At 38.2% G+C, this 57,304-nt stretch overlaps 3 protein-coding genes across 3 annotated transcripts in view; all 3 read right to left on the reverse strand.

Moving 5' to 3' along the window:
- Positions 1 to 8,606: 8,606 nt before the first annotated feature.
- LOC110442543 lies at positions 8,607 to 23,208 on the reverse strand. The gene is made up of 9 exons (XM_021486196.1): positions 22,980 to 23,208; positions 21,718 to 21,942; positions 18,682 to 19,193; positions 17,955 to 18,104; positions 17,272 to 17,393; positions 11,454 to 11,698; positions 9,686 to 10,197; positions 9,282 to 9,431; positions 8,607 to 8,953 (listed from the first exon to the last, which is right to left on the reverse strand). The coding sequence occupies exons 1-9, from the start codon at positions 22,999 to 23,001 to the stop codon at positions 8,819 to 8,821; spliced, it is 2,073 nt and encodes a 690-aa protein (XP_021341871.1). The 5' UTR covers positions 23,002 to 23,208; the 3' UTR covers positions 8,607 to 8,818.
- A 5,817-nt stretch (positions 23,209 to 29,025) lies between these two features.
- LOC110442544 (glycoprotein-N-acetylgalactosamine 3-beta-galactosyltransferase 1-B-like) lies at positions 29,026 to 33,093 on the reverse strand. The gene is made up of 4 exons (XM_021486197.1): positions 32,903 to 33,093; positions 31,627 to 31,938; positions 30,223 to 30,878; positions 29,026 to 29,181 (listed from the first exon to the last, which is right to left on the reverse strand). Exons 1-4 carry the CDS (start codon positions 32,931 to 32,933, stop codon positions 29,026 to 29,028), a joined length of 1,155 nt encoding a protein of 384 aa, XP_021341872.1. The 5' UTR covers positions 32,934 to 33,093.
- Positions 33,094 to 40,426: 7,333 nt separating this feature from the next.
- LOC110442552 (WD repeat-containing protein 75-like) overlaps positions 40,427 to 57,304 on the reverse strand; it is a 23,520-nt gene continuing 6,642 nt past the window's right edge. The window contains exons 7-19 of the mRNA XM_021486206.1: positions 56,841 to 56,930; positions 55,325 to 55,416; positions 53,504 to 53,659; positions 52,322 to 52,518; positions 51,202 to 51,389; positions 50,511 to 50,677; positions 48,994 to 49,174; positions 46,097 to 46,188; positions 45,693 to 45,779; positions 44,456 to 44,676; positions 43,435 to 43,572; positions 41,639 to 41,730; positions 40,427 to 40,891 (exon numbers count right to left, since the gene is read on the reverse strand). Of these exons, the coding sequence (XP_021341881.1) occupies positions 40,654 to 40,891; positions 41,639 to 41,730; positions 43,435 to 43,572; positions 44,456 to 44,676; positions 45,693 to 45,779; positions 46,097 to 46,188; positions 48,994 to 49,174; positions 50,511 to 50,677; positions 51,202 to 51,389; positions 52,322 to 52,518; positions 53,504 to 53,659; positions 55,325 to 55,416; positions 56,841 to 56,930 (1,939 nt within the window). The 3' untranslated portion in view covers positions 40,427 to 40,653. The remainder of the gene's footprint in view (positions 40,892 to 41,638; positions 41,731 to 43,434; positions 43,573 to 44,455; positions 44,677 to 45,692; positions 45,780 to 46,096; positions 46,189 to 48,993; positions 49,175 to 50,510; positions 50,678 to 51,201; positions 51,390 to 52,321; positions 52,519 to 53,503; positions 53,660 to 55,324; positions 55,417 to 56,840; positions 56,931 to 57,304) is intronic.

Below are 57,304 nucleotides of genomic sequence, written 5' to 3' on the forward strand. Positions count from 1 at the left end.
GTTGTCACCACGGTTCTGATAAGGACGTTCTGTCTATGTCTGCTAAAATTGCTGGACTCAGGCATAACGTCCAATTCTTCTAACTAATTGTTTGAAATTTACTATTTGGGAACTGTATCGTCCATCAGGATTTAGCATCATTGGGGATTTGTGTTTGTGCCTACACCACATCAATTTGTCTGGCATTCTGACCGATAAATGATCGGTATGTGATTGCCAACGGTGACAAAAATATATTGCCTGATTTTAAAAGCATGTATCTAGCAAGTGGGAGGAATATAGGCCGTAAATTAAGATTTATCTCAAAAAATCCGTAGCCTCACTAAAATTACATTTACCATGATACATGTAGCACTGTAAAAGCAATAGACACAATTATGTGAAAGCGTTTCCATATATGGATATAGAGCTTGTATCTATATCTGGATTAAATGTGTGGACACATAATTAACTGATGCATTCAATGCACTGAAAGTTTTCATAGCACAACCGTCAAGCTTACTTTAAAGAGGAAAAGTGTGTTGCCGTTATTACCCGAGAAATACCTTGCTCATTCATAACAAAGAGATCACGAATAAGAAAATGTCTTCCAATGCACACAGCCGCACCCTGTTTATCCTTATCGATATATTTGGAAATTTAAAAAATATCTATCCATAAACCTTAAGTCTGGTAGAAGCAATTACATAATATCTTGTTAACTGCCCGAAGATAATTATTGACTTACCATAAAATGTCTGTCATAATTTCAATAGTTTAGTATATTGAACATATAGCTACAAGATAGAAAACTATATCCAAAAGTCCGTAATTAATTCATACTCATACACATACATTACACACACATCACGGACCTTTACTGTAAATATAACATAAAACCCTATAAACTTAATTCAATCTTATTAAATATTCATTAGAAATACGAGGTAGGGTAGAATTTAAAATATAGAAAGTGAATGGAGAACACGAAACAAAGTCAACATTTCACTATAACATAATTATGGATAGTATGTGGCCAAATTGAGTTTTTGGAAGTAAAACCAATTTTCATGATGTAATACTTACCATACCTTTAGTATGCATATACAATACCTACACCCATTTTTGTAGCCCAAAAACAAAAGATTCAAATATCCCTTCCGTGGCTCTACCGTGACGCAACCCATATCTCCACGGCAGAGCCACGGAGTGATCTCCCTTCCTCAAACCCCTTGTATGGAGCCTAAAGGCAGCCGGGATGAGGAGGCAAGGGGAGGAACACAGGGTGGGACTCCAGAAAGTTATGGTAAGTATTACATCATGAAAATTGGTTTTACTTCAAAAACCTCAATTCCACGCTTGAAGTTGGAGGATTTCCGGACGAGAGTGCATCGTCCTGGACCGAGGCTGGCCAAGGAGGTCCGCTCTGAGAGGAAGAGCCACTGGCACTAGGAGCGACAAAAGCTCCGGAAACCAAGGCTACCTCGGCCACAGGGGCGCTATCAGGAAACACTGATGCTCCCGAAACTTCAGCAGCACCCTGCCCACCAGGTTGAAGGGCGGGATTGCATATGCATGCATTCCCTCCCAATCCAGAGACAGAGCGTCCACGGCCCAAGCCCTTGGATCTGGAACCGGAGAGACACACGTTGGCAACTTATTGTTCAGTGAAGTGGCGAACAGGTCTATATGAGGCCTGTCCCACACCTGACTAATTCCCTCGAAAATCGAGGGATTCAGTTGCCACTCTGTCAAAACCGGCTGGCGGCGCCTGGAAAGAGTATCCGCCAGACCATCCAACCTGCCTGGTAGATGCTTGACACATATTGTCAACTGCATTTCTTGACAAAGAAGAAGAATGCAAATAGTGAGGGCACACAGGGCGTGATACCTGGTTCCCCCTGTCTCTCCAAATAAGCGACAACTGTAGTGTTGTCCGTAGCCACACAAACCACCTTACAATGCAGAATCTCCCGAAGAGATTGCAGAGCCAACAGAACAGCCCTCATCTCAAGCACATGTGCTCCGAGGGCTGTTCCCCAGACCACTCCCCCGACTGGCAATTCCCGTCGAGGTAAGCTCCCCACCCTGTCATGGAAACATCCGTGTACAGGGTCATAGTGGGAACCGGCTTGGACAAAGGAACCCCTCGGAGAACATTGTCCTGATGAGTCCACCAGCGTGCGAACTCCTTGACCGACTGGTTGAGAGGAAGCCAGGCTTCATAATCCCGTGAAGAAGGGACCCAGTTGGCAAGGAGAAACATCAGGAGAGGCCTGATGTGAAGTCTCCCTGAGGGGACCACATCGGCCAGGGCGTTAAGATATCCCAGAAAACTGAGAAACCAACGTACCTGGACTTGAGACCGGACGATGAAGGTCAGAGCAAAAGCCCTGGCCTTCTCGAACTTCTCCATCGGTGGAAGGGCGATGCCCTGAACCGTATTGAAACGGTTCCCCAGAAAACAAAATCGTGAGATAGGGAAATCTCCGACTTTTCTCTGGAAGGAATGAACCCGACCTTGAGTAAGACTTTCAGAACCAACCGGGTGGCCTGCACCAGAGAGTCTCTCACTAGGTGGAGAATGAGGGAATCGTCGAATTAGATGTGAACATATATTCCGCGAGAGTGCAGGAATCCCACGACCACCTGCAGCAGCTTGGTGAAAACCAAAGGTGCAGTCGTGAGCCCGAACGGCATGGCCCGGAACTGGAAGAACTGTAAGTAGGCGTCCCTCAGATCTATTGAAGTCGCCCACATTCCCTCTCTTACGGAGGCGATAATACCCCGAGGAGTCTCCATCTTGAAGTGAGGAGAATATACGTGCTTGTTGAAGACACTTAGATCTATGATGGGACGCCACGCCCCGGACTTCTTCCGAACCAGAAACATTCTGGAGTATAACCCGGGAGTGCATACCGACATAGGAACCTCCTCGACCGCGCCCTTGGAAAGCATGGTCCTTACTTCCTCCTGGAGCGCCAGAGCCTTTTTCGGATTCCCCGGTAGAGGAAAAAAGATTGGCTCTGACGCTAAGGGTGGATCCCGCACTAGCGGAATGCCTAACCCCTCTTTGACCACAGACAAGGCCTATGCGTCTTCCGTAATTTCCTTCCACTCTGGAAGAATAGCAGAAAGACGATCCCCCACAGGAAGATCTGGTCGAGGCAGATCGAGACCTTGCCAGGCAAGAGTACCGTCTGCTGACCCGAAGCCTAATCCTGTGGGAGAAGGACCTAAGCTTGAGCCGAGAGTACTGCAGTCCCCCCGCCCAAACTCGTCGTCCAACACGACCAAAAAGGGAAGAAGAGAGTCAGGAACCCTACTTCTTACCCCCAGGAGGGTTCTTACCCTTTTTACCCTTCCATCTGTTGCCCTTGAAGGGAGGCTTATACTTGGGCTGCGCAAAAGACTGCGAAGCCGAAGGTTTAGCCTTCTTAGGAGGCGCTGACCCCTGCGAGGTACTGGCCTTCTCAGCCTGAATCCTCTTCACCAGAAGTGCAGAGGCGACCGAGTCCTCCTTCAAACCCTTCTGAACAGATGGAAGGGCCCCTCCAAAAAAAGGTGGACCCTGAGAAGGGGGCAGTCAACAATCTGGAACGCTAAGGTTCATCGACTGGGCGGGTTTTTTCAAACTGAAAACCGCCTAGCAAACAAGACATTGACGAGCGATGACACCTGTAAAGCTGCCAGCGCTCTCAATGCCCCGTTCAGGGCAGAGGTCACTCTGTCCTTTGACCTCTGTCCTGGATGTCGGCCTGCTCTGTCTCGGAAATCCAACCCTCAGGCAAGTCGGATACCCTATATAGAAAAACCGCCAGGTAGTCTATATAAGACAGAATCTGGATGGAGAGACGCAGCAGTCTCTCCATCCTGTGGTGTTCTTTGGGACCAAACAACACCTGGTCCAACGATTTACCGGGTCAGGCTGCAAGTTCCCTCGATTCCAGCTTAGCTGGTTGAGGGGCAAGCAGGTCATCATGTGTGGCATAGTCAGTGGCGTGCACCTCCGACAAATCGCCAACACTGAGCTGCAACCCAGAATACCCTGGACTACGGGTTGAAGAAGAATTCTCTAATACCCGAGACTGGGCGGTGGCCAGAGCTGAAGACACAATAGTGCCTTTTGGCAGAGAGCGGTCCGACCGGGTGGACACCCGATGATCCACCAAAGAACCCAAATGGGTGGTGGACTCGGGGACAGATGACGCCGAAGGTGGTGGGCAAACCGCCTCCCCAAGAATCCGGGAAACGTCGGCCCTAAGGCGCCGCATACCGGACAACACATGCAGGGCCTCAACCTCAGCAGCCTCAGGGTCACCCTCATCCTGGACATCCTCCTCAGAGGGCACGCCCTCCTGAGGACCGTCATCAGACGACTCGGAAAGACCAGCGTCTATATCCGAGCAACCAGGAGAAAGATGAACAACATCATCGTCCTCTGCCATTTCCGCGCCATCAACGTCCATAGCCTCCACACCATCCAGACCAAAAGCTTTGGGAGGAGGAAATGGGCCAGCCAGAGGGGCCAACTCGAGAGAAGGCTCCCCGTAACGGCGTTTAGGTGCAGTGCGCCTAACGACCGTGGCTGTAGGTTTAGGCTTAGTAGCCAAAACCCTAACCTTGGACCCAGAGACCAACGAGCCTGCCCGAGGGCAGAAGTCCTAAAGGTCCCACACACTTCTTAAGACCGGCCGATAAGGCCCCCGAGGTAGCAGAATATTAAGGGGGGGGGGGGGNGTCAACAGAACTGCTAACACGTCTCCGCGAGGGAGAGACCAAACCCCAAGGATTCCACGACGGAAAAGCCATGGGGTTAAACCATATCCTGGAGGATAAGGGAAAGGTCCTGGGGCGGGGAGTGACCCCAGAACTGGCCAAACTGGCCTGCCTAAGGCTGGGGCTGGCCACCTTGCCCAAAGGGCGAAGGTGGACCGCCACTCCCTCCAGGTGGAAACCCGGACATGTACGGGCTAAGCCCGTAGCTGCCGGGATGCTGCCGCAACCCAAAAAACCCAAGGTTCCCGGAAGAATGAAACTCCGGACCGGACCTAATAGGACCGGGTCCGGGTAGCTGACCGGGAGGGTAAGCCTGACCAGCATTGGTGCCGGGATTAGTGAGCTGCGCGTCACTAATCCCGGTAGACACAGAAAATCCCGAAAGAAAGTCTGTAGTCACACCAGGACCTGAACCCGAAAGAACAGACCCGGCACCAAGACTGTCCCCAACGACAACACCATCTGGAATGCCGGGATCACTGACAGAGTCAGTGACCGGCGGCTGGTAGTCCCTACCCGAAGGCAACTGCGAAAGATTACGGGCGTTCCCGGCCAATTCGACCCTTGGCTGTGCCAAGCCAGGGTCGGGCTGCCTCTCCCCTACTCCAGGGAGTTCCTGGACAGGAAGGGCCACCCCGTGCTCACGAGAGGGACTTGCCAAAGCGAGACCCCCCGAGACAGGAACATAGACAGTACCACCAGACCCCAGAGAGCTGGTGGCACGACCCCTACCTCACTGCTTCCCTCGTTTACCGGAAGAAACAGACGAATCTCTCTTACGGTAAGTTGAGGGTAGCTTTGGAACAATGAAGTCCTTGTCCTGAGATTTAGTTTCTGAACAAAGTTCAAAGCGAAACCTCACTGCACGGACGACACTGGTGACAAGCATCATGAGGGTCCCGTTCCCCGAAGAAATGGGAACACCCATGAGCTCTCCCCCGTCGCTGTCCCGACCGAGACATATTCTCCAAAGCGAAAGTAAACAAAAGTTAACAAGCAGACAACCACGGGAAAAAATAATAAAATACGATAGTACAAAGTACGCAACGTAGAAAGAATTTCACCCGTAATATAAATCCGATAACGGTTAAAATAAATAAAATAAATAACGTTTGCCGAAACAAACAACCGTCACTGAAATAAACAGAGGTCGGATATTAACCCACAATAATGGCGGACCGCGTGGCACACCACCGGCACACGTGGAGTAAAAATACCGGCCGTAAAAGGCACAAAATTAATTGTATTAACAAGGGCAGATGGACACACAAACTGCGCAATTATTGAGTTGACACTCTAACCAAACCAGCTAGCTCCGTGCGTCAGCAGGCAGCAGGCGCCATAAAAGGAAGATGAAGGGAGATCGCTCCGTGGCTCTGTCGTCAAGTTATGGGTTACGGCACGGTAGGGAGGTGGGTATATTTGAATCTTTTGTTTTTGGGCTACAAAGGTGGGTGTAGGTATTGTATATGCATACTAAATTTATTGTAATTATTATTCTCATCCCAACGAAACATACGTATACAACAATCATTTATATGTAAACAATAAAGTATCGTGTTCTCTCCATGTAAAGTAAATACATGTAAATATTAGTATTAGGAAAAGTTTTCCGTGTTTGAACTGTTTCCCTAGTAATTATTTGTGCATCACTTTATTTCCTATGTAAGGTTGTTTTTTTACTTTCTGTTGTGTTTTTCTTACGTTTCTGTAGTAAGTTTGATAAACTTTGGTTATATTTTTCTCTCATGTTTATAAACATTACTGTGTTTTTACCCCAGAAAATTTTGAACACTGCTGTTTTGAGCAGATTTGTACAATCTCGTATATATTGCATTATGCTCCTGTCGTTAGTGTGGGAACATTGTTGTTTCCGAACAATGGTTGTCTGTTCCTCTAAACAAATCGTAAACAAATTGATATTTCCTTAGAAATGTTATTGGTATTGTTTTAAGTATCCTGTATACATGTGCTATTATTTTTCTTCCAGAAGCATGTTTATGACGTATGTTTTACCAGTAGATGTGTGAATTAAGCCTAATAATCCCTCAGTGAATAGTTGAAAATACCATATATCTCCTAGTTGTTTATGAAGACTGATTTGCATCCCTTAAACATATGTGACGATTCTTATATTCAGGAACATATTTCTTTTGTTGTTTGTTTCCAGTTGACGAGTTTTGTTTAATGTATCGGGGTTAACGTCCTTTTAACAGCTATTGCCATTAAAAGACATGTAGGCGTGAATGTTGGAAACGAAATGTTGGGCACAATATCATACAAATATTCCCCAATTCCTATTTTAGTGACCCTGACAATATGCATGCAGTGATCAAACATCAGATGTATTCTTCTCTTAATCCCTGATAAACCGGGAAGTTGAAGACATTTAGGATATCTACAATAAAATATATAATATATAACTGTAATATTGATTTGGGTTTCTATAGTCTGTTTGTCACTTTTTTTATGATTCCGTTGGAAGTTTATGAACGTTGTTGCATTCTTGCATATCTTCGTCATATAGTGTGTTTCTGTACTTAGTTTCTGGTCATTTTGGATTATATTTTTTCTAGAAGATTTGTGATTTATTTGTTGTTTCATTAGTAAGTTTGTAAACATGGATATTGCTTCTCTAGTAATTTTGTTAACCATATCTTGTGATTTCGTAGACATTTTGTGAACGTTTTGTTGTTCCTGAAATGATATCGAAATCTTTGTTTTGTGTTTCTGTAGTAAGTGTATGTTTTTGTATAAACCTTGTGAGCACTGGTGATGTTTCCGTAGAAACTTTTTAACCTTGTTAGATGTTGCAATAAAAAGTTTGTAGAAAGTGTTTAGTGGGCCTGTCGTACATTTCAATACAGTATACTACATTTTTGAAGAACGTATTTCGTGGGATAGCGCAAACGAACAATTTCGACGATACAAACTTTCGTGATTAGTACACGCACCCGTAAGTAAAGTGCGTACTGCATTGCCAGTCCTATTCCGTCTTTGCGTATTGCAGAGTTATCTTCTCTTGTGAGGAGGTATTGATTGTTAAGTCATTGGGTTGTGTAAGAAAAATACGTCGTTTTCTCAAAAATTGATGACGTTACTCTCACAAACCAATGACGTAACAATCAATACCTGCTCACAAGAGAAGATAACTCTGCAATACGAAAAGACGGAATAATATATATGACATAGTACAAATTTCGGATCGACACTAATAGTGTATACGAGACATTGCGGTTACTAATTGAATAAATGACATAAAAACATAATTGACGAAGGAAGAACATTTCGTATTCAATAAAACTAATAACATGAATTTGACTTGTATTTGCACATGCAATAGCTGTGAGGTGAGGAATGAGATCAGTGTCCATATGTTCATAACCAAGCAAATATTATAGCTTGAGTTTTGTTGAAAGTGCCGCACTAATATATATATAAAGGCATGCACTATCTGATTCCGTTATTACTGAACGACCCGTTTGAATTGTATTGTATTTGAAATCGTTAAAATGTAGAACTTGCGTAAACAAAACACAGCATTCAAAGGAACCGAAATATGATGACTGGCAGAACGTTTGTAGGGATAGCGCGATTTTTTCTTTCTCTCTCTCAAACAAGGATACTGATTTTTCATGATCGAGAACTATATTCAAACTATTGCAGTTATTGCTATGAAAATTAGTCTTATGTTCTTAATTTTAACGATAGATTTTTACAGAAATATAATGGTATAACCTGTCAAAAATATTTTGCACTGAAAAAGTACCAGTCATAACATAAAGTGGATAAATATACGCTTTGTTATCCAACAAGTTTGAGAATGATAAAAAATTCACGTCAATAGGGTAGGTTAAAAGGTTAGAATGGAGGAATCAATATGTAAAATATGTATTATCTATATGTAAAATGACAATTGTATATAGTGTACTAAGTTATATCGCAATATTTGAGTATTTATTACATCTACTGTTTCCTAAACAAACGTTGATATGGAAACCGTCCTTTACATAGCCACCTCCTTCAATTTATCAATTCAAGTTGCTTACGAATGAATATGTCACGTTTCGTACTCATCGTCCGCCATTCTGATGCCGTAAGGTCGAAGGTGATAAACAAAATACTCGTAACCATACATAAACGCAGGTTGAACGTAGTGGAAAGAAATGGCGTAATCACTGACACTGTCCTGGCCCTGAAACGATCAACATTGTTCCCGTTATATGGAATTCCGATGTAAACATTTGTTCCTATTTACGTTAATTTAGTTACCGTTCACATGACATTATGTTGGCATATTCCCAGTCATTAGGCATGCTAGTGACAAACTATTCTAGATATCGGTTCGGTTTAATATATTCTATTTGAAATAATAATTACCTTTACCAAGTTGTAATGTTAATTGAAGCAATGAACTACTTCTAATTCAAACGGTTCGATTAGGATATGTACGTGGTTTGTTATAACAATAATATCTGTAGTATCTTTAATTTCTTGAATGAAAAATATAAGGTATAACTTACATATTGTGCTCCGTTAGCATCGTATCTTAAGTACCATTCTGGGTAACCTCCCCTCAGGTGTGTCCACGGCTTAAAACAGTGGAATCGACTTCTTCCCAAAGAGTCGGTACTGTTACCCGTCCTCACCCCGACGTATTGCATGCACCTACCCTGGTTCAAACACAGGTCAAACATTGATTTATAATGCATAACGAAATATTACATTTGTACATGTACATATTCCAGATAGTATAAAAATGAAAAAAAACACCTTAAAAGATCTCCTTAAATAGACATATCTACTGACACGTCAACAAAAGTGCTGTTACAATGAAATTTCGAGTTACAATCGGTATCATATCTTATACGGGTTTTTTCACTATGAAGGAATATAAATAATAAAACTACATTTTGTTCCTTCTTACCAAAAACACGTCCTCTTCCGATCCCTGTAATGTACATTTACCGGAAGGAATACCATTAATCACGAGCCTGCGCAATGCCTCCTTACTCAGGACGTATCCGGCTCCACCACTGTGATATCCTTGTTTTGCCAGTGTCTTGAAGTGATGTCCGAAATAAACTGGTTCATTCGGAGAATATGGTTCTAACAAATGACGTAGGTTTTCTAAGACAACGTACGTATCATCATCCGCCTTGAGGAACCAATCAGCGTCGTCTATGTGATGTTCGTAAATATACTCAAATGCCTTCATTGTCTTTTCTGTAAGATGTTTCCGCCCCTCAGTGTCGGTGACGCCGACGGTCGGAAATGTAACGTTTGTGACAGAACTGATGAACAAGACCTTGTTACATCGTTTCGTCCACGTGTTTTTCACGTGTATAGTTTTCTTGTCCAGGTTGTCAGGGTGTGTCATGATGTAACACAACACCCTCACCTTCTGCTCGAGTCGTCTCGCTACCGTGTCGTCATCATCTGTAAGTCAGATCATGGGGGAAAATATCACGTTAACAATGTAAGTAACCTTCTTTTCGGTAAAAATTAAATATGACAGGACAGAATAGTTTGGAGCCCCTAAACTGAAATGCTATGCACTTGTTTATTTTGTTTTATCGAAATATTACTTCGTTATAACGAAATGAAAATAAAAAATAATTTGCTATAACGTAATATTATTTTCGATAAAACGAGATGGTACAGTATGCAGCATGTCAGTTAAATGAGCTTCATAGAATAGTGTAGTGTTATTATATATGTATAAGTCGAAGAAACTCTTGTCTTTTTTTATACATGTATATATAATCGGAAAAACATTCAAAGTCCCTGTTATGGTTAAAAAAGAAAAAATAAGACAGGAGTTTCTTCGACTTCCCTAGCGCTTTCTCCTCTTGAGAGGATCTACAGTTAGGGAAGTCGAAGAAACTCTTTTTTTCTTTTTTCTTTTTTTATTTAACCATCACAAGGACTTTGAAATGTTTTTATGATTATATATATATATATATGCTTAAAATAAATTAATGTGTGAAGACAACATATGGCCTGATCACATAGATTATTGTTAATAATGTAAGACAATTAAACAGCCATGATCATATATCTACTAACTCCTGGTTGCTTAAACCGGAATATTCTATTCTCATTATATGTGGAGTTAACCACTAGTGTTTTTTTGTATGAGGCATGTACAACAGGGACATAATCACATCTCAGTGGCGAAGGTATAATACAACTAGAAAAACCGTGGAGACACTATAACTGGTAAGACAATAAGTACCTCTGCAAAAAAAATATCCTAGAAGGTAAGTGCTTCATCTGTCAACGACAAATGTCTCAGGAAGATTAGCGATTCATTTGTCTTTAAACATACCACAGTGTCAACAATCACGAACAACAAACTACTATTCGGGATTCGACGGGCGTCATGACAAAAGGTGGCACATGTGCTGAAGGAAAAAATAAATACTTTTCAAAATTATTTAAATAATATCTCCGGGTTGTATATGTCGCTTTTGTTCATTTCTTTATGCATATGTTGCCATTTTTGCACTGGCTTCCCGTTCCGGTTTCCTACTTGTGTATTGACGTTGTGTTACGTTACTTGACAGACGTTTGTAGCATTACTTAAAAACAGTAAAACCTCAATCACTCTGGAACAATAGGTGAAATCCATTAGGTCACAAACAAATCAAATTTGAAATGGTTGGGTAACGTATGCTAGAGTTCATACCTACCGTGATGGAAGGACGCGTCACTGTCCTCTTGCCAGAGACCAGGTTCCTGTTGATGTTGCTCCTCTCTTTGTTTGTAGTTCACCGTCGTTTCCGTTGGTGGACAAACACAGGCCGTCTGTCTTGAAGACAGACGAGTTAAGATGTCTGCGGAATCGTGGCTGTACTTGAGATTCATCCACAGCAGCGCGGCACCATACACAATTGTCAGGACCATACTCAACCATACTGACATCAAAACCATACACAATTGTCAGGACTACACACAACCATACTGACATCATAACCATACACAATTGTCAGGACCACACTCAACCATACTGACATCAAAACCATACGCAATTGTCAGGACCAAACTCAACCATACTGACATCAAAACCATACACTATTGTCAGTACTACACTCAACCATACTGACATCAAAACCATACACAAGTGTCAGGACCACACTCAACCATACTGACATCAAAACCAGACACAATTGCCAGGACCACACTCAACCATACTGACATCAAAACCATACACAATTGTCAGGATCACACTCAACCATACTGACATCAAAACCATACACTATTGTCAGGACTACACACAACCATACTGACATCAAAACCATACACAATTGGCAGGACCACACTCAACCATACTGACATCAAAACCATACACAATTGTCAGGACCACACTCAACCATACTGACATCAAAACCATACACAATTGCCAGGACCACACACAACCATACTAACATCAGAACCACGTAAGTATTTCGTAAACAACATTAAATATTCATTTTACTTAGTATTTAACAGATTCATATTATATGCAAATAATGTACATTGATGTGTAAAGGATGGCTACATATACTTTTTAACGCAATTTTCATTTTTATGGCGCACTCATCGATATATAAAGTGTCAAACGGTCGGTATCTTAATGATGATTATGGATACATGGACAAAGCCGAACCGTAAACTGTCTGTTTGTGATTGGAGGATTGGGAGAAAATTTCGTTTAAGGTAAAAAAGTTAGCGCAAATAGAAATCAGTAGCATTTTATTTTTTTCGGTTGTTGCAATATTTGTTCTACGACATGAAAAATATTGAAATATCAATAAAAATCACAATTATTTATAGCGTTTAGACTATATTTAATGAAACAAAAAATATGTAGGTCTCGTATATTACATAAAACGAAAACACAACCAATGAATTAAGTGACCACTACGATAACTTACCGTTTCTGCACACATACATCCTATAGTAGCGTGACTACTTGAGAAACATCAGTAATGCAAGTTATATGTTCATACCTATTGCCGTTTCACGGGTATTAACCCAAGCCGAGGGGAGAAATGATCGGTACATTCATTGACTGACACATGAACATAATCTGACATCAATAAAATCGAATTTATGTATGAGGCTCACAGAACTTAAGTATACACACGGGGGTGCTGAAACAAATGTTACACGTGTGTTACAGAGTATGTGGAACAAGGTTAACAGTGGAACATAATTTACAACGATAACCATATAATGATAGCAAAGCAATTACAAAACTACAATGCAGTGCTAATCAAATCTATTGGTAAATGAGATGAAAACTTAAGTACACAATTGACACGCATCACTCTTATAAACGAACTTAACAATAGGTAGGGAGTCCACACTTTTCATCCAATTCATTGATATCTTTTGATAGGTAATCAACCCATTAGGATACTCATCTCTAGACTTCCTATCGATATGATATTGCTTTGCAAGTTCTCACATTTAGATTTTCTACATGATTAATATTACTTGAGGTATTTCCTAACTTTGAGATGATTCAGATTGTCTTTAAAAAGTCCCTCATCCAGAACCCCTTCTTATGCTAGCAGTGCTTGCATGCGAATTGATATTACTGCCGCCTGTCACCCTGGACGTAATACAGATGGTAAGACTCTTACATCATTTGCATATACCAGCTGAAGCACGCCTAGTTGATCAACCACAAGTGAATATCAAATAGTAGGTTGTGTATCTGTTCAGGTCAGACTGGGCGTATAAATGCATGCGTTTGTTTTTCTAAGTAGTTCATTAATTCATATATCACAATCTTCATTTCTAAAACTAATAATACGAATAAAACATCATGTGGATAAATTACATATGGACACTCCTAATACTGTATCTCGGTATAATAGCAGGTAGAGGCAGACCACAACGACCTTTCACATTAACGTCCTATTACTGTATTGCCTGTTAGAGTGTCAACATTCAAATCATATGCACAAGAGATTTATCGTTTATGTAAGCAATAATTCAAAACAGGCGAACACACGTTTTTATTGGTCGTGCCAGCTTAGTGGCAACCGAGCTGTTTAGTATTGGTGACGGTTAAATATAGTGTTTGAAGTATCGGATTGAATCCCAACTTTTTAAATTTCCTTTCACATGTGTCGTTAAAATGTATACAGTTCTTTTGGTTATTTAAAATTTACTTTGTTCGACATATCTCTATCTGTGTATTTTTTATATGTTTAAAAAGGTGTTTCCTACGTAGTATTTCTAATTATTATCTTACGTGACCAATGTTGACTGTAAAGGAGGGCTAATGGTCCCCGAAGTCGGCCGTAACCTTGCAGCTAGACTTTTGTCTGGCACGCTTAACATGAAATGCTAGTCTATACACAGATACACAGATACATGTACATATATTTTATTCTGACTGTATGACCTACAAAAGTCCTCTGCTGCCAGCTCAATACGGTTTGAACAAAATCTGACAAGAGCATGGACATTTGAATAACATTTATCATTGATAGGTAAGGTGAAAAAAGTAAATCATATATAAATTCCACATTTGAGTAATTAGTGTTCACAACATTAATTTGATAATAAGTTATCAGGAAGTATATTCAGTTCATATATTTAACTACGGGTCGATAATAAAACAGGTTCTCTATAATTATAGAGTATCGGTTCGTTTCTCCAGTGATGGTCTAGGCAAAACTCGAAAGATTTGATAGTTCTTGATAACATCATCTCTGGTGACAACCTGTTCCAGATGCCAACAGTTCTTTGACAAAATGAATCCTTTCTCATGTTAAGGCGCGTTCTATCCTTGAACAGTTCATACTCATGACCCCTTGTAACAGTATTGTTCTTATTTTGTGACATGAACTTGGACACTTCGGGATCATCTTACCCTTTCATTATTTTAAAAAGTTCAATCGTGTCTCCCCTGATACGTCTGTAAGCCAATGTTAGGAGCTGCAATACCTCAGGTCCCTCTGGGTAGTACATGTATGTCGGTATCAATTTAGTTGCTCTTTTCTGGACGTTTGGCTTATAGGTCTATAGTTGCTTGCTGATTTGCGGTCTCCTTTTTTGAAAAACGCAGCTACGTTTGCTAGTCTCCAGTCATCAGGTACTGATCCTGTGATACAGAAGTAGTATATATGATTGATAACGGGCGGCTTATGACGGAACTTATTTCTTTCAATACACGCGGTTGAATATTATCTAGGCCTGGGGATTTCGACGTTTTAAGCTCTTCCAGAGGTCTAAAGACAACACTGGGATCTATTACTGTACTTCATATCCGATCATATTATCCGTAACACGGTCCATACTGGACATGTGGTCCTCTGGTTCTGGAAGTGAAGAACTCTGCCAGCACCTCTGCTATATCTTTGTCACTTTTGGTGACTTAGTCCTCTCAATTTATGAATAATTTTCTGATATTACAAAAACCATTCAATATGACGTAGGTAAGGATTTAATATGGTCCTTTCTCCTTGTGTATTTCTAGTTGCTTAATTCTTCTTCTTTATTGTGTGTGTGTAGTGTAATGATGTTTGGGTTATCTTTATTTTATTTTATTTTTTTCCAATTAAATTCCTACCTACACACCACTGCTTTTTGAGTCTGTTTCATTGTCGCTGTCATCTAGAACCCATTTTCTTTATTTTACAATCTACATGAAACTTTGACGAATCTTGAAAACTACTTACTTTATATTGACTTTAACAGATCGTTAACCTAACAAGTCTACAAACAACCGCTCCCGGGTCGTGTATGCTATACATGTATACATGAACTACAGAGATGTATCAAACCTTTAAAGGGAATAAAATAGGCCGATATAAATAATCAAGGTAAAAAACGCACATGTGATTGCTCAAATAAAATTTGTTCATAGATACAGTATGACAAGGATAAATGAATTACAATTCAACTTTCAACTGTTCCGTCCATCTAGTACTCATCGATGATGCTAAGGACCAAAAAAAAATCTGAAAATCTGAAACCCCTTAGTTAGAAATGTATATAAAATGCAAAAATCATATGCGAACTGGGGTTAATTTCAAATCAATATAAAAAAGGTTAAACGTTATTTCCAATACAACAAAACGTTTTATTCGACTACAAATTCAATTCACTATTGGATAAATGGTTGCAGAACCTTGTGCATACAGAGTATAAATATATATTTACATGAATTATCAAAATGTTCACAAATTACTTGTTTGTGATTCTTTTGTAGGGAAGTGTGTGAACATGTTATGCAATATCTTGCTATTTATCTTGTGCCTAATGTATCTAACTCCAGCAATGGACTCTTTGTATATTCTGGAACAGACGATTATTGAGGAGAGATTAATTAATTGCTGATTTCCCTACCTACATATTGCATTGTTAATGGATGCATAATTATTTAGTATAGCAGTTTTACCTTTAGATAACAATCATCGATGCATGTTTAACATAATTACGGAATAATAGTCAATTTCGATACGATTTATATATGCATCGGTTTGTGAATAAATAAATAAAACAAGAAGGAATAAATAACGACATTTTATTACATACTTTCAACTTTATTTTTCAATTTGAATTAATTGGATCAATTCGGTTAAGAAATATTTTGATTTTAGTTATAAGTAAAACTACATACATGTAACTCCACCGGGATAATTCAAATGTAGAAAACAAATCCGATCATGTCTTTAATCCCATTATAACTTTTATATCAGTTAAAAGCACTATACGGCTGTGTTTTTTTGACGTAGAGTAACTGACACATCCAATCAAGGTTATAGCTGACTACTAAGCTCATGACCTTAACTAAAGTCTCTATCACGGCACATTGGCCCAACAACTGATGCTAGGGTGTGTTACCGGCGGAGTAATGCGCAAGGGCTACCACGCAGTAGATACGTTGTCGGATGGATAAAACAGGCCCATTATGCATAGGGTGGAGGCCCTCTATATCTTCTTGTATTTAGAGGAACTAAAATTAGGTAATATATCTATGTTGCCAATATTTCAGTTTCCTTTATTTCAATCGCCAACGTGTAAAACAGTGGAATAAAATGAGCCTATACGGCTAGTATAAGTGTTCTGATTTACACTAATACAGAATAGCTGTCAAGATTTGCAAACAATGTACGTGTATATTGTTTCTGAAATATTAACAGGCACAACACAATTACATGTACTTCATAAAGAGTTGTTACGGTGAACAGATTAATAAAACCAGTAACCTTATTATAAACCTTGGCGACTACTTATAATGTCCGATTGAAATAATCTATTTACCATGTTAGTTGCCAAATTAAAGTATAGTGCTTGTGACAGCGCTATTACGATTGATCGCCAACTTTTTAATCGACAGGTTTATAAAGCCAAATCGCCAAATGTAAAGACCACAAAAATGTCACTTAACGAATTTCCATTTTCCATTTTCAAGGATCTGAAACATTGGTAGGAAAGGCGAACTTTGCACAGACACCTCCATCACTTTCGAATTTCTTACACATATAGCCGTGTCAAGTTTCTCACTCATTGTCCGCCATTTTGATGCCGTACGGTCGAAGGTGATACACCACGTACTCCAAACCGTACATTAACTGAGGTGAAATATAATGGAAGGAAACGGCGTAATCGCTGATACTGTTCTGGCCCTGAAACGTTTAAAATTGGCCTGGTTATATGAACGTCTGATATATCGGTATCAAAATATTACGAGTAATTGATTACGTTGATTTGCCACACGGACATCAAATGGTTCTATATATCGAAAGAGCGATAACTCTTACATTCCGGAATTGCTTGTACAACGCATTAACAAAATAGCAATACATAAATAGTTTATTTCATTTGAGATGTAATGAGGCATGTGATTGGTCAATCGAAATGCCGCCAAACATTTCAAAATAAGGAGTGTTACCCCATTCTATACAGGACTCAATGGTACATCTAGAATAGGATAACTATATATAACAGTTCACGTGTAAAATATTATCATTTATCGATGGTGTCATTGAAAATGCCTTGTATGCGATACATACGCTTCCTGTTTGGGTAAACCTGCATTTCTTTCTCAATTAAACATGATTAAACATACTTTTATTTGTATAATCTTTTTCTATAATTGGGTTTGATTTAAAAGGTGTTTTGTCATTTCAAAATGTGCAATATCATAAGTTTTCGCTGTGAAAACATGTCGTTTAGATGTTACTTACAGACTTTGCTCCGTTAGCGTCGTATCTGATGTACCATTCAGGGTATTTCCCAAATAAGTGACCCCATGGCTGAAAACAGTGGAATCTGCTCCTTCCCAGGGAGTCTGTACTGTTAACAATTCTCACCCCCACATTCTGCATGCAGCCACCCTGTTGTAAACACACAAAAACCTCATAATTGCTAAACAAAATACAAACCTGGGGTTTTTTCAAATCGCTTAGCAAGGAATATGTCATACGTAAATGTCATAAAATGCAATCCTCCGAATTTCTTTGTTATGCTAACTGACGTTCAGTAAATTTCTTGAATATGTCATTTAGGACAAAATCAAAAGCACACGGCTAGCTATTCGGCTGGTGTCGAGTAAAAATAATCGCTATATGCTGATACCTGTCCTTTGAAAATTACAGAGGAGCGTCAGTCGACTTAAATGCCGGCCAATTGTTACCGTTACAATGCTGCTCGATTCGTTTCATGCACATCAAACGGATACGACTAGTTTACTTGTATTATCCACAAGGTGATGCGTACAGAACCTTCAGTTGTGTCATGGCATATTCCATTCAACCTCAGAGAGCAAAACTCCTTGCTTTTCGAGGATGAGAAACTGACTGAATTTAGCTACAATGTAATAGTGAGGTATGACGTAAGTTTACACTGGTGTTTTGTAAATGAGTAAAACAATACTAAAAAAAATGTTTATATCGTTGTTTGCATCCTTCTTACCATATGCCGGTCCTCCCCATATCCATCGATCGTGCAATTGCGGGGAAGAATCCCATTTACTACGAGCCTGCGCAATGCCTCCTTACTCAGGACATATCCGGCGCCACCACTATGGTACCCCTGTTTAACATACGGTGTGAAGTGATGTCCAAAGTAAACAGGTTCATTTGGAGAATATGGTTCTAACAAATGACGTAGGTTTTCTAAGATAACGTACGTATCATCATCCGCCTTAAGGAACCAATCAGCGTCGTCTATGTGATGTTCGTAAATATACTCGAACGCCTTCATTGTTTTTCCTGTCAGATGATGTCGACCCTCACTTATGTTGACGCCGACGGTGGGGAACGTATTGTTTGTGACAGAACTGATGAACAAGACCTTGTTACATCGTTTCGCCCACGTGTTTTTCACGTGTATAGTTTTCGTGTCCAGACTTTCAGGGTTTGTCATGATGTAACACAACACCCTCACCTTCTGCTCCAGTCGTCTCGCTACCGTATCATCGCCACCTGTATCGAAAACAACAGGTTAAACCACATAGAAACAGCAATAGTATAACTGTGTATCGATGCTCCCATTCTAAAACAATGATAAAGTAAATGAATGAAAAATATATGAGTTAAATTTGATATTCATTTTTGTAATAAAATCACGTGATGACCTAGAAATACAATGTAAGATAATCCTGATGAAATGATTAATTTATCTATATCACCAGCGTATAATCCACTATACTACACGTAGTCAATGTAATATATTAATATGTGAAGACAAAAACAAAAACAAACAAGAATGAATGCTGACAAAATATTACATGATATAATAGCATCACATGTGCTTATCTATTTGTCCAGCTTAAAGCTAGAAATGATAACGGACATATACAAGAGTTGAATACTGCAAAATAACGGCACCACCCCTCTCCCCAACCCGATCAACGAGTACTTATCGATTTTTTTCAGACGTGTTATGGTGATTAATTAATATTGTTCATAACACATGAACTTGGATACACTTTTTTTCTCGTCGTTGGGGTATCTGTATACATGTAAATGATAATGGAAATCGTAAATACGGGTTAGGGGTATTTTTCAATTTTAGAAGTGTGATTGGATACATATATTTCAGTTATATATGTATTAAAAAATGAAGAAATGTTACTGCGTAAAATTAAGTTTGTGAACGATTATTTTTTCTCTTACACCAAAGGTTACTTAATGTAATGGTTTGCAGTTAGAATGTATGATGTACCAATATAGAAGTAATGAATCGTGTTATTAATCATTAACTTGATGACTTATGATTTAAAACGTTGATGCCTAAACATAGTGTACTACACTTAACAATCTGCACGACTAGTGTGCAGTTGTCTCACCAGACAAAACATCTAATAACAAAAAACTTGTGCAAACAAAATCACATTTTCTGATTTCAAAAATAAATACGCTTGCTTAATACCAAGGAAACCCTACCTATTCATTTTCCGATCTTTCAATTGGCGAAACATTAGCTAATCGTGCTTCCTTATTACAGTCTTTCCTAATACCGACTAATAATGAGGATAAGTACATGATCCGTTTGTTTTAGATTCAAAAGTTAAAACGAGTTCTCATACACAACGTTTCATCGCATTTTCTGCTAGTTGTCCAATCAGGCAACTATCAAAGGTTAATCAGGGCTACAGTCGTGTAGTTACATAAGTGAAAGTAATAAAATGTGGATCTGAAAAACTCAAGGGAACATTTGATTAGTTATATGTACCCTGTCAGCAATTGTGTTTATCTTCTATCAGATCATTGGTATTTCCTATCAGCAACTACCATATATCGAACAAATCTGAAGGAACGCCTTCGTTATGTTATTATGAAAGCCTTTTGTTAAAAGTAATCGCAAACGGCGATATAAATATATGGTCGTGAACTTTTTTGTAGCACACTTTGTAACATAAACAAATAAATGTCCGCATAGGTGTGTCTTCCTGTGTCGTTTCCACTACCCCAGTTCTCGCTTTGAGGGCATGGCATCAGCTGGATTACTTTGATTACCATGGCGGTCGTCACAGATCATGCTTAAGAGGATTACCTTTCCTGAACACCTAGTTCTGTTGTCCTTGTACATTTTCAAGAGCCACCATGTAAATCCATCTTGTTTTATATAATGTCCTAGTCTCATCGATTTCGAGTTGGAAATTTGGTTTAGTTGAAACTTCGTATGTTTATAAATCACTCATTCCCACCTATGATACAGTATGCATGTATAATAAATGTCATTTCCGCACGCTTAATGAATTTCCTTTATTACCTGTATGACCTGGCACAATCGTATGTATCAGATGTTCACGGATGCGTCTTTTTTGTTTATATGCAGTATCACTATAATCAACAAATGTGGCAGTAAGATTGACATACGATTGGCTTGGTAAGTAGGCACTCCGTGGAACGTACCCCTAAAACTCCAGGAGTAACGTTCACTCACGGAAGGTCACGCAGCTACCTATTTGATTGGTCTAAGGTGAAAAAACCTGATTAATCGCTAAGTTGATACACGTACCTGTCCGTAAAAGGTTAGAGTAGCAAATGCCGACTTCAAAGCCAGTCAATATAACCGTTAGACTGTTGCGCAGTTCTTTTGATGTAATTCAAATTAGTCTGACTTGTATCACCACCAGGTGGCGTGTCTTCGATTTAATCATATGCAAGATGCGTACGGCGTTATGTTATGTAAAGAAAATACTTTGTATATAGTGACGTTGCATCAAACTCAGACAAACTGTACATATTAAAGATATACTCTTCTTTCTGACATTAACAACACGGTTTCGTTATGATAGCCGTCTTTAACCAATTATAATGTACCCTCGTTACATTAAATCAGCCGGTCGGTCGAAATATTCGCACAACTTATTTTTTGCATCTAACATAATTCCAATCGACAAAAATAACAAATTCCCACTATCAATCTGAAACCATCTGTCAACATTAAAAGAGAACCTGTTTAAATTGTTTGGGTAGTACATGAAAGGGTTGTATATACCTTTGTGAAATGACGCATCGCTCTCCGCTTGCCAGAGTAAAGGTTCCCCCTTGTGTTGCTTTTCTCCATGTTTGTCGTTCGCTGTTGAAGATGCAGTTGGACAAACACAGCTACTCTGTCCGGCGGACAGCCGACTGAGGACGATTTTGGAGTCGTTGCTGTACTTGAGATTCAACAGAAGCAACACGGAACCATAAACCATGGTCAGGACCACGCACCACCATACTAACAACCAAAACACATCAGGATTCTATAAACTTATATTTAATGCAAACTTCAAAACCAGAAGAATCCTCAAAATATTCAGAAAGTTCAGGTTGAATATCAACAATGTTTACCAATGTAGTAAAGATATGTGTGCTTGTGGCTATCAACACTGTTTACCAATGTAGTAAAGATAAGTGTGTCTGTGGCTATCAACACTGTTTACCAATGTAATAAAGATATGTGTGTTTGTGGCTATCAACACTGTTTACCAATGTAGTAATGATAAGTGTGTCTGTGGCTATCAACACTGTTTACCAATGTAATAAAGATATGTGTGTTTGTGGCTATCAACACTGTTTACCAATGGAGTAAAGATATGTGTTTGTGGCTATCAACACTGTTTACCAATGTAGTAAAGATAAGTGTGTCTGTGGCTATCAACACTGTTTACCAATGTAATAAAGAAATGTGTGTTTGTGGCTATCAACACTGTTTACCAATATAATAAAGATATGTGTGTTTGTGGCTATCAACACTGTTTACCAATTTAGTAAAGATATGTGTGTTTGTGGCTATCAACACTGTTTACCAATGTAATAAAGGTACGTGTGTTTGTGGCTATCAACACAATTTAAACTGCAATAGAGAACGCTTTGGTATGTAGATTTACAAATAATTGAGAGTTAAAGGACAATACGTATGTTTAAAATTACTGACAATTTCCTTTCTATTCGTACTTGGATATATCTGCGATTATTAGCGGTTCTTCATATATAACGTTAGTTTTAAGTAAAATCACATTTTTTGTTTTTAACATGCTTTCAGAACAGGTTAATTTCATGTATCTATTTTCATGATATCATATCGCTTATCCAAATACGCACTGATCCAGTGTCTTTCAAAAAAAAAAAAAAAAAAAATGCATCAAATTTCTACATTATGTTTTGTCATTAAAGGAACCTGTTTTATATCTCATTTAGATATTTAAATGTAGGACTCGCAGCTCATATCAAATCAAAATATTAATGTACTGAAAGACCCATTTCAGGACTTACCGTTTGTGGAACATCCGTTCATCCTTCGGTACCGTATATCATTTAAGAATCATCAGTAATGATAAAAAAAATATCATGTAAATTACAATTTCCTGTAATATTGCTTAGTAATATATCCACGTAATCGTCATGCTTGGGACACGAGGAGAAATGATTTATGCATTTTTTGACTATATCACATATAGTTATATCATACTGACCAAATCGATCCATGTACAAGACTTGCGGATTATTTGCGCCCGTGAATAATGAAGTATGATTGAAGGAGGGTGGCTATGTAGCATCATGTTACGAAAAACAAATGGATTTAAAAGTAACATTCCATAGACTGTAACACAACATGCAAGAAGAATAAAAGTACGTTACTAATCTAAAATTCAAATATATAAATATTGGAAAAATGATAAAATTAATGAAGTATAAAACTACTCGAACAAATGAATTAGCAAATTGACATTTCACATTTATTTCAAAATGTTCCTGATCAATTCGTTCTCTTTATACTTACATGTAAATGAAACTGGATTATTTTGAATATTACATAGTAAATTGTGAGTTTTCATTTAACTTTGAGTTTTTCAATTGACTCACTATTGCTCAAAACTGTTCCTATATATATATATGTTGAGATGCCTCTTACACGTGGAATTTAAACGTTACGATATGATTTTTTTTAATCTGAAATATTGTCTTTTGCACGTTCTCTCGTCAAGATCCTCAGGTTCTGAGGTTACAAGCGCGTGCATGCGAATTAATATAATTTACACCTGTCACCTTCTGATCGGAATACAGATTAGAGGTTCATACAACCCCGACACATAGCCAGCTGTTGCAGGCTGAGTTGATTAAACACAAGTAAATCACTTGAGCGGAAATAACCATATATCAGATAGTACGTGATGTATTTATTCAAATCAGATTGCAGGCTCTACTTTTCTTGTTTGTTTCCTAGAAGATATTTGTAGTCCAATTTGTGAGGGGGAAAATAGTTTTCTTTATAAAGCAAACAAACTGACCGAAATATCATTAATATGTTATTGGCATTAATGTGGGTGTACCATTGTATCCAATGATGTGAGCAAGGACTAATATCAGTGATTAAATAGACCTTTAAGTAGCTTATGCACAGTTCGGTATTAAGTTGCAATAGTCATACGTATGAGTTATGAGAAATACATTGACATATCTATCAATTAGTGTCAGGTTGCCCCGTGCAGTTGCAGGATCGGGGTTATTCCTCTGTGGTCTACTAAGGCAACGTTGCGAAATATCGTTATGTATCTACTGTTCCTATTTCATCACTTAGAATCTTATATTTTTTTCTCTTTCTTACTCTTTCTTTCCGACTGTGTCTCCCTAGGTATCTATGTCTCCCTAGATATCTATGTCTCCCTAGGGATCTATGTCTAGGTATCTATGTCTCCCTAGGTATCTATGTCTCCCCAGATATCTATGTCTCCCTAGGTATCTATGTCTCCCCAGATATCTATGTCTCCCTAGGTATCTATGTCTAGGTATCTATGTATCCCTAGGTATCTATGTCTCACTAGATATCTATGTCTCCCTAGATATCTATGTCTCCCTGGATATCTATGTCTCCCTAGATATCTATGTCTCCCTAGGAATCTATGTCTCCCTAGGTATCTATGTCTCCCTTGGTATCTATGTCTCCCTAGGTATCTATGTCTAGGTATCTATGTCTCCCTAGGTATGTATGTCTCCCTAGATATCTATGTCTCCCTAGGAATCTATGTCTCCCTAGGTATCTATGTCTCCCTATATATCTATGTCTCCCTAGGTATCTATGTCTAGATATCTATCTCTCCCTAGGTATCTATGTCTCCCTTGGTATCTATGTCTCCCTAGGTATCTATGTATCCCTAGATATCTCTGTCTCCCTAGGTATCTATGTCTCCCTAGTTATCTATGTCTAGATATCTATGTCTCCCTAGGTATCTATGTCTCCCTAGTTATCTATGTCTAGATATCTATGTCTCCCTAGGTATCTATGTCTCCCCAGATATCTATGTCTCCCTAGGTATCTATGTCTCCCCAGATATCTATGTCTCCCTAGGTATCTATGTCCCCCTAGATATCTATGTCTCCCTAGGTATATATGTCTCCCTAGATATCTATGTCTCCCTGGATATCTATGTCTCCCTAGATATCTATGTCTCCCAAGGTATCTATGTCTCCCTAGATATCTATGTCTCCCAAGGTATCTATGTCTCCCTAGATATCTATGTGTCCCTAGGTTTCTATGTCTCCCTAGATATCTATGTCTCCCAAGGTATCTATGTCTCCCTAGATATCTATGTGTCCCTAGGTTTCTATGTCTCCCTAGATATCTATGTCTCCCTGGATATCTATGTCTCCCTAGATATCTATGTCTCCCAAGGTATCTATGTCTCCCTAGATATCTATGTGTCCCTAGGTTTCTATGTCTCCCTAGATATCTATGTCTCCCAAGGTATCTATGTCTCCCTAGATATCTATGTCTACCTAGGTATCTATGTCTCCCTAGATATCTATGTCTCCCTAGGTATCTGTGTCTCCCTAGGTATCTGGTTTCATATATGACCTGAGCGGAAACGTTAAACCCCACACACATAAACAAACAATTGTCATGTAATCGTTTATAAAATAGAAACAATCTTACACGTCTTACACGTATAATAAACGTTGGAAAAGAAGCAATGGGTTTCTTATAATGTCCTGTCAAACGTAGATGGATTAAGTAGAAGCGTATTTGAGTATATTGGTTATATTAATTGTATTGTTCGCCAGTGTTAGGATTAACTTACATGTACTTGTCTAAACATCTGTTGAAGTCCTTAACCTTATAGATTGGTCCTTCCTTACTTAGACATCGATGACTTTTTTCTGACAGGTACTATAAATATCGTTAACACATTTTGTCCAAAAGCATTCTTATTTAGACTCTGTTGATGAAATTTCATTAATGTATTGATAACAAGAAGCCAACTGCCAGTGTGAATGGTTAGATATAGCATTTAACAATAAGGGACGTAACTCTAGAATAAATTACATGTTAAATGCATAAAGAAGCTTAACGTTATAGTAATAGCCTTTAATAATTGATGTTAATACCATATCATTAGATTTTGTGAACATATCTGATGAGCGGTTACTCATGTTCATCAGTTCCTTAACAGACGATACAGTCAGCAAATGACGTCACGAAGTGGACAAGGGAAGTAATCCCGCTTCTTCTTAAAAAGCCATAATTATAAAGAACACGCATGCAGTACGCTCGTGAAACTGTCTATTAGGTGCAATTTTTAGCAGTATAACGATTATTTGATATGTATGAGTCACATAAAAATGCTCGTAGTACACCGGTGCATTGATTGTAAGGTAATATGTTTAGATTCCACAGAGGGCAAGAAGTGTTTGTGACCTTTAATTAAACAAGTTCCCCTTGTTGCTCAATTCGACCTGCGTAGAGTTAACTAAAACATTTCAAGAGTTATAATTTACTATTTCTGTGTTGTTATATTTAATTAGTATTGTACTATAAACAAGTCGTTGGGTAAAATCGATCCAGCACCCACAGGAAATATATATAGCCATCAATGCTTCTACAACCTGCCGTATTTTAATGTCGCAGTTGATTCGGTATTCAGAAGCCTTTTCCGAAAATGATAACTATGTGATAGATTTCGACAGCTTACGAAGGAGCCTTCAACAATGAGACAAGCATTTTGTCGCCATTATGATCATATATGAAATACACTATTTTTGTATGATATGAAGGTCAGTGATTTTCATTATGCTCATTAGGTTGCCATTTTGATTTGTTGTCACTCACACAGTTCTCGTTAGGAAGACGTTACATTACACGTACTTCGATTCACCCTAAACTGACATCCGGGTATCGTCGATGAAGCAGAAGACGCTTATTTGCCTGGTATACCTGGTCTTATTCTCCTTGTACATTTGCAATGCTCTCAATGTAATTCTTTCCCTTGTTTATATTTGGCAACAGTTTTAAAGTTGTTGCGTGGGTTATTCAATTATTGATGTCCATGAAACAAGAAGTGGTTATTTTCAATATTTCCTTGATTAATGATGACGGTGAGATATATAGGATATACCGGGACTGTTGGTCGTTTTCTATTTGACTGGAAGTCGATGTTATAAAACCGATTTGTGATGTGAAGGAATCGCAAAAATTCATTTAAGCACTTGTAGCCTGTGTCAACGCCCTTTGTCAATACAATATGACCGACAGGCGCCTGAGGCTATCATTCTCTCTATTTAGGATTAATTGGAACTTCGAAGGCCATCCAGGGACTGTTAGTATGAGTCAACGCTCGGACATCCAGGGACTAGTAGCCTGTGTCAACGCTCGGACATCCAGGGACTAGTAATCTGTGTCAACGCCCGGACCTCCAGGGACTAGTAGTCTGTGTCAACGCCAGGACATCCAGGGACTAGTAGTCTGTGTCAACGCCCGGACATCCATGGACAAGTAGTCTGGGTCAACGCCAGGACATCCATGGACTAGTAGCCTGTGTCAACGCCCGGACATCCAGGGACTAGTAGCCTGTGTCAACGCCCGGACATCCAGGGACTAGTAGTCTGAGTCAACGCCCAGAACTCCAGGGACTGGTAGTCTGTGTTAACGCTCGGACATCCAGGGACTAGTAGTCTGTGTCAACGCTCGGACATCCAGGGACTTGTAGTCTGTGTCGACGCGCGGACATCCAGGGACTAGAAGTCTGTGTCAACGCCAGGACATCCAGGGACTAGTAGTCTGTGTCAACGCCCGGACATCCATGGACTAGCAGCCTGTGTCAACGCCCGGACATCCAGGGACTAGTACTCTGTGTCAACGCCCGGACATCAATGGACTAGTAGCCTGTGTCAACGCCCGGACATCCAGGGACTGGTAGTCTGTGTTAACGCCAGGACATCAAGGGACTAGTAGTCTGTGTCAAAGCCCGGACATCCAGGGACTGGTAGTCTGGGTCAACACCCGGACATCCATGGGCTAGCAGCCTGTGTCAACGCCCGGACATCCAGGGACTGGTAGTCTGGGTCAACTCCCGGACATCCAGGGGCTAGTAGCCTGTGTCAACGCCCGGACATCCAGGGACTAGTAGTCTGTGTCACCGCCCAGACATCCAGGGACTGGTAGTCTGTGTCAACGCTCGGACATCCAGGGACTATTAGTCTGTGTCAACGCCCGGACATCCAGGGACTAGTAGTCTGTGTCAACGCCCGGACATCCAGGGACTGTTGGTATGAGTCAACGCCCAGATATCCAGGGACTGGTAGTCTGTGTCAACGACCGGACATTCAGGGACTGTTAGTATGAGTCAACGCCCGGATATCCAGGGACTAGTAATCTGTGTTAACGCTCGGACATCCAGGGACTAGTAATCTGTGTCAACGCCCGGACATCCAGGGACAAGTAGTCTGTGTCAACGTCCGGACATCAATGGACTAGTAGCCTGTGTCAACGCCCGGACATCCAGGGACTGGTAGTCTGTGTTAACGCCAGGACATCCAAGGACTAGTAGTCTGTGTCAACGCCCGAACATCCAGGGACTAATAGTCTGTGTCAATGCCATATAACCGGAAATGCTTTTTGTCGAACTCTCCAGTTGTAATTACAAGTGAGTGTGTGGGACATTCAGTGACTGTTAGTATGAGTCAACGCCCAGACATCCAGGGACTGGTAGTCTGTGTCAATGCCCGGACATCCAGGGACTAGTAATCTGTGTCAACGCCCGGACATCCAGGGACTAGAAGTCTGAGTCAACGCCCGGACATCCAGGGACAAGTAGTCTGTGTCAACGCCAGGACATCCATGGACTAGTAGTCTGTGTTAAGGCCCGGACATCCAGGGACTAGTAGTCTGAGTCAACGCCCGGACATCCAGGGACTGTTAGTATGAGTCAACGCCTAGTTATCCAGGGACTCGTAGTCTGTGTTAACGCCCGGACATCCAGGGACTAGTAGTCTGTGTCAATGCCATATAACCGGAAATGCTTGTTGTCAAACTCTCCAGTTGTAATTACAAGTGAGTGTGTGGGACATTCAGGGACTGATGACCGCTGTCAATACCATATGGCCGCAGATGGTAGACGTAAAACTCGAATTTATACATGTTTATCTTCAGCGGTGGTACGACATGAAACGATATGGCGTAGTCACTAATACTCTCCATACCCTGAAAAATACAGATGCAGATTTTGAGTTAGACCAAAAAGTAATACTATCCCAAGTAGTGTACAGCAGTTACATTCCACGAGGGTTGCATCGTCCATTGGACTTTTCATTATAACATGTCAAACATGCTTGTTGTTATAACCATTTAGCATTAAGGATGGCTTAGCACTGACATAAGCATTCTTAAGCAGACTGATATTCCGTCTTTGCGTATTGCAGAGTTATCTTCTCTTGTAAACAGGTTTTGATTGTTACGTTATTTGTTTGTGAGAGTAACGTCATCAATTTTTGAGAAAACAAGGTAACTTTCTCACACAAACCAATGACACAACAATCAATACCTGCTCACAAGAGAAGATAACTCTGCAATACGCAAAGACGGAAAAGACTTATGAGAAGAATTACATAGGTTTAGCATGTTGTTGAAGTATTTCACACTCAACTCTCTAATATCTAATACTGTAGATTTGATTTACTGTATTGACAATAAATTATTTTGAAATTGAAAATATATTTGTAAACATTACTGATATGCATTTCTTTGTTGTAATTCTTAACCACCGCACATCCATATGTTCATCTCGGTCTCGTGTTCAAAACAGTTTTCATGTTCCAGTTGCCAGTATAGATACTCAAATTAATGTCATGAAATGTATTCTCTTAATATTTCGACGTAAAACTTTTTGAATGCAAGTGTAAATTAGTTTCTGTTCTGACGTCTAGCTGATTATCAATTACGGTATGGCGTTTCAGACTTCATATACTTGGGTAAATTAATTTCCATTTTAACGTTTAAATGAACAGATTCTGTTGTAAAAGAATTAATTTTATTTACATTTAGCTGGTGTAAATTAATTATCCTACTACAACTAACATTACGGATGGTGTTAAAATTAAACTCTCCTATTTGACAGATGAATAAGTTCTCTAAAAATTTACTTTCCTTATGAAATTAATGTTAAAGAATTACTGTACTGGTTTTGACTGTTCCGGTGATTTTTGTCTTTTTTTTTTTTAATATAACTATCTCGATGAAACCAACCTGCTTTGCTCCATTGACGTCGTATTGGTAGTACCACCCCGGATATTCTCCGGATAACTGTTTCTCCAGATCAAAACAATGGAATCTGCTGCGTCCTAGTCTGTCTGTAGAGTCAGCAGTCTCAACGCCCAGATACTCCATGCATTTCCCTAATTCAACATCTACTTCGGCTCCGTATTGGCAACTACTATATGTTACACCATTCATCGCTAAGCGGCGTAGTGCCTCTTTACTCAGTACATGTCCCCCTCCTGCGCAATAGAATCCCTGTTTCACAATGGATTTAAAACTATGTCCAAAATATACGGCGTCGTTAGGTGAATGGGATGACAAGAAATATCGAAGGTTTTCTAAAATCACAAAGGAATCGTCGTCTATTTTTATAAACCAGTCTGCCTCGTTAAAATGTTTCTCAAATATGTACCTGAAAGCTGTCATCGTTTTTGCAGTAAGATGTTCCCGCCCTTCCGGAATATCGAAGCCCACAGTTGGGAAAGTTGTGTTTGTTGTTGAGCTGATATAAACCACCACGTTGCATCGTTTTGCCCACGTATTTTTCACATTCGTTGCTTTGGTATCCAAGGCCTTTGAACTTGTCATTATCATGCACAAAACTCGAATATTCCGTTTTAAGTCTCTTGCAATTTCGTCCTTATCTGTAATGAAATCAATTGCATCAGTTTGAGTGGGAAACAACAGTTTTGAAAAATACATTTCCGCTTTTACCAATTTATAATCAAATAACATGGCAATAAAAAGAATATATTAATCTATAGTAGTATGATACCTTAATATATGCTATATTTAAATTCGTGTTCCAGTCTTTTGTTTTAACAAAACTTCAGCATGTTTTGTGGATTGCTCCCAAAGTTACATCAATTTCGATTCTCGCAATCATAATGTTATTTTCCTTGGTGGTTTTTTTTAATTTTTATATACAAGATGCTTACATGTTAGGTATAAATATGGTATGTTATCACTTATGTAGTATTCCTTACCGGTGTTGACTTTTTTTAACTAACTTGGATACTTTAAACTGTTACGGAGTCAAACTTCCGTTTCCACGAAGTGGCATGTTAAAGTTGTGATTATTTAAAGCAGTTCATGAGTAGCCATACATTTAACATAGAATTCCACTGTCATTTGAATGGTTCATAGGCATACTAACACAATTACACATCAAACAACCAAATTAAATGCAGTCAATGCATCTGTAATGGTGTAAACACAAGCCTCGTATACTATATAGTCTTGCCCAAAACTAACATAATTGTTTTTCATATTGAGGGCGAAATGAGTAAATCTCAACTATCCAGATTAAATTCTTTCAATTTGTGAATTTAAGAATCCCTTTCCTAGATATGCCTGTTCATGGTATGATAACATATGCATGCTATTCCATACCTTTATGGAAAGCAGAGTCATCAACTAAAGCCCCGCTCCAAGTTTCCTGTTTGGGTCGATTCGTATACGTCCCATACTTGTCCTCCTGTTCTGGTTTTTGTGTTTGTCCCGTATCCGCTGTGGCTCCGGTAGCATTAATTCCAAACTCTGATGTTTTATTCTTGTCGACAAACCGGAAACTGTCAAAAGTGACGTAACTACCCACCATTGTCGGGTAATTAAGTGAGGATAGACTGAGAAGCACAACACCAATCAACAAACCACTAATCAAACCGAGGCAGAAGTTCACACTGGTAAGCTGAGGAAGACAGACTGAAACATAAAGAGATAGATGTTTATAAAGTCATTTATCATATAACTGACCTTTTTTACTATGTCATAAATATGGTATTACACACGTGTAATACAAACTAAAGGTGCTCCGAATGGTCAAAACCGTGGGAAAATATTCCTACAGCACTACAGGTACTACTTCTATTTCCCATAACACAGGCTACGTTTACTGTTATTTTGAATGAATTTCAAATGTTTATTGTCATATCATTTTTATTGCATTCAAAACTATTTATCTTTAAGGACAAAAAAAACTACTTTGCACTGCGCAGAACGATACTTTGGTTTTACCTTTGTAGAGCCAATTGTGTATAAAGGTTTTTTTCTTCAAATTATTAATGTTATGAGATAAATTGAATCTTACAATGGTGTCCATGTCATATTGATTTTTATTAAATTCGTGCAACAAATTGATATGGCCCTCGCCTAAAGGCTTGTGTCATATCAAATTATTGAACTCGCTTAATAAATTCAATATGACATGGACACGAATGTAAGATCCTCTATATGTTTACTAAGTAACCTAATACCATCACCAGGAACTGAACAAAATTATAGGTAACATAATAAACTGTAACACGGAGACTAACGTTACACCAAGAACACTCTACGACATTCTTTATGACGTCAATTATTCTATACATGTACCAACAAAAACGTTTTAACTTAACCAAGCTGATACTATCATCAATACAGCAAATTAAACTGGGATTTCCTTTGCAGTGTAGATATATTTGATTATAACATAAACGATGCATAAAATTTTAAAAATATTTCAGGAAAATCGAGCACACAATGCATTACTAGATACAAATGCTAACTGTTTTGCTTCTAGTGTGTTGAGTTCAGTCTAACATACATATACTTCCATATAACACGTTTTCTCAAAATTGCAATTGCCAGTACAAGCACAAGGGATTGTTGATATCATAAGAATGCTTACCGTAGTTAATTTTGGCATTTCGAGACATCATCCAAGTTTTCGTTTCCAGATCCTTTAAGCGTGTCCTCTTATAATCAGTAGCCAAAATAATCCTAAATGCGTCCCACGCAGATCCCGTTATCCATGGGAACAAGACGAATATGTCGGTATGTAACGGTGAACATACATCTCCACAGCGATAGTCCCACAGTCAGTCCTGCACGGTTTATTTATCATTGGCCCCGTCGTTATGTACACGACGACATACTTCATCAATGTGGGTCAGGTATACTGTTTTTACCACATTAGTGTTTCCCTACATGTGTATAGTAACCGGTCTTTGACAGCAACTAACAACGTCTCGTCATCACCGCCATCAATCATGGCTCGTTTGCTGACATTTACTATGGAAACAATATGTGTTCTTCTCGGGCGATTAGTGCGTATCGTCATACACTAAAAAATACTACAAGTTTGTGTACAGTGTACATAACGCTGTTCTGCGATACATGTAGTTTATATCATGACCGCTACTTGAGCATGGAACCTAACTCTCTTATTCTATCATATTCAATAATGCTGAAATAAAAACAAATTTCTTAGATAAACATGAAACAACCAAATCAGAATATTGTGATAAACTGGAGTTGTCGCAACTTTTTATTTTTTGTGTTATTGAAAACACTCGATTGTTGGCGACAAAAACCTAACAAAAATATGTATATATACGATATAGGATAACATCCTATGTTTTCCAGGTCAACAAAATGATTAAAAATTGAAAATGAATTGCCGACACGTTTATTAATGGAATACAACGGAGTGAAAGTATGGGAAAGGCTACCATATTGTTTTCTATATAGAACTAATAACCAAAATAAAAATAAAAACATTTAGTTTAAGCTTTGTCTTCTTTGCATTCACGTCATTTATTTGATACCCAGCCAGCCTACACGTCTTCATGGTTTTATTTAATTCATAAATTAGGCCGTTTTACACACCTGCCCCTTTAAAACCATGAAAAAGTAAGAGTCACATTTTTGATTTGTTTGACCATAGAGAAATTAAGTGTTACATGTATACTCTTTAATACCGACACTATTTGCGGGTTTTTTCAGGGTGGACGGGAAAACTGTTAATCAAGAAATATGCTGGAAGCCTTTTAATTTGGCTATCATCATAAAATACCCATTTATATGTAATTTCGTAAAAATGAATTCAAAATTTCTGACAATGTTTGTTTAAATACTTATAAACATATATTCCGGCTATGATAGACACGATTTTAATTATTTTAATCTGATGTGTATTCTGTTGCAAGTTTTGCGAAGGCGCAAAAAGGTTTGAGTATTATATTATTTCTAAAAAGGTCCATATATTTAATAAAAACTGATTATCAAACAAATGATGATTTATTTATTTTTATTAAAATAGATTGAAATATAATAAACTGGTCATGCGCATCACCAAACACATCTATTTAAGCTATGTCTGGTGTCCGGCAGACAGCTCACACACCTGGCAGGTTAGACTATTGCCTGAAGCATCCACTTGGCGGTTAACGTTCATCATGGAAGAACGTGATAAAATGGGACTCTACTTTGTTACTGCTAACTGGTGATTCGAGTCCTTAGAATGACATTTTGAAAACAAGCGTTTTCGTTTATATTCATTATGTTCGTTTATAACTTACTTTCATTTCAGTCTATTTCAAAAATGCACGTTCAAAATTTCAGTTATTTTCATCTTCTGTTTCTTGTATTCATTTCTAATATCAACATTCAGGCTGCCAGTGAGCTACTAAATTATGTTTTAGCAAGGCTTTCTTGTTTTTAATGTATGTGACACGAAATCGCAGTGTAGTCGGCACGTGGTTCAGATTGTATAGACCAGTATACATTGTACTAGGTTTGTTTATCCTAGATATAACCAACTATAAATACCAACGTCACCACTTCTGTCAGCATTTTACCTGTAAACATGTATTGCACTAATTTATCGTTTATATACATATCTATTATTCGACTAAATTGCTTACATTTGTTACCGCTATTGGTTGGGAAAAGAACATTAACGTTCACCATATGTTTGCTCTGTAAATCTTTAATGTACGTAGTAGGCTCCATGTAATAGTATGAAATGTGCATGGCCATTGCCTCCACAACTGGTGTCACAGACATGAAAGAGCAAACTACAAGAGAGCCGCCTTATGGTCCTATCTTAAAGATAAGGTCCTGTTGATAAAAACATCCTTGTCTAAAGTATTCCTTAAAACAACAAGAGAAAACATTCAATGCTGGGCTGGACCACCCAACGTTGGGCTAGTTTGGTATTCAAATGTTGCTAACATAATAGGTCTTATGCCGCTGTTTCACACATATACCACTACAGGGCATCGTCTAAGGTATCCACATAGAAAATGGCATCAATGATAAATGATCAACGATCAACTGAATTTCAGTCCAAAATCATTAGTTTTTCGTTTTGAACGTGCCAGGGCATATTGTCACAGGTCTTATGCCGCTGCTTCACACCTACAATGTATACCACTACAAGCCATCGTCTGAGGTATTCACATACGAAAGGGCATCAACGATAACCCAGTCTAAATATGCCAATCCCACTGGCCACTTTTTTTCGAATTTTAGTCTTGGGTATCGTTGATGCCGTTTTGCAGGTCGATACCTTAGAAATACCCTGTTGAGGTATAGGTGTGGACCAGCGGCATAGGACCTATAGCATTCTGCCCTGGCATGGTTCATTCTATACTGAAATTCGAAAACAAATCATACAATGTAGTTCCAACATTGTGTCTTATACATCATTAAATGGAATCTCATATGATATCCGCTACATATTATATTTTGATATAACAGATATATTGTTTTTTTAATTTAAAAACGAAGCTGATGAACTTTGTTCATTTTTTTGTGATATTACAGGGTTCTGCCAAGCCTAGTACCATCCCTGGTCTGGAACCAACAACACAAGTGTAAGTTAAATATACCAGCATTTACCTTAATAATAGCAGTAATAAAACATAATGACCATGTCTATAAATAGGATGTAAAACACAAACAAACCAAATTTGAAGGAGCAAGGAAACTGGCTCTACTGGGAAGGAGAATGAGTGCTTGCTCCATTACAGCATGGTTTCCTTTTCAGATGTGACTACAATGTACTTTCCTTTCCTAGGAACTTGTGCACTGGAGCTGCAATAAGGACCAAGTACCTGTGCCAGTGAATTGCTAACCTTGATTCTTTATTCCTCTGTCCAGTCGTACCCGGAGAGTTCTACAGGAAAAACCCAATCTATATGACATTGCATAGAGGAAGCGATTTAGCAATTATCAATTTGGATCAGTGCCCTTAGAACCATCCATGAGTTCATTAGATTGCAGCTAACATACATCTCGACTGAGCATTAAAATATCAGCTTTGTATACTGTAGTTGTGCCTAGTTACTTAGTAACGTTCTAGTTCAGCCAGGCAGATGGGCTGTATACCAGGTAGTTTTTGAAGGAATATTATGAAGGAACATTATATTTTCAGAAAGATTCAACTGCAAACTCAATAATGCAGCAAGAATGTTCAGTTTGAGGAATAATTGTAAGACGAAGTACAACATACAGTTCACATTATTGACAAATATCCGCATAAATTTAAATTTGCAGTCAATTAAATTTGCATTCCATTCACGTTTTAGTCTAGGTTTACTGTTAAAAAATGTTGATATGGACTAATTTAATTGTTTTATACAAACGTGGTATTTCAACAAATTAAAAATACCACAATGTTACAATCGGATTAAGAGCTCAACAAAAAGTTTAAAATTACAGGAACAACCTCTATTTGGGGAACTCTACACTGAATAAATATCGATTTGCAAAACAAAAATGTGAAAATAATCCTGCAAAGCTCTATGCAGTAGTAATATTCTTATTGTTTATGAAAATCAACACTCGACAAACAACATTCCAGTTCCTCTCAAGATTTGTTAATTTATATCCATAGTACTGGTACTAATGTTTCCTTACTCAACAACCATAAGGATCCAGGGCCTAATGCTACCGTACTCACAAATGTTACCTTACTCAACAACCATACGGATCCAGGACCTTATGCTACTGTACTCACAAATGTTTCCTTACTCAACAACCATAAGGATCCAGGACCTAATGCTACCGTACTCACAAATGTTACCTTAATCAACAACCATAAGGATCCAGGACCTTATGCTACTGTACTCACAAATGTTTCCTTACTCAACAACCATAAGGATCCAGCACCTAATGCTACTGTACTCACAAATGTTACCGTACTCAATAACCATAAGGATCCAGGACCTAATGCTTCTGTACTCACAAATGTTACCTTACTCAACAACCATAAGGATCAAGGACCTAATGCTACTGTACTCGCAAATGTTTCTTTACTCAACAACCATAAGGATCCAGGACCTGATGCTACTGTACTCACAAATGTTACCTTAATCAACAACCATAAGGAGCCAGGACCTTATGCTACTGTACTCACAAATGTTACCTTACACAACAACCATAAGGATCCAGGACCGCATGCGACTGTACTCACAAATGTTACCTTACTCAACAGCCCATAAGGATCAACAACCTAATGCTACCGTACTCACAAATGTTTCCTTATTCAACAACCATAAGGATCCAGGACCTTATGCTACTGTACTCACAAATGTTACCTTACACAACAACCATAAGGATCCAGGACCGCATGCGACTGTACTCACAAATGTTACCTTACTCAACAGCCCATAAGGATCAACAACCTAATGCTACCGTACTCACAAATGTTTCCTTATTCAACAACCATAAGGATCCAGGACCTTATGCTACTGTACTCAGAAATGTTTCCTTACTCAACAACCATAATGATCCAGGACCTAATGTTACTGTACTCACAAATGTTTCTTTACTAAACAACCATAAGGATCCAGGACCGCATGCTACTGTACTCACAAATGTTATCTTACTCAACAGCCATACGGATCCAGGACCTAATACTACTGTACTCACAAATGTTACCTTACACAACAACCATAAGGATCCAGGACCTAATGCTACCGTACTCACAAATGTTTCCTTATTCAACAACCATAAGGATCCAGGACCTTATGCTACCGTACTCACAAATGTTACCTTACTCAACAACCATGCTACTGTACTCACAAATGTTACCTTACTCAACAGCCATAAGGATCCCGGACCTAATGCTACTGTACTCACAAATGTTCCCTTACTCAACAACCATAATGATCCAGGACCTAATGTTACTGTACTCACAAATGTTTCTTTACTAAACAACCATAAGGATCCAGGACCGCATGCGACTGTACTCACAAATGTTACCTTACTCAACAACCATAAGGATCCAAGACCTAATGCTACTGTACTCACAAATGTTTCTTTACTCAACAACCATAAGGATCCAGGACCGCATGCTACTGTACTCACAAATGTTACCTTACTCAACAGCCATACGGATCCAGGACCTAATACTACTGTACTCACAAATGTTACCTTACTCAACAACCATAAGGATCCAGGACCTAATGCTACTGGACTCACAAATGTTTCTTTACTCAACAACCATAAGGATCCGGGACCTAATGCTACTGTACTCACAAATGTTAACTTACTCAACAACCATAAGGATCCAGGACCTAATGCTACTGGACTCACAAATGTTTCTTTACTCAACAACCATAAGGATCCAGGACCTAATGCTACTGGACTCACAAATGTTTCTTTACTCAACAACCATAAGGATCCAGGACCTGATGCTACTGTACTCACAAATGTTACCTTACACAACAACCATAAGGATCCAGGACCTAATGCTACTGTACTCACAAATGTTAACTTACTCAACAACCATAAGGATCCAAGACCTAATGCTACTGTACTCACAAATGTTACCTTACTCAACAGCCATAAGGATCCAGGACCTAATGCTACTGTACTCACAAATGTTTCCTTACTCATCAGCCATAAGGATCCAGGACCTAATGCTACCGTACTCACAAATGTTTCCTTATTCAACAACCATAAGGATCCAGGACCTTATGCTACCGTACTCACAAATGTTACCTTACTCAACAACCATAAGGATCCAGGACCTAATGCTACTGTACTCACAAATGTTACCTTACTCAACAACCATAAGGATCCAGGACCTAATGCTACTGTACTCACAAATGTTTCCTTACTCAACAACCATAAGGATCCAGGACCTAATGCTACTGTACTCACAAATGTTTCCTTACTCAACAACCATAAGGATCCAGGACCTAATTCTACCGTACTCACAAATGTTTCCTTACTCAACAACCATAAGGATCCAGGACCTAATGCTACTGTCCTCACAAATGTTTCCTTACTCAACAGCCATAAGGATCCAGGACCTAATGCTACCGTACTCACAAATGTTACCTTACTCAACAACCATAAGGATCCAGGACCTAATTCTACCGTACTCACAAATGATTCCTTACTCAACAACCATAAGGATCCAGGACCTAATTCTACCGTACTCACAAATGATTCCTTACTCAACAACCATAAGGATCCAGGACCTAATGCTACTGTCCTCACAAATGTTTCCTTACTCAACAGCCATAAGGATCCAGGACCTAATGCTACTGTACTCTCAAATGTTTCTTTACTCAACAACCATAAGGATCCAGGACCTAATGCTACCGTACTCACAAATGTTACCTTACACAACAACCATAAGTATCCAGGACCTAATACTACTGTATACTGGATATATTTAACGCTTTTTTTAACCAAACACCATCCACTATGACACAGTTAACTTTACATAGTATCTACAGAAATGGAGAAAACACGTTGTGAACAGGATTTGTACTGACGAGGAGTGAGTATATGAGTGGACAAAGGATTCCTGGCAAGAGTCTGCAACAAGGCAATCTCAAATGAACACCTCAAATATGGGTAGTTTATTCATTTTCTCTCATTTCCGTGTGTGTAAGAAAGAGCTCTCCATGGTAAGAAAGGGGCGTAATAAATTTCCATCTTACACCAGGTTTCACATTAAATTACATCACAATTGCTTAACAATGATGTGACATTGAGAATTTTCCTAATTTCTGTGTGTGTAAGATAGGGCTCTCCAGGGTAAGAAAGGGGTGTAAGAAATTTCTATCTTACACCTCCTTTCATGTTAATGACGTCACAATGACCTGACATCGACAATTCTCAAAAGTCCAATGCTGCAAGATTCGTTTTCGTCAAAAAAGCTCAGCGGAAAAGTTGATATTTTCAAAATGGTAACCAGCTGTCTAAACCATAATTCACTAGGAATCACTCAGGTGGATTTTCCTGATCCTTCACCACTGGGCATGAAAGTGTCTTATAATACATCTATTCAGCAACTTTTTAAATGACAGACAGCCAGTTTACCATATGCACTTTTCAAATGTTTTCGTATCACAGCCAAAGTATATTTAAACTAAACATGTACCTGTGTTACAAACAAAAAGAACTAACTTATGTATGTTTATTATAACAATCTCTCTTTCTGTTACAAAGAGAACTAACTTACGCATGTTTATTATAACAATCTCTCTTTCTGTTACAAAGAGAACTAACTTACGTATGTTTATTATAACAATCTCTCTTTCTCTTACAAACAAAGAGAACTACATTTCACTTCTGAAACTAGAGAAAAAAAACAAATTCTCACACATACATCTTTAAAATTTATTACCAGAATCATGTGTTTAGGCCAGTGGAATACCAGTCTAAGTTTGGCATTTCAAACGATTTCTGTTCTGTCACAATGTCTTTTTTCTGTCTGTCCTGTTTCCCTTTAGAGGATGTGTCCGTTTTTGATATAGAAACCTCTTTATCCTCCACCTCCATGTCGGATTCTGAATCGGAATTTGTCGTCACTTTTTCTTCCTCATCTGATGCATCGTTGTCATCTTCATCCTTAATCAGTTGAGCAGAGCTGCAATCAAACAATCAAACTATATTCTCAGGAAATAGAGTAAAATCATACAGTATTTCCTATAAAGGTATTTTAGTGATCCTACCAAAAGCAAAAAGAATCTAATCACACTGTGTTAGACACCAAAGTTTAACCTCCACATCATACCTAATTTATCTTCTTTGAAATCAGAATATCACTAAAGTGAAAGTGCTATCAGTATTGGTATTGATTTATAATTACAACAGAAAATTGCAAAGCTCTACAAATGTTAATTTGTTCAGAGTCAACCTAAGTGTGGCGACAATAAAAGTTATTCATAATGATTTTTGTTTAAAGATGTACTTCATATTGGGGAAATTTTTACCATGTCGACCCTCGCCCTTCACTCATGAAATCAATTTTAGCCATGGGTTAATTTCGCTCTTCACATTTAATTATATATATTATTGTTATTATGCTGTTTACATATATTTGCTGTTTTGATAAATTTGCCCTCATTATGGTGGGCGAAAAAAGGCGAAAATTAGCAAAAACCTTTCCCGGTGTTCATTAATACAGTATATTATATCTTGTATGCAATTTCCTCCGGTGTCGATTGTCTGGGATGACTGGGGATTGTTTGTTACATAAAAAGGCACCAATTTAACTTCTACTGAAAATTTAACAAAATATTAACCCACCGTTCATATAAAACTATAAGTATTATGCCTTTGCGGTCTACCTGTTGATAAAGTATTCAACATAAACATATGAAGAATGGCTTACCTGTGTGATTTTTCTCGGATCAGTAGGGCGTGTATAAAGGTGTTACATAGACTCGTTACAGGTGCCTGAACGTGGGAGGCGGTCTCCAGTAACTGCAACATCGGTAAATTACAACTTATCAAACACAAAAAACATTTCAATAAACAGCTTACTGCTGTCGTGACTGGTTGTCTCCAAACTTACACTGCGGATGTGACCATTGAAAGATTTCCAACGACTTATGTTCTAAAAATGTTAACAGAATGCTATAGTTAAGATATTGCAAAATATGTAATAATATAAAATAATAATTTGAGGTTCTTATATATCGCTTTATCACAACCTAGTTTGTAGGTCGTCTCAAAGCGGTGCACAAATTATTATCCGAGGTTATAGGGCCTTTGTAACCAGCCAATATCTTTCTCAACTCCCTGGGGAGCATACAGCTGGAGCTGCCATTTTGGTGCTCACAGCTAGCATTCAACAGTTCTAGCACTACCCAACCACATACTCATTTATAGCTGAGGAGACTGAAACAAGCAGAGTAAAGTATCTTGCTCGAAGATGCAACACAGTGCCGTGACGCGAGTCGAACCCGCAACCCTTCGGTCACGAGCCCAGCGTCTCACCATTAGACTACCGTGCCTCACGTTTCAAGTTTCAAGTTATTTTGTTAGGAGATATAAGTGAGAATCAAATATGTTTGGAATACTGATTTATACACATTTAAACGGGAAATATATAACTGTATATTTCACGAGTTAAAATCCGTGCTTATAAGTTAGTAACCCTTTCACCCCTATGTAACTTTAGTAGACTCTACCATGCATTGATCAGGATGAGTTCATTATGGTCTCCAGTGGTGAAAGGGTTAACAGATAATTAAGTCCAAACTATACATCCTCCTTCTAAAACAAAACTTGGAATGTAATACCTTGGTGACTCAGGCTTTGAGCTTAATACTCAATATTTACAAAACATAAAAAAAGTGAACTGAAATCCACATAACACATCTGATGACTGTCAGACTTTTAGTAAAAGAGTGATAGAGCTACACGTAAAGTCTAATTAAGATGTCGTACAGAAGATCAGAGGTTAAAGGCAAACACTTAATTCATAATGCACTCTCCAATATGCTACGGGGGTTAAAACTTGATGACAAAGTTTAGGATATCAGAACCACAGTGTTATAGTATGGACATGTACAGGTGGTCTTGGAGTGGGGGAGCACTTTGTGTTTTATGTAAAGAGTATCAGGATGTGTTTCACTAGAGCTTGATATAAGAGTTTTTGCACGTGTTCCACTGGAGTTTTATGTAAGGATATTCAGACTTTTATGTTAGAGTATTCGGATGTATTACACTTGAGTTTTATGTAAGGATATTCAGACTTTTATGTTAGAGTATTCGGATGTATTCCACTAGAGTTTTATGTAAGAGTATTCGGACATATTCCACTCGAGTTTTATGTAAGAGTATTCGGACGTGTTCCACTCGAGTTTTATGTAAGAGTATTCGGACGTGTTCCACTAGAGTTTTAAGTAAGAGTATTCGGACATATTCCTCTACAGTTTTATATAAGAGTATTCAGACATGTTCCACTAGAGATTTATGTAAGAGTATTCGGACGTGTTCCACTAGAGATTTATGTCAGAGTATTCTGACGTGTTCCACTAGAGATTTATATAAGAGTATTCGGATGTATTCCACTAGAGTTTTATTTAAGAGTATTTGGACGTGTTCCACTAGAGTTTTATGTAAGAGTAACCGGACGTGTTCCACTAGAGATTTATGTAAGAGTATCTGGACATGTCTTACCTGAGATGTAAACTGTGATGCAGTTGTGTACACTTCGCTCTCTAGTTCTCTGTAGGCAGATGGCTGAAATCCCTTCTTCCGTTCCGCAGTCAGCAGGGCACTGAAGGGTGTCTGGGGAAGGTTTGTCTTTATAGGTATCTAGGGTAGAAAAACAAACAGTAAGAACACATATAAAGTAAAACCAAATTAATTCAGGATAAATCTAAGAGTTGATGTTGTTATCTAATAATCTGGGAAAATACTGAACAAATACAACAAGCTCTATGTAAATCAAACTTATATACACCAGGGAAACATTGTTTTCTTTAAGAATACATAGTTTTGGTTTTGACAATAGTGTTTGATTGATATGCTTGTTACTGACTTGGCTCAATGTTTGATACTGACATTGCTCAATGCTTGTTACTGACATTGCTCAATGCTTGATACTGACATTGCTCAATGCTTGATACTGACATTGCTCCATGCTTGATACTGACATTGCTCAATGCTTGTTTTTGACTCGGCTTCAGGAATTTTTCTTACTCAATAAGCAGAAAGGAGTGTAGTTGTAATTGGAAATCCTATTAAATATTCCTAATGTCTGGGATTTTTGCAGTAAATGTAACATATAGACAGTCCTGGATTAAACAGAGATCCTTAAAGCTACACACAGAACAAAAGACATAAGGCATAACTTTCCTATACACTACACACATGGAGGCACGTCCTTAAATGACCTTAGCTGTTAATAGGACGTTAAACAAAGTTAAACCAAACTTTTAAACGGGTAGCACTAACATAGTTATTGATTAATTTGAAAAACGAAAGAGCACAACCTCAAATTCCTACCATCAACTCATTCATCCCTACATATTATCTAAACTGGACATGCCCAGTCTTTGATTTGAAAAGGTTCAAATGTGACTTTAGGGGTGAATGGGTTAAATATATACATAATGGGAGCTTAGACATTTTTTCAAATTAAACAACTTAGGTCTTTAACAGGTACAAACTTATTTGGTTTGGTGTGATAACATACCAGCTGTGTGTGTGTGGGTTCATCTTCCTCCACAGTCAGGGTCATCAGATCCTGTTTATTTGTCATCCAGTACAACTGAGATTCACACTGCCAGGAGAGTTGTCCCCCTTCGTTTTTAGAACTCTTCTTTTGGTGAGGTATGAAAACTGCTCCTTCAGCATCTTTACGAATATTCTTGTTGCAATACAGGTAGTTAGGGTCAGATGGCTTGAACACAAACACTGAAAAAAATAGAATTATAACAAATGAAACAAGATATCCCTGCAGAGGGATCTTATCACACACCAGTGTACCATCCTTATTAGTTTATGTCAGTTAGATCTTTCCACTTCTTTTCTCTAATTTGTTTGATCAAGTCATATAAACAGTAAATGCACCGTTTCACATATTTACTAGTACAGTTCTCTAAATGCAAGAGAAATAGATCCGATCATTACAATATCAGAAAGATCTTATTAGTACTTCCTGTGGCCGTTTGTTTTTATGATCACTCTCCAAAGTAAACATACACAACTATATATATACATATAGTCCAAGGGGAACCTACATATCAAATTTGAGAAAGATCCCTCCAGAACTTCCTGGAAAATAGCAATAACAAACATTCACTGTCAAAATCCAAGAAGGCTGTCTGTCAGCCTTTTTGCTTATTCGATTAGTCTCAAAAGTAAACATGCACACTAACAGAACAAGGGGAGGCTCCATATCAAATCTGAGAAAGATCCCTCCTGTACTTTCTGAGAAATAGCGATAACAAGAATTGTTTAAGGACAGAAGGATGGAAGACGGACTACGTACAAAGGGTGATTTGAATAGCCCACCATCAGATGATGGTGTGCTAAAAAGATTGAAATTATAAACTGATAATTCAACTTGTTGGAACATATCTATACTGCAGAGTATCACCACTGTTCATTATTTATCAGGCATGCTGCAGGTCAGGCAAAATTCTAGTAAAATGTTTTGATTACAAAAAATATCATTTTCCCAGACGATAGACATTGCATTAGCTCACATATATGTATAATGTTATGATTATTTTTATACAAATGTAATGAATACCTGGTAAGGTAAAATACCTTTCCTTAGAAATAAAAACAAAATTATGTAGAATGAAAGTAAAATACAAGCAGCAGTTCACTTTTAGGAAAATGAAAAAGGGATCAGAATGAAAACTTGGTAAGATTTCAAAGTACTAGTTGCTACATTATAAATCATCACTTTTATTTTTACTTACGGCTCTTGTTTTTCCCGAACACTGCCATGACATCACTGAGAGGGTCAGCTACCAAATGTGTACTCTCAATACTGGCACTCCAGACAACTGTAACACATCATAGTGTATGGTTTGTTACAGAAAGTAAATAATTGTGTCAAACTTTTGTGTTGGAGGTCAATTTTCCGGGCATCCTGGACATCGTTTTTGAAGGGGAAAAATTGATGCGCAAAATAGATAAGTAGAAGTTTTTTTCATTATCTTCAGCACTAAAAAGTACCTGCCCAAATTACACTGGTTTTTCCTGTATCAGAAAATGGTAGATCACAATTTGCATGCATATTTATTATTATACCGTATCGCAACAAAAATGAAATATCACTTTATCACAATGTTTTTTCAAACACTTATAAAACTGCACCTACCTGCACAGGTGATGAGGTCCCAGACCGTCACGTTTGACACTGTAGTAGTGGCCAGATAGTGACTACAGGATTTTTTCCCAAACTCAATGAACCTGTCAAAATAGTAAATGTTCTTATTCTTTTCTGTTGTAAAATGTGTATGTTTCATTTATGCTTGACCATATGTAAGTTTTAATCGTTGACTTTATACAATATCAAGCGGAAATAAAGACTACATGTATCTAAAATTGGTATAATTTACAAAACATTGGTATTCAAATAATACTGTCATTATTGTAGGGTATATCATATTATATATCTTCATTAAATTTGTGGTTAATTTGTTTTTAGTTGTTCTCTTGGACTATATTTACTTCATTACAGATATAAATTTCGGCTGAACTGTCACCATGGAAACTATCTTACTCTGCTGTGTGACATGGTTACAGCTCTGCTGATAAGGGATGACAATGTGTTTATATCAATATCTTACTGTACTGTCCCCTGCTGACTGATAAGGGATGTTTATATCAATATCTTACTGTTCTGTCCCCTGCTGACTGATAAGGGATGTTTATATCAATGTCTTACTGTACTGTCCCCTGCTGACTGATAAGGGATGTTTATATCAATGTCTTACTGTTCTGTCCCCTGCTGACTGATAAGGGATGTTTATATCAATGTCTTACTGTTCTGTCCCCTGCTGACTGATAAGGGATGTTTATATCAATGTCTTACTGTTCTGTCCCCTGCTGACTGATAAGGGATGTTTATATCAATGTCTTACTGTTCTGTCCCCTGCTGACTGATAAGGGATGTTTATATCAATGTCTTACTGTTCTGTCCCCTGCTGACTGATAAGGGATGTTTATATCAATGTCTTACTGTTCTGTCCCCTGCTGACTGATAAGGGATGTTTATATCAATGTCTTACTGTTCTGTCCCCTGCTGACTGATAAGGGATGTTTATATCAATGTCTTACTGTTCTGTCCCCTGCTGACTGATAAGGGATGTTTATATCAATGTCTTACTGTTCTGTCCCCTGCTGACTGATAAGGGATGTTTATATCAATGTCTTACTGTTCTGTCCCCTGCTGACTGATAAGGGATGTTTATATCAATGTCTTACTGTTCTGTCCCCTGCTGACTGATAAGGGATGTTTATATCAATGTCTTACTGTTCTGTCCCCTGCTGACTGATAAGGGATGTTTATATCAATGTCTTACTGTTCTGTCCCCTGCTGACTGATAAGGGATGTTTATATCAATGTCTTACTGTTCTGTCCCCTGCTGACTGATAAGGGATGTTTATATCAATGTCTTACTGTTCTGTCCCCTGCTGACTGATAAGGGATGTTTATATCAATGTCTTACTGTTCTGTCCCCTGCTGACTGATAAGGGATGTTTATATCAATGTCTTACTGTTCTGTCCCCTGCTGACTGATAAGGGATGTTTATATCAATGTCTTACTGTTCTGTCCCCTGCTGACTGATAAGGGATGTTTATATCAATGTCTTACTGTTCTGTCCCCTGCTGACTGATAAGGGATGTTTATATCAATGTCTTACTGTTCTGTCCCCTGCTGACTGATAAGGGATGTTTATATCAATGTCTTACTGTTCTGTCCCCTGCTGACTGATAAGGGATGTTTATATCAATGTCTTACTGTTCTGTCCCCTGCTGACTGATAAGGGATGTTTATATCAATGTCTTACTGTTCTGTCCCCTGCTGACTGATAAGGGATGTTTATATCAATGTCTTACTGTTCTGTCCCCTGCTGACTGATAAGGGATGTTTATATCAATGTCTTACTGTTCTGTCCCCTGCTGACTGATAAGGGATGTTTATATCAATGTCTTACTGTTCTGTCCCCTGCTGACTGATAAGGGATGTTTATATCAATGTCTTACTGTTCTGTCCCCTGCTGACTGATAAGGGATGTTTATATCAATGTCTTACTGTTCTGTCCCCTGCTGACTGATAAGGGATGTTTATATCAATGTCTTACTGTTCTGTCCCCTGCTGACTGATAAGGGATGTTTATATCAATGTCTTACTGTTCTGTCCCCTGCTGACTGATAAGGGATGTTTATATCAATGTCTTACTGTTCTGTCCCCTGCTGACTGATAAGGGATGTTTATATCAATGTCTTACTGTTCTGTCCCCTGCTGACTGATAAGGGATGTTTATATCAATGTCTTACTGTTCTGTCCCCTGCTGACTGATAAGGGATGTTTATATCAATGTCTTACTGTTCTGTCCCCTGCTGACTGATAAGGGATGTTTATATCAATGTCTTACTGTTCTGTCCCCTGCTGACTGATAAGGGATGTTTATATCAATGTCTTACTGTTCTGTCCCCTGCTGACTGATAAGGGATGTTTATATCAATGTCTTACTGTTCTGTCCCCTGCTGACTGATAAGGGATGTTTATATCAATATCTTACTGTTCTGTCCCCTGCTGACTGATAAGGGATGTTTATATCAATGTCTTACTGTTCTGTCCCCTACTGACTGATAAGGGATGTTTATATCAATATCTTACTGTTCTGTCCCCTGCTGACTGATAAGGGATGTTTATATCAATGTCTTACTGTTCTGTCCCCTACTGACTGATAAGGGATGTTTATATCAATATCTTACTGTTCTGTCCCCTGCTGACTGATAAGGGATGTTTATATCAATGTCTTACTGTTCTGTCCCCTACTGACTGATAAGGGATGTTTATATCAATATCTTACTGTTCTGTCCCCTGCTGACTGATAAGGGATGTTTATATCAATGTCTTACTGTACTGTCCCCTGCTGACTGATAAGGGATGACACAATGTGTTTACCGGTATATCAATATCTTACTGTACTGTCCCCTGCTGACTGATAAGGGATGACAATGTGTTTAAATCAATGTCTTACTGTACTGTCCCCTGCTGACTGTTAAGGGTTTCCCTCAAGACGTTGTTGTCCGGATCCCAGAGTGTGATGCTGGCTCCAAACACGACCCCCAACAGAGATCCATCAGCGGTAAAGGCACACCTACCAGCAGGCTTGTCATGGAAGTACCCCACAGAATCACAGTTCCATCTTGTGTTGGTCCCTACAATGGTTCACAAAGAATTTTCAGGTCAAAGTTTACCACATTTCCAACATTTTTTATTTTTTTTTCAGGTCAAACTTCAAACAGGTACACTTATAAAGCTTAAACTTAAAATGAAGGTTAAATTAAAATGACACATCTTCCGAGTTCTTTTCAAGGAATATTGAGTACATTACAGAAATGTTCAAAGTAACACCTTCTGTCAAGTATTTTTCAGGCAATGAACTCAATTTTCGTTCAGGTACTTTAAATGACCTGTATAAACAATGTATACTGTATAGCAGAAAAAAATTCGCTGTAATTTTACCTTTAGCCTATTTCACCTTCCATAAGGAATGTGAATTTATTGTGACAGTGACAATTAGCACACAACATACCATACAAGGTAATAATATGTAAGGGGCAAAAATAACACTGAAAACAGGTTGTAAAAAATAAATAAAATAAAAATGTACTGGTGAAGGGCGAAACTTTGATGCGGCAAAGCTTCCCACTTAATACAGTAACCAGATCTTATTACTGAGGTAACCAATGCATCCATTGACTACCTTTTATTTCTATATGACTACAAACTTGTGAACTGAAAGATCTTTCTATCATACCCATGTGCTACCCACAATGTAGCCTTCCTATCAGAATACTACAGAAACAATACACACTGGGTTTGAGGTGGTCACTGACACCAGACTAAGCCAGATCGGCCATAACCAGATCAACAAGACGAATAATCCATAGTTCTCCACCTCTAGACAAAGTTGGGTATAAAAACCAAACCAAGGGTGATAACTCTATATTCCGTCTTTGCGTATTGCAGAGTTATCTTCTCTTTGGAGCAGGTATTGATTGTTACGTCACTTGTTTGTGAGAGAAACGTCATCAATTCTTGAGAAAACGACGTAATTTTCTCACACAGACCAATGACGTAACAATCAATACCTGCTCCCAAGAGAAGATCACTCTGTAATACGCAAAGACGGAATACAACTGGGCACAAGACTCAACTTCAATGTGCGATACTCAGCCATTACAAGAGGTACCCACATACAGAATTTGGCATTCATAGGAGTATACCCCAAACAAAGTGTTTCAGGGTGAACCAAGGGCCACAGATTTAATATGTAGCACTAATCCAGCCAAAGAAGTACTCATTTAAAATATTTGGTAATTGTTTGATAGTGTATACATAGTATGATCAGAAATACATTTGACGATGGTCTAGTACAGAACTAAAGTTTCCACAATTTATATCGACATTGATTACTTATGTTTGTATCTCCATTTGTACTGGACTACTTGTGTCCGATATAGGGTAATGTAACATAAATATGTCCCTTACTGTAGATGTTGGTGTCATCCATGTTAGACCAGATTTTGAATTTGCCATCCTCACTTGTTGTGACCACCATCGGATCTTCGTTGTTATCAGTGAAGGTGTCGGGGCGGAACCGTAAACACTTGATAACTTTATCATGTGGGACTTCGACTGTGGTGTTTAATGTGTAGCTGAAACAAAAAATATAAAAAATATGTAAAACAAAATCATTTGCTGGATTATAATGTACCATACACCAGGAAAATAAGTCATAGATTATGTTTCGTTTTAGTATTAAGGAATTAAAAGCTTCTTTTCAAGGCCAGCTATTTTCATGGCTGCTTTATTTGTGAATATTTATTTAAGACAATAGAACTTAAAATTGCATTACCTTTAATATGCATCAGGACTTGTTCCCCCTATACGAGGGTGATACCTTTATACACTTTATCACTGGGCTGATATTTTGGAAACTGAATTATGTAAGCATGATACACTGTTCTCCGCCCATTTTTTATCTTCCACTTTTGAATTTATTTATTTTTGGTTGGTAATCCATTCATTATAGAAATAGGGCCCTTTGAAGAGAGAACTTTTGCATATAATTAAATCCAGAATTTCTGAATTTCATTTTTTCATTTTAATCTCAACCTCATGTATTTGCCTATTTACATTTCTGTTTTCTGTTTGCAGAAATTCAGTGTGATCTACCAACCTTTGCGTCTCTGTGTTATATTTCCAGAATTTCAGTCTCATTTCGGGAGTCATAACACCATTGTTCCAGTACTCCACTGTAGCAAGCCAGTCGCCTGTGCTGTTGAATTCTGATTGGATTACCTCCGTCACATCTAGGGGTCGCTGAATATTCTCGGAGGAAATATAATTCTGACGCACAATGTCCAACTGAAACAAAAATAGAGCAGCCACTATACCATATAGCCTTTTAATTATAATCATACTGTCTGGAATATTTTTTAGATTTTAACTCATTTTTTTATTAAATTATTTCTTGCATATCACATTTGTTATTTATGCAATAATCCTATTTACAAGTATATTAAATCCTATTTACAAGTATATTAAATCCTATTTACAAGTATATTAAGTCGACTCCCTCTATACTATAAAATATTTATACTGTAAACACAATTTTACTGTTATCCGAATCGAATGGTAATATAAATACATTTCAAACAAGAAAATGCAGCAAAGCTGCTGGACGCGTGATCTTTTGATGAAAATCACTTACTGACAGTCCAACAACCACAAGGAATAGATACTGCACACCTGAATTTATTCTTTGGGTATTAATGGCATTAATTTTAACGTTTAGAATATTCTGTCACACTCATCCTCGCATGTTGCTCTATTGTCACTAATGATCCCAAGTCAAGAAACTGTACATTTTTAACTGTATGTTTCACCTAGGGGGACCATAAATGTGCTATTTCCCTCATACCCATTCTATAACTGTATACTGTTGCCTAGCACGGTCAAAAGCCAGCATTGATAAAATGATAATCTAATTGTACCATAGCATGACATGAAACAACTGTATACTGTACACACAATGATAGTGTTGTGGACATGTATTTATAGAGTGGCCAAGCTGACTTCTCTGTCAGGCTTGGTGAGAAGGTCGACTCTCCCGAAGGTGATGATCTGTTGTGCATGATAATATTGAATGTAGTCTACGCAGGGGTAGCCGCTGTATGGACATATTTTGATTACACTCTCCGTTGCAGACAAACATTATGATTAACATGCATATAACTAAGTTGTTTTCTACAATAATGTCAACATTCCCATACACATGCTATGATCTAAAATCTTACATTGTACAACTGTTTATCACTGTGAACAGAGTAGAACTGCAGGTGCCCTGGTTTACCGTTGAGAACCAGAGCTTTGGACCTGGGGTCAAAGTTCAGTCCAGCTGGGTATAAACAGGTCTGTTTGGCGGACAGGTTAGTTTTGGTGAGACCTTGGTACACTTGGGTCAATAAGAAGTTGCTTGTCAACAATTGTATCGCTGAAAAGAAATAATCATAAATACATATACAATCAACAGTTTAATTTCATTACATTATTAACTCAAATTGTTCCCCTTGATACTCCAAGGGTAATGCTCATTTTCGCTCTCTGTACCCCTGGGTTATATCATGACAAAATTGAAGGCTCGATCAGTGTGCACCACCTTGTGGATGAGATGAGTTTGATCCTTTGGTGTACCTCAAAAGAATCAGTTGGTTGCATAACTGTAAAGTTGACTGGGTTTGAAGTTGGGTGTCGCTTCTCTGTAATCTTCAAAGGATAGGTATGAGCCTAGCAATAATTCTTTTTTTTTAACCTGAGGCCAAACAAATAGCTAGCTGTGTGCCTTTAATTTTTGTATGACATATTCCACAAGCCCAGAGAGCGTATGTGAGCATAACCCCTGGAGTACTCGATGATGATTGTTACCTGTCAAACAAATGTTTCAGATCACCGTTACCTTCCAATCAAATGATATCACTTTGAAATTCATGATTACATTTCCTTGCTTTGACACCATATGAGAATCAAAATGTGAAATATGATTGAAAATCATCCTGCAAACTAATCTATAAATATTATCTGTGAATATTTGTTATTTAACACCCATTGATGTGCCTGTGATCTCATTAAATCTCAAGGTGATGTTCTTTATCATATGTAGCCTGGGTATAACTCATTTACAGACAATTGTCAAATTTAGTTTAAGCTCGTTACTTTTATCAGGGCAGTGGAGGTCATATAAGAAAGACACAAATAATATCTTTATCAAAAAATGAAAGTCATGTTAATACAGGTACATATGACTGAAAGTGTAGCGTTCTGTATCACACTAAAATTGTTCTCTTACTGATTTTTGGCGTCACTGATAACATTCCCTACATTATGGATACCATTCCCTGACTAATACTATTCTAGATCAAATTCAAACCTGATAATCAAATTTCCCTGGATTTCCGATGATGAAATGAGCTAAGACCTACCATTGTCATCATGGCTGGTGGCATACAACAAGTTGTCTGGGGAGATGGCCACGTGAGTTAGCGGTGCCCCGAGACGGGGTCGGAAGTCGCGGTATTCTGAGTTGTACTGCCATTTCACTAACACACACTCATGTCCACCACTGAGGAGGTAAGAACCTGGACCAATCAACAGAAAACAAAAAGAATTAGGGACCTGGACCAAGGGGAGAATCAATAGGAAATAAAAGAATTAGGGACCTGGACCAAGGGGAGAATCAATAGGAAATAAAAGAATTAGGGACCTGGACCAAGGGGAGAATCAATAGAAAACAAACGTTAAAGGAAACTCCTTACAAACGTATAGTTTGAAGTAATTGAGTACTTTTAAGTCAAGAATAGTTTTCTAAAGCAAATAAAATGCTGACAATTTTTTGTCAACACTGATTTGAGATGACATTCAATATAAACAATTATTTTAATAGCATTTTTGCAATTACAGTACAATATTTACATTTGCATGGCATTGTCATTATATAGCCTCTTTGGAAGCTGTGTCGTTGATGGGACTTTAATTACCATGCATCACGAGACACAATTCTTAGCGTATTAATACAACACTGACCGGAACTACAATATCCAATATAAATAAACATGACGGCTGCTGAAATATTGCTGGGCATTGTGAGATTTGACAATGGCATTGTAAATTTATGTGCAAAATAAAAAAATAAATAAAAAACACTTTTATTGCAACGAAAACAAGACCAAGGTCGGCAATATCGTACAAAATGCACACCGGTTGAAATCACCAATGCCGGCAATGGAAACAATTTTAACGCTCATGCAATTTATCAAAAATATCGTCTGTTACACTGCACTGATAAACAGGGGTTCGTTTCAAATGTCTGAAATACACATATTCTATAGACCTACTGACACATATGTTACAGACCTACTGATATGAGTCACAGCACACATAAACATTTCAGACATTTGTAACGAACCTGTGCTCCGTCGCAAGATCACTCACTTCAAACACTATCAGTTTCACTCGCATCCACGGACGGTTCCTCGGTTTCTGACGACATGTCAAATAACGAGTCTGATATAGAATCTACCGACTGTCGTCAGGTTCCCATACAATCAACAAATAAATTCACGCCTGGATTCTTCACAAAATGAGCAAAGAGAAAAGTTTGAATTAACTTCGAAAAATAACTCCCTCGTGGAGGGCAAGGTCGGATTTACGATGTTCACTGTATTTGTCCATGCGTTAAATTTGTTCCGGGGAAAAATCGAAACAATTTCAAATCTAACTTTCAGCTCAGAGTTCTATTGATAAACTTAAATCACCCTAAAGACATATCATACGCAATTGTATTGATACTGAATTGTGGAATAAAATTGAAGTGTTTGTTAAAATTTCAAAGTACTACTTTGTTTGCCAATCAGCACGCGACAATACACTGTTCAAACTATAGAACGAAATTGTGTGGACTGTCGATAAGGCTGGCATTTTTAATTTTAAATATAAATTATAAGTTAAAAAAGAACAAAAGAGGCAGCAAAAACGTAAATATAAGTATTGAACTGTTTTTGTATGGTATTTATGATCAATTTGAATAGCGCCCATTATGTTGTTTGCTTGCAAAGCTGTGTCATTCAAATAGATCATAAATACCATACAAAAACAGTTCAATGCTTAATTAGAAGCAACGTAGATAACAGGATAACATGTGTGCTTTCAACCAGCTTCATTGTGAGTATTTTTCTTGGACAATAAATAACCTGTATATGACGTTTTAAATATCAAAGTACTGGAAGGTGTAAAGTTTGACTTACCCTCTACTGTGAAGGTCAAATCCAGTACTGGCAGAGCATGCCAGTGGAGAGTAGACTTTACAACATGGCTCTGATCCCCTAGGAAACTCCACCTACAAACATAATAACACATTATATTCACACAACACAATAAATTCAAATTACAAATATAATCACACATCAAAACTTTTATCACAACTGCAAAATAAATACACACCATCACTATGGTCACCAAGGAAACATCACTCTGGTCACCAAGGAAACACCAACATTGAACAATCAACAAATCATAATAATGAAACATAAAAAATCAATAAATTACCAACACAACACACTACTCAACACACTACACAACACACTACTCAACCCACTACACAACACACTACACAACACACTACCCAACACACTACCCAACACACTACACAACACACTACACTACACACTATACAACACACTACACAACACCCTACTCAACAGTACACATCACCATATAATGTACACATCATAATACAATACAAAACACAACACAACACACTACACAACACACTACTCAACACACTATACAACACACTACACAACACACTACTCAACACACTACACAACACACTACACAACACACTACTCAACACACTACACAACACACTACACAACACACTACTCAACAGTACACACCACCATACAATTTACACCTCATAATACAATACAAAACACAACAACACAACACACTACTCAACACACTACACAACACACTATACAACACACTACTCAACAGTACACATCACCATATAATGTACACATCAAAATACAATACAAAACACAACAACACAACACACTACACAACACACTACCCAACAGTACACACCACTATACAATGTACACATCATAATACAATACAAAACCCAACAACACAACACACTACTCAACACACGACACAACACACTACTCAACACACTATACAACACACTACACAACACACTACTCACCAGTACACACCCCCATACAATTTACACCTCATAATACAATACAAAACACAACACAACACACTACTCAACACACAACACAACACACTACTCAACACACTACTCAACACACTACTCAACACACTACACAACACACTACTCAACACACTACTCAACAGTACACACCACTATACAATGTACACATCATAATACAATACAAAACACAACACAACACACTACTCAACACACCACCATACAATGTACATATCATAATACAATACAAAACACAACAACACAACATATATCCCATCAACAAAACAATCGCACATCACAACAAAAAATGTTACTCAAAATCATAATCAAGACACAAATCATAATCAAGACACAAATCATAATCAAGACACAAAACAATATCATAACACAAAACAATATCATAAATCGAAACAAAATCATAACACAAAACAATATCATAACACAAATATATAATATAAATACACAAAACACCTATAATACATAACACCAACAAATATATATACAATACACCAACAAATATACATAACAATAAACACACCACATACCAAAGGATTATCTTGCCACTGCCGGTTCCCGTAGCGATACAGAAGTCGGTAGGATGACAGGCGACACAAGTAAAGTCGGGAAAGGTGAACCTGTAAATCAGACAGGAAGTGTAGTATTACAGACAGATCAAGATTTAAAAAAAAAAGATCTTTACTCTTTTTTGTTTTAATTGGAACCGACATAATGTCAATGGAGACAGAAATATAACACATTGTCAATGGAGACAGAAATATAACACATTGTCAATGGAGACAGAAATATAACACATTGTCAATGGAGACAGAAATAAAACAAATTGTCAATGGAAACAAAAATATAACACATTGTCAATGGAAACAAAAATATAACACATTATCAATGGAGACAGAAATATAACACATTGTCAATGGAGATAGAAATATAACACATTGTCAATGGAGACAGAAATATAACACAATGTCAATGGAGACAGAAATATAACACA

The sequence above is a fragment of the Mizuhopecten yessoensis genome, unplaced genomic scaffold (assembly GCF_002113885.1).
Source record: "Mizuhopecten yessoensis strain PY_sf001 unplaced genomic scaffold, ASM211388v2 scaffold716277, whole genome shotgun sequence".
Classification (NCBI taxonomy): Eukaryota; Metazoa; Mollusca; class Bivalvia; order Pectinida; family Pectinidae; genus Mizuhopecten; species Mizuhopecten yessoensis.

What these genes read in the sequence shown, in the direction of transcription:
- LOC110442543 (XM_021486196.1), bottom strand. Translation starts at nt 23,001, where the DNA reads ATGAACGGATGTTCCACAAACG. An exon ending in ATGGGGAGGACCGGCATATG is followed by an intron (nt 18,105 to 18,681) that starts GTAAGAAGGATG and finishes TGTTTACAACAG; the next exon opens with GGTGGCTGCATGCAGAATGT. An exon ending in ATCAAAATGGCGGACAATGA is followed by an intron (nt 11,699 to 17,271) that starts GTGAGAAACTTG and finishes GTCCTGACAATT; the next exon opens with GTGTATGGTTTTGATGTCAG.
- LOC110442544 (XM_021486197.1), bottom strand. Translation starts at nt 32,933, where the DNA reads ATGATGTCTCGAAATGCCAAAATTAACTACG. An exon ending in AAATGCCAAAATTAACTACG is followed by an intron (nt 31,939 to 32,902) that starts GTAAGCATTCTT and finishes TTTATGTTTCAG; the next exon opens with TCTGTCTTCCTCAGCTTACC. An exon ending in ACGTCAATGGAGCAAAGCAG is followed by an intron (nt 29,182 to 30,222) that starts GTTGGTTTCATC and finishes TGTATTTTTCAG; the next exon opens with GGTATGGAGAGTATTAGTGA.